The 71102-nt window shown below is 46.5% G+C and overlaps 3 protein-coding genes and 1 long non-coding RNA gene across 5 annotated transcripts; 1 reads left to right on the forward strand and 3 right to left on the reverse strand.

Moving 5' to 3' along the window:
- Window positions 1–3447: 3447 nt before the first annotated feature.
- Window positions 3448–5644, reverse strand: LOC144132899 (uncharacterized). Its single transcript, XR_013314950.1, has 2 exons — window positions 4583–5644; window positions 3448–4492 (listed from the first exon to the last, which is right to left on the reverse strand). It is a non-coding gene; the product is annotated as an uncharacterized LOC144132899 (long non-coding RNA).
- Window positions 5645–14060: 8416 nt separating this feature from the next.
- LOC144132900 (cell growth regulator with RING finger domain protein 1-like) lies at window positions 14061–24062 on the reverse strand. Of its 2 annotated transcripts, XM_077665624.1 has the most exons (6): window positions 23594–24062; window positions 21956–22029; window positions 21770–21900; window positions 18105–18276; window positions 15985–16105; window positions 14061–15154 (listed from the first exon to the last, which is right to left on the reverse strand). In XM_077665624.1, exons 2-6 carry the CDS (start codon window positions 22015–22017, stop codon window positions 14876–14878), a joined length of 765 nt encoding a protein of 254 aa, XP_077521750.1. In that variant the 5' UTR covers window positions 22018–22029; window positions 23594–24062; the 3' UTR covers window positions 14061–14875. The 2 variants fall into 2 exon arrangements, with proteins under 2 accessions (XP_077521750.1, XP_077521751.1); XM_077665625.1 differs by lacking the exon at window positions 21956–22029 and having other exon boundaries at window positions 14216–15154.
- An 834-nt stretch (window positions 24063–24896) lies between these two features.
- On the forward strand, window positions 24897–35949 carry LOC144135220 (transmembrane protein 87A-like). The gene is made up of 6 exons (XM_077667959.1): window positions 24897–24981; window positions 31634–31820; window positions 31910–32072; window positions 32404–32486; window positions 33291–33355; window positions 35550–35949. Exons 1-6 carry the CDS (start codon window positions 24940–24942, stop codon window positions 35556–35558), a joined length of 549 nt encoding a protein of 182 aa, XP_077524085.1. The 5' UTR covers window positions 24897–24939; the 3' UTR covers window positions 35559–35949.
- A 1077-nt stretch (window positions 35950–37026) lies between these two features.
- On the reverse strand, window positions 37027–47868 carry LOC144132902 (uncharacterized). Its single transcript, XM_077665626.1, has 5 exons — window positions 47759–47868; window positions 47561–47667; window positions 44613–44729; window positions 44480–44538; window positions 37027–37819 (listed from the first exon to the last, which is right to left on the reverse strand). Exons 2-5 carry the CDS (start codon window positions 47656–47658, stop codon window positions 37509–37511), a joined length of 585 nt encoding a protein of 194 aa, XP_077521752.1. The 5' UTR covers window positions 47659–47667; window positions 47759–47868; the 3' UTR covers window positions 37027–37508.
- Between the last annotated feature and the right edge of the window lie 23234 nt (window positions 47869–71102).

Genomic DNA, 71102 nt, shown 5'->3' on the forward strand with positions numbered 1-71102 from the left:
GTTGCTATCCAGTGCACTGAAAAGTGCCATGCAACTTCTATTGTACCGTTCAACATGGCCAAGCGTGTGCGCCTGAAGTTGCTTGAACATTGCACAGCTGTGAGTGCCGCTCACTGAACTCGGTCAACAAATAAAGTATAGTTCAGCTTTCTCTTAGTCCGCGTCAACGGAAAACTCTCTGGAGAGAATTTAGCGGCGGTATTATTACATTCTTGAAACTTTCCGGGCAGCAGACCAGAAAAAAAAAGCATTGTAAATTTTCTCGCGTGAGAAAACCGAAACTATAGCAGGCACCAAAAATTAACTAAATAAATGCTTAGTAACCTTTTTCTCTCAGCCTACACCACGGCCCTGTTTCATCCTTGTGACTGCTGGAACTCCCCAGTTCTAGTTCATTCATCCTGCAATAATGAATCAAAAGCCGGAGACAGGCCCCTCTATGGACGGGTCTATCCCGGCCTAAGCTCGGCCCGAGCCAAGCCCGAGCCCGCAATTTCAAGCCGGGGGTTTCGGGCCGGCCCCAGTCCGTTCAGTGCCCATATGCAGCAGTGCTCCATGCACACCACTCGCCTGCGCCTAATCGGCTAAGCGGCCGAGTCGGGGCTTCGGCCGGGCTCAAATTCCTTCTCTCGACAAAGACCTTCAAGTGTGCTCGCTATACACAGAACACAGATTAGAGGGAAACGCATGGGACTTTGCACTCAAAGCAAATGTCCGCGCAGCCACTCCTATACACTCTAAACACGAATTACACCCTAAAAGTAAGTAAAAATGGAGTAAGCTGTCCTCTAGAGCATTCCCTTTTACGGAGCAGGGTATTCTACCCAAGCCCAGGGGTAGATTTTCATCAGTAAAAATACGGAATACTTAACGGCTGGTAACGGAAACTTCCTCTTCAAAGAATGCGAAGTTCTTGCAGTTACGAAGATTTTAACTCGGGTTTCAACCTCCTCGATTTGTTAACCTCAAGACCTCCGGTGCTGCGTTGCATCTGATCCGAAGGGTATATGCTAAGTTTAACGTTGGTTTCTGCGCTGTGATCAGAAGAAATACGAAGCAGCCTACGCGCTTTCTCACTGTTGGTCTGAACGGGAACATTTATTCACGAATTGCCTTTAATCCGCCTTGTTGGCAGCCAGTTCCTTTGCTCTTATTTTGCGTCGGTGGGGTGAGGGGAGAGATAGAGGGGTAGACGTGCAGCTCTTGCTGTCACCTTGCACAGGAAAGACCGAAAATCCGGACATTCTACGCCAGCAGCTGGATTAGGGAAGCCTATGGTGTTTAGGTTGTTGTATGTACTCGGTTTCTCGTAACTTGAAACTGAATAACATCACCGCCCATGCCCACTTCCTGAACACGCAACCAGCCTGTGTGGTCACCTTTTACACTTATTTGCATTTGTTGTTGTCGTCTGCATTGCATTTGTTCTTGTCGTCTTCACACAACACGAGCACTCAAGGCTTATATGCTTTGTCGCGCTCCATACTGCAGCCGCCACCCTCCGCTCTGCGCCCCGGAATTTTGTTCAACGTAGCGACAACAGATATTCGTTGACCAACAGAAACTCACGCGGCAGCGTCCCTTCGCGACCGAGTTACTGAACAATATTCCTACTTGCCTCTTGGCTCCGTCGTGATAGATGCAAGCATTCAGGCCTGCGAAACGACAATGTTCTGTCCGTGCAAGCCTGCACTTATAAAGACGTCCAAGTTTGTACTCCTGGAACCTGCTTCTGTGCTGAGCTGGCTGCTCTCCAAGAGGCTCTTTGCAATAAAGATCTTTTTAAAACTACTGCTTTGTAGCGGCCATTACCATGCTCTGTACAGCCTGCGTTGTCATCCGCATCGACACCCTTCAAGTACCCGGAGTCCGACTCGTCGGTCGTAGCCCAGAAATCTGCCAAAACATCTATCGTATGGCGGGTCGCATCTCGCAGCCAATTGGCCCACTTGACCTCCAGCCAATCTGTGCAGATTCTGCGACCCTCCTTGTAAACCCCAACCTCGTCATTGCCTCGGCTCCTCAATACGGATGATGTTACCCTCCTTTTAACAAAAAAAGGAGCACTTCCGACGCAGCACGCGTGCCCTCGTCCTTCCTAAAGCCCCTTGATAACTGATCTAGGGACTTTAGTCCCTCCAGGTGTGGTAACCCTCCCTCGCGTTTACGCTACCCCGAGGAGGTTGCGCATTCGGAAGACCATATCCGGGTCGGGTTGCGCCTCCTGCCGTGACTAGGAAAAAAATTAAGTGGCTTCAGTTTCGTGACTTAATTAAATCCCAGTCCTGGGGGCCGATGTTCATCTCATGCGGCGAGTTTGACCGACATTGAAGCGGACGAGAATCCGGCAGCTGGCAGCAGCGGGTCTATCGCCGAGCAAATCTTCATCACACACTGCTTGGATGCAGGGACAGAATCACCGCTGACTTTTACGACGTCAAAGATCGGCCAACTTTTTCTTCATTTATTTAGCATCCTTTTCTTTCATCCATCGTTACACACTCCCTTTATGCCCCGAGGCATTAAACATAGCTTTTTTTAAAAAAAATTGCTAAACTAGGCAGCGACCTAGTTAACTCTTTCGTTACCGCGAGAAATGGCCGTTTTTCATAGGTCTCGGAAGAAATTTTTTTGCCAGTACAAATAATACTCCAGCACACATTGCAGCATGGTAAATTGCTCATAATGGAATGCTCTTTCTAAAACATAAGTTACAAAGCAAACAATTTATTAGGGAACACACAAAAATTTGGAAAAGTGCCATTTTTGTGAGTGTTGATAAAAACAAGAAAGAAAATGCACAATATCTACATATGCATTTTTAACAAAGAAATTTAGAATATACATCTTGAAGATCAATGACTCAGGAACACTGCCTAAAAAAATAAATTCTCTGTACAACGCAGTTCTTCTGCTACATAAAAAAAAAACGAGACCGGGAACAGGTTCATCGCTCGTGCCATGTGGTGAAGCAGTTCCTGGTTTTCGTGAGGCACAGATGCGCTCCGCAGTTTTCACAGAAAACATTCGTCTTTTGCTCGATTTTTCGTTCCTGGTAGCACAACCTGCAGTTTCGCCTTTTCGGCATCTTTTGCGGATGGTGCGGCACTTCTTTTGGGACAGGATCTAGTTGGGCAACCTCTTGATCCCCAAGCTCGAGCAGCTGTTGGGTGAGCTCCATCCGAAAAGAAAGTTGGTCGAAGTGGGCGCTCCTTTGAAATTCCGGTGTCGAGAGGTGTTGCTGGCGGTGCTCTTGAAAAATAATGAAGCTATTCACAACAGCCATGTCAATACAATGAAAGAAGAGTGTTTTCCACCACCTCACGCACTTCATCAAAACGTTATAAGATGCAATCAGCTGATCCGACTTATCAACACCAAGCATCCCAGAATTATAGTCGTCAATCAGTAGCGGCTTCTCGGTTGGGGTGGTAGTCCACACACCCCCTCTTTTCTTGTGGCTGTTACATGTCTGTTGGCAGTGTGTGCTGTAGACATCATGTGGACAACCTTCCTGTCCTTCCATTGCAAATAGAGGATGTTGTTCCGTCGGAGCCACCGAACATCACCTCTCTTTGCCTTCTTTTCCCACGACACCTCCTTCAGTTCAGATGGGAAGCACCGACGATCTTTACGTGTCGTGCCACAAGCAAGGGTTTTGTTATTTAGCAGGTGAGCAAAGAGAGACGCAGATGTGTAAAAGTTATCCATGTAGATAACGTATCCTTGATTGAGGTAGTTATTACACAGTTGCGTCACCACATCAAATGCTAGTCCACTTGCACTAGCTGTTTTCCGTTTGCCTGCGTACACATAAAATTGAACGGAATAGCCAGTCTGCGAATCGGCAAGCACCCACAATTTGTATCCCCACTTTACAATTTTGTCCCGCATGTATTGCCGAATACCCGATCTTCCTTTCGATTTCACCATTCTTTCATCAACAGAGAGGTTCCGCGCAGGCTGAAAAAGTTCTCCTGAGGTTGTATTCACGCGTTGCAGAAGCCACAATATGCGGTGCAGTTTGCCGTGCGAAGCTACAGAAGTCTCCTCCGGATCAGTGACACTTGGAAAGCGCAGAAGTGCAGAAAACCGTCTCCTTGACATAACGTTCCGCGGAAGAAGCCCTGAAAAAAACCCACCGGTATTCCAGTAAAGGTGGATGCGTGGCACGTTCACAATGCCCATATAAATGAGCAGCCCAATGAACTTCACTAGTTCGTCGGGAGTCACTTCTTTCCATGACCCATCTCTTTCAGCATAGCTTGGAAGCTCCAAAATATGAATCCAAGCATATTTGTTCGTATTTTTGCAGATAGTATGTATCACTTCTGCGGTGAAGAATAACAGGAAAAAATCGCGCGCTGTTGTGAAACGTCTTGCGCTGCTCCGAAGTGCTGGGCTGAGGTGTGCTCCGGGCGGCCTTGGTGGCGTGAACTGAAGTTTCTTCACAGCCGGTGGCAGCACATCCTGGCCCAGCGACATACGGACCCTGCAGATAACAAGAATAGCTTGTGCACAAAGATCGGCAGATAAGCGCACACGACGCCGGTGACTGCTCAAGACCGTAAAAATAACTCACCGGTGAGCAGCTGCGGATGTCCCGGGCTGACTTGAAACATCGTCGCTGTCAGAGCTTGAAGCAGAGGTACTGTCATCTTCGGACTCGAAGCTTGAATCCTCGTCACTAAAATCAGGTGCGGGTGCAGGACACTTTCGAGCAGAACGCTTTCCGTGCGGCACAGTCGCGCGGGACGACGACGCCATGGCAGCGACCGGAGCGAGTGGCGTCGTAACGATATATAGTAACGCCGGATGCAGCCCTCTAGCGAAACCGAAACCAAAACTGCTGCAAACTGGCTGTAAAGGCCAGGTGTACATGCCGGACATGCAACGGACCTTCAGGAATGCGTTTTCGTGGAATAAAACCACCCGGACTCCAAGTCAAAGCTCACTGGTGAATAGCTGGCGTCATTTTCCGCTAATTATCACCACTCAACACTGCCAGATAACAAAGCCGACAATATGATTCAATATTTCACTTGCTGGGAGTCTTTTGATGACAAAAATTTGATGCTAATGATGCATTACCACGCGTGACAGGTTTTTTTTCTCAAGTGCGGCCGCCAAGCCCCCTTTCACAACAACACATGCACGTCAGTTCTCAAAAAGGTGCATCAAAAATCAGAACGTCGCCAGAGCGGGAAAATTTAAACTGGTTCTACAAGTGCAGTGCCTAGACTGACCACTGGATGGCGCTAGGTGAACGTGAAATGATTCCAACCTGTCGAAATCGGCGATTTAAAGCATCGATCACCGGTGATCGATTTGAATAGGCGTGGTAACGAAAGAGTGCATCCGCATAACCTTGGCGGCTTCTTCACGCTGACGCCTTCTACACTTTCACTCCAGCGCGGCCCTCCTAGCCCGAACCTCGTCTGAGACAGCAGCCCCAAAGTTGAAGGTCCGCCTTCAACGCGCGTTGTCACCGGCTCCGGTCTCGCTGCTGTGAGACCTTCGTCGCCCGCCTATCTTCGGACTTGCGGTCAGCGGCAAGCACTGGGTCTTGTATACGACAGCGCCGAGCCTCGAGAGCACGACGAGCGCCCTACGCATCACTTCTACTCCATGCCTTTAGCACTACGGCACGAAAGCTGATGGACCTCCTTCACCCCGCGACGTCACGAAGATGCGGTGGCGCTGATGTTAGCAGCGACTTTCGCATGGTAGGCAAAACAGGTTCCGCTTGCCCGTGCCTACCGCAGCTGCCGCAGTTACCGGCGGCTGCTTCAAGCCTGTGCACTGCAGAAGCAGCATGTATTGACCAGCTGCGTCACTACTGGATCCGCGCAGTAGCATAAAAAATATTAAATTAGCCTCGATAGGTTTCTCGCGCATAAATGCCGCATTCGGAAACTGGCTAACAGGCATTGGCTCTCTGGCGCGAAGTCTGGGAGTCGTTAGGCACTGCCACTCAATGCACTTAATAGCATGCAAGTTACTGCGTTCATTCACCTGAACTTCAGGATAGTAGGCTGATAATTGCCCAAGGAAAAAAAAAGACATATGCAGCTGCACACGTACCTACTTATCACCTTGAGCCGGAGTGCACGCGTGGCGCCGACAGGTTCACTCGCCCCCAAGAAATGCGTTTTTTTTTTGTTAATAGCACACCATGTTTTAATGGCGCGTTTTATGCCATTTAATAATTACTTGAAACTGTTTCTTGATAAGACGACGTAATTATTTCATTCGAGTAGAAAGAAGTCTGGTAAGTTGTGTCAATCTTGCGCGGTCGCGTTGGTGTGCTTAGAATAGCGTACCTTAAGTGTGCTAAACGCCATATGCTTTTTCATTGCATCATTAATGTGTCATGTTTCATGAGGTAGTAGATGATCGCGAAGCTTGTTTGGAAAGAAGCAGCCGCAGGAGTGCTACTAACAGACACGTGGCGAGATTAAGAGGGGACGCGGCAATGAAAAGTGTTTTCGTTATTCATGCATGCAATATGTAACTAAACTTGGTGCAAATATGAAATTTCTACGCTAGTTTCAGTAATTCCTTTTATTTTTAGCTATACCTGGTGCAGTTCTGGGTAATTATAATTAACACCGTCGTCAAGTCCCCCCAAGGTCTCAAATAATTGAGTAGATAGTGGGCAGTTTTTTTATGCCAGCATGTACCTAAAGCCCTGTTCTGTACGATGACGCGATTAGTTCTTTTTCTATATGACAGTACTTATGCATGCATAGTTACATGAAAGCGTTTCTTACTAGAAATAACTAACACAGTACTGCACGTGTAGGGAAAAAATCGAGAGATTTATTACGCTCCTCAACGTCTCAGGAATAGTTTGCGACAAATGGAATCACTTGATTTCCATGCGAATTACGAAGGTGAGTGATCCAGTCGCAGAAAATGTGGGAGGTCACAAAACGAACCTTAGAGTTTATTCCCTCGTTTATGGCATCTTCGCTTTCGCTTTGGTCAAAGAAATGCGGCACTGAAATCAAAGAAATTACCTCACAATTTTTGACGACCACACTTCTAAAAAGCGTAATTTATAAATTTGTACTCAATATTTTGCTATAATTTTTCGTCACGAAACTAGACTTGAGGGCTAGGAAAGAAAATTCTAGAAATCAAAACTTTTCACCAAATCGACCAGCTTAACAAGAGGACAAGTCGGCCTGGCTGGTGCGTAGTCATGCGGCTAAAAACAGCGCTAAGCGAGACAGGAGATCAGGGACACGACGCTGTCCCCACTTTCGCACAGCGCGACACGTACGTATGTCAGCAGAGGATGAGCGCATGTCTGCTCCGACGAAACAAGGCCAGCGCTTCCCCTCACTATTGTCCTAGTGCAGAGTGCAAAACTAGTGCAGTGACACTAGTGCAGAGTGTCAAAACTTGTTTTATTCAATGGCATCAATGCCTAGCGCATAAATAAACGGCAGGAACGCTTTCTACATGTTTACTACTAACCATATATACAATACAGTGGCAAACTATTTCTCTTTATAGGCCGCACGTGGCCAACGCGAGCTCGTGTACTTCAACAAATTACTAAGTTGGAAGTATCGACCATTGCTATGATTCGCAAAAACTGGAAACGCGCCTACAAGCCTTGAAAACCCGCGCTCAACACCTATCCGCGACGCCACTCCCCGACCTTTTGCCTACCACGAGCTCGCTAGCGACTGCAGCGCCACCTCGTTTGTTTACTAACATGCAGGAGGTCTATGGACCTCCTGCATGTTTGTAAACAAACGAGGTGGCGCTGCAGTCGCTAGCGAGCTCGTGGTAGGCAAAAGGTCGGGGAGTGGCGTCGCGGTTAGGTGTTGTGCGCGGGTTTTCAAGGCTTGTAGGCGCGTTTCCAGTTTCTGCGAATCATAGCAATGGTCGATGCTTCCAACTTAGTAATTTGTCGAAGTACACGAGCTCGCGTTGGCCACGTGCGGCCTATAAAGAGAAATAGTTTGCTACTCGGTATTGTATATATGGTTAGTAGTAAACATGTAGGAAGCGTTCCTGCCGTTTATTTATGCGCTAGTCATTGAACAAAACAAGTTTTGACACTCTGCACTAGCCGGAATGATTTTACTTCGGGACAATAGTGAGGGGAAGTGCTGGCGTTGTTTCGTCGGAGCAGACATGCGCTCACCGTCTGCTGACATACGTACGTGTCGCGCTGCGCGAAAAGTGGGGACAGTGTCGTGTCCCCGATCTCCTGTCTCGCTTAGCGCTGTTATTAGCCGCATGACCACGCACCAGCCAGGCCGACTTGTCCTCTTGTTAAGCTGGTCGATTTGATGAAAATTTTTGATTTCTAGAATTATTCTCTTTCCTAGCCCTGAAGTCTAGTTTCGTGACGAAAAATTATAGCAAAATATTGAGTACAAATTTATAAATTACACTTTTTAGAAGTGTGGTCGTAAAAAATTGTGAGGTAATTTCTTTGATTTCAGTGCCGCATTTCTTTGACCAAAGCGAAAGCGAAGATGCATAAACGAGGGAATAAACTTTAAGGTTCGTTTTCTGACCTCTCGCATTTTCTGCGACTGGATCACTCACCTTCGTAATTCGCATGAAAATCAAATGATTCCATTTGTCGCAAACTATTCCTGAGACGTTGAAGAGCGTAATAAATCTCTCGATTTTTTTCCCCGCACGTGCAGTATTGTGTTAGTTATGTTTTGTAAGAAACGTTTTCATGTAACTATGCATGCATAAGTACTGATCATATAGAAAAAGAACTAATCGCGTCATCATACAGAACAGGGCTTTATGCACATGCTGGCATAAAAAAACTGCGCACTATCTACTCAATTATTTGAGACCTAGCTTGGGGGATTTGACGACGGTGTTAATTATAATTACCCAGAACTCCACCAGGTATAGCTATAAATAAAAGGAATGACTGAAACTAGCGTAGGAATTTCATATTTGCACCAAGTTTAGTTACATATCGCATGCATGAATAACGAAAACACTTTTCATGCCGCGTCCCCTCTCAATCTCGCCACGTGTCTGTTAGTAGCACGCCTACGGCTACTTCTTTCCAAACAAGCTTCGCGATCATGTATTACCTCATGAAACATGACACATGCATGATGCAATGAAAAAGCATATGGCGTTTAGCACACTTAAGGTACGCTATTCTAAGCACACCAACGCGACCGCGCAAGATTGACACAACGTAGCAGACTTGTTTCTGCTCGAATGAAATAATTACGTCGTCATAACAAGAAACAGTTTCAAGTAAATATTAAATGTCACAAAACGCGCCATTTAAACATGGTGTGCTATTAACAAAAAAATGCATTCCTTGGGGGCGAGTGAACCTGTCGGCGCCCCGTGCACTCCGGCTCAAGGTGATAAGTACGTGTGCAGCTACATATGTCTTTTTTTTACTTGAGCAATTATCAGCCTACTATCCTGAAGTTCAGGTGAATGAACGCAGTAACTTGCATGCTATTAAGTGCATTGAGTGGCAGTGCCTATCGACTCCCAGACTTCGCGCTTTACTACCGTGGCCCAATGCCTGTTAGCCAGTTTCCGAATGCGGCATTTATGCGCGAGAAACCTATCGAGGCTAATTTAATATTTTTATGCTACTACGCGGATCCAGCAGTGACGCAGCTGGTCAATACACGCTGCTTCTGCAGTGCACAGGCTTGAAGCAGCCGCCGGTAACTGCGGCAGCTGCGGTAGGCACTGGCAAGCGGAACCTGTTTTGCCTACCATGCGAAAGTCGCTGCTAACATCAGCGCCACCGCATCTTCGTGACGTCGCGGGGTGAAGGAGGTCCATACGGGAGCGCTGGTTTTTCGGTTGTCTCCCCGGCCGCGCGCAGAGGGAATCTTGGCTGAACTCCTTCTCACGACTACGTTCGCTTCAGAACAACAGCCGCTTGAGGGGGAAAGAGGAGCACACGAATAGACCGGCTCACATGGCCGATGGCCTTCGCGGCTCCGAGTGCGTGCGGCGCGCGCATGGAATTTTTCACAGCAGCCCGGGAGCTTGAGATTATTATATCCCTTTATATTTCTTTTTCTCTGTCCGCGACAGAGTCCCTCAATTTGCCCCTACTTCTCCCATCATCGCCCCTCTCTTTGTTCCCTCATCTCTCCTGGTCGCTTCGATCGGCGACCTTGGACGGACTTCATCCACCCTATAGACCTCCTGCATGTTTGTAAACAAACGAGGTGGCGCTGCAGTCGCTAGCGAGCTCGTGGTAGGCAAAAGGTCGGGGAGTGGCGTCGCGGATAGGTGTTGAGCGCGGGTTTTCAAGGCTTGTAGGCGCGTTTCCAGTTTCTGCGAATCATAGCAATGGTCGATGCTTCCAACTTAGTAATTTGTTGAAGTACACGAGCTCGCGTTGGCCACGTGCGGCCTATAAAGAGAAATAGTTTGCCACCGTATTGTATATTTGGTTAGTAGTAAACATGTAGAAAGCGTTCCTGCCGTTTAGGCGCTAGGCATTGAATAAAACAAGTTTTGACACTGCACTAGCCGGAATGATTTTACTTCGGGATAATAGTGAGGGGAAGTACTGGCCTTGTTTCGTCGGAGCAGACATGCGCTCATCGTCTGCTGACATGCGTACGTGTCGCGCTGTGCGAAAAGTGGGGACAGCGTCGTGTCCCTCATCTCCTGTCTCGCTTAGCGCTGTTTTTAGCCGCATGACCACGCACCAGCCAGGCCGACTTGTCCTCTTGTTAAGCTGGTCGATTTGGTGAAATTTTTTTATTTCTAGAATTTTCTTTCCTAGCCCTGAAGTCTAGTTCCGTGACGAAAAATTATAGCAAATTATTGAGTACAAATTTATAAATTACGCTTTTTAGAAGTGTGGTCGTCAAAAATTGTAAGGTAATTTCTTTGATTTCAGTGCCGCATTTCTTTGACCAAAGCGAAAGCGAAGATGCCATAAACGAGGGAATAAACTTTAAGGTTCGTTTTGTGACCTCTCACATTTTCTGCGACTGGATCACTCACCTTCGTAATTCGCATGAAAATCAAATGATTCCATTTGTCGCAAACTATTCCTGAGACGTTGAGGAGCGTAATAAATCTCTCGATTTTTCCCTACACGTGCAGTACTGTGTTAGTTATTTCTTGTAAGAAGCGTTTTCATGTAACTATGCATGCATAAGTACTGATCATATAGAAAAAGAACTAATCGCGTCATCGTAATGAACAGGGCTTTATGTACATGCTGGCATAAAAAACCGCACTATCTACTAAATTATTTGAGACATTGGGGGGACTTGACGACGGTGTTAATTATAATTACCCAGAACTGCACCAGGTATAGCTATAAATAAAGGTAATTAGTGAAACTAGCGTAGGAATTTCATATTTGCACCAAGTTTAGTTACATATCGCATGCATGAATAACGAAAACACTTTTCATTGCCGCGTCCCCTCTCAATCTCGCCACGTGTCTGTTAGTAGCACGCCTTCGGCTGCTTCTTCACAAACAAGCTTCGCGATCATGTACTACCTCATGAAACATGACACATGCATGATGCAATGTAAAAGCATATGGCGTTTAGCACACTTAAGGTACGCTATTCTAAGCACACCAACGCGACCGCGCAAGATTGACACAACTTACCAGACTTCTTTCTACTCGAATGAAATAATTACGTCGTCATATCAAGAAACAGTTTCAAGTAAATATTGAATGTCATAAAACGCGCCATTAAAACATGGTGTGTTATTAACAAAAAAACGCACTCGGGGGCGAGTGAAGCTGTCGGCGCCCCGTGCACTCCGGCTCAAGGTGATAAGTACGTGTGCAGCTGCATATGTCTTTTTTTTTCCTTGAGAAATTATCAGCCTACTATCCAGAAGTTCAGGTGAATGAACGCAGTAACTTGCAAGTTATTAAGTGCATTGAGTGGCAGTGCCTATCGACTCCCAGACTTCGCGCTTTACTACCGTGGCCCAGTGCCTGTTAGCCAGTTTCCGAATGCGGCATTTATGCGCGAGAAACCTATCGAGGCTAATTTAATATTTTTTATGCTACTACGCGGATCCAGCAGTGACGCAGCTGGTCAATACATGTTGCTTCTGCAGTGCACAGGCTTGAAGCAGCCGCCGGTAGCTGCGGCAGCTGCGGTAGGCACGGGCAAGCGGAACCTGTTTTGCCTACCATGCGAAAGTCGCTGCTAACATCAGCGCCACCGCATCTTCGTGACGTCGCGGGGTGAAGGAGGTCCATATACGGCTCGGGTGGTCTCCGTATAATGTCTCACACCATAAAAAAAAAAAGAACCACACGCTTACCGTGAATGTGCATATGGCTGAGGGCTTAGTTAACAGCCTGGTGGGACACATGAGAGACTTATACAAAGATACGTCAAGGCTCTCTAAATTGACGTGCACGCGCAACTCCTTCGCCGTGACATACGTGGGAGCGTCAAATCAGCCGCAGCCAGCATTCAAGTTTCAGCGTATTCAAGAGTGCGAGAACCATCGCCAACGGCAAAATGCAGTCATGCAACAGGCGGAATGTGAAGCTTCGCCGTCAAATAGGACATCGTCAAGAGCCAGATGAACACAGCATATGTCCGGGCATATCGCTCGCATGAGGAGGAAGCATCCGGCTTACCTGCCCCTTGGCCGTGCCCAGGCCGTCGACTGAGCCGCCGCCTGCTAAACGTGTGTTAACAGATGAGCAGTACTCTCGCAGAAGAGGCGACCGTTTTCATCCAGAGGCATGTCATTCCACTCGTTTCGACTCGTGGCGCTCCAGCTTAGCGTAAACAGAGAAAGGTGCCAAAAGAGCAGCGAGTTATGTAACCAGAAGTGTTGTATGCCACTTTTGAACCTGACAGTACTCGTGAGGCCCAGCGTAAATTATAATGCATATATCTGCCTTCCAGCGGCCAAATACTCCCAAGTTTATCACTCTTCATCATGAGATTAGCAGTGATTTAAATATCTTTGGTTTATGGGGGTTTAACGCCCCAATGCGACTCAAGCTACGAGGGACGCCGTAGTGAAAGGCTCCAGAAATTTCGACCACCTGGGGTTCTTTAATGTGCACTGACATCACACAGTACACGGGCCTCTAGGATTTCGCCTCCATCTAAATTCAACCGCTGCGGCCGAGATCGAACCCATGTCTTTCAGGTCAGCAGCCGAGCACTATAATGACTAAGCCATCGCAGCGGCAATTTTAAATATCTGTTCCCTATCAAACATGCATTTAACTAAATATGCGTTGTAAGACGGTGTTGCACGCTTCTCATGAAAGCATACAGACCCGTAGTAGAGGGTGCCGAGAAAGGACTGCTGGATTTACGGCTGCACTATTTTTTGCGCAGCACTATTTTTTTGTGTTGGGTGCTCGTGGGAGCACCCAACAGTGAGGTAGAATGCGAGACTCGCCGATATGAAATTGACATGGCTGCCGGTGGTTGCAGCACAGAGTTGCCAGCACAACTTTCGGGCACTTATATATATATGCCCGCTGCTTTGGTGTTTGCCACTCTGATCAAGACAACATTGCTCCCGGCTTACTCTTCATTTGGCAAGCCCATCATGGACCCCGTGCTTGCCTTCATTTGAGAGCACGACTATATACTCTTAGCGATTTGAAGCACTAAAGGCTCTAGACTAAATTAACTAAAAGCTTTGGTTGGTAAAGCTCCTAAAAAAACTAAAGCAGGAACGTTTCATTCCTTCTTTTCTACTCAGCTGCGTGCCAAGTAGAAGCGGTTCTTTCCTAATTTTTATTTGACTTCATGTGCCTATAGTGGCCCACTCCATTAGCTGCACCGGGTACCCACCAGTGATACAATGGGTACAAGCTTCCCCTGGCCTGGTGCCCGGCTAATCAGGGGTGAAATGCTTGGAAAATGGGGCTTTGACCCTACCTTGAGTAATCGAAAATACCTTTTGCCATGGCGCTTTTTGGCCATAGACGCCCTTGAGCCATAAAAATCCATTATCATCATCATGATCATCCATTAGCTGCACTGTTAAGTGGGCTGCACGCTGGAAAAGAGGCTGGGGTAGGCACGAGGAGAATAGAAATGAGAAAGGTATTCTGTAACTCTCTATATTTTAGCAGTTCCTCTTCAGGAAAATAAAAACTAAAGCAACTACAGCTCATCCTTGGATCGCAGTTTCTCCACAGCATGACCAGAGAAGGCTTCTTTGTTTGTGGCACAGAATCTAAGAAAAAAAACAAGCACAGATTCCTCTTTGGAACAATAGTTGTTCGCTTATCTTTATATATAGCATATAACGATCACCTGGTAGACATTTATTTTGCATGCACCGGGCAAACTGGAATACTTCTGCACACTGCCCTCTATTTATACTGCAGTGGTTGACGCAGAGTGTTAAAAATATTTGTTCATGGTCCCATCCCGTGCCTCTGCGTTCTGCCTCTCCATATAAGTACACACACAGCCAAGCCGACAGTCTTGCCTGCAGGTCACTCACATGAATTCATCTACATACGTTGAATCTAAATACCTTCAGGCATAGCGGCAAGCGATACAGCTCCATCAGGATTACTGCTCATATAGCAAAGTACGCCTCCCAACAGTACATGGGACCTCTCTTCCTGGAAGTACTGTGGCAGCACAGGTATGGTCCACGCCCATCGTGTGCAGATTGTCCGTCATCAATAGAGAGCCACGCAGCCCTCTTAGGGCTACCAGAACACGGCCCCTTCTGTGCAAAGTTCTTGTGTTGATGACACCAGATGTGAAGGCCAGCGCCATTCGAACATTTCACAGCACAGTTAGCCAGGCTTAACAACAAATCTGGGCAGCGCGTCAATTAAAAAGCCGCTAGCGGCCAACACAGCACATAATCGGCGCTTGGAGTCAGAGATAACGAAACACACGTGTCACTGCAGTGTATCAGGGTCTACGCGGAAGCAGGCCATGATGCGTGCCCGGCACACGGGGCAGCTATGTACACGGGCAAAGCAGGCCCCACAGAGGCACGCATGTCGGCAGGGCAGCAGCGCCAGGCCGGCGGGCTCCGCCTGGCACACCACGCACACGGGGCCAGAGGGCGCAAACAGGCTACGCAGGGGCCAGCTCTGGCCACCGGCCAACTTCACGTGCTGTGCAAGCAGGCGAACGCTGCTGGGACCCGCCTCCACGGCCGCTAGTAGTGCCACCTGCGGAAAGACAACCGCACCATGTGTTCATTACAGAAGGGTGTTCATGTAACGTCACCAGCCTCACTTGAAAGGTCAATGAAACGTTTCAAAGATTCCCGTCATTTTCCCGCAATTCCACATGGTTTCCCGTGGTTCGTACAGAAACCATATGGAATAGAAAGGAGTCGACGTACATGAACTATTTGACAGAGCATGTGGAAATGTCAAAATTCATATGTAGTTCACATGATGTCGTGCCCATCGTACGGAAACCATGTAGAAACTGTGTAAACGATATGAAACCTGTACAGAAATCATATGGAAACCATAAGAATACTTTTATTTTTCATCCTGTCTATGAGGGAAGAGTAGAAAAAAGCTAGAAGGCCAGCTGGAATAGCTTTCTTACTCCCCTACAAAAAAAAAAAAAAATAGAGGAAATGCGAATGCCTTTTTCTGAGCTCAGTTTCTCCCTGCATGCTTTTCATTTTTATTTTTATTATTTTTTTTATTATTATCACCTTCTGACTTTCTTCTGTACCTACATCAAACATCCGTGGAAGGTATTGACCATATCAAAGAGGCAATGACCCTATCGACGGATTCTGGCTGCTTTCCAGGGCTGGACACACTGATTGCCCCGACATATATGTGGTGCCTGAAATAAGATCTGAATAACTGGTTGCGTACGAAGTCCTGACACTTATAGTCTGCTGCCACACACAATAATAGTTTATACTGCCACGGCTCCAAGCAGTATTTTGGTACCAAAATGGCATGGCTGCTTCTGACCCAAACAGCAGCGCTAGATATCTAGACTGTCCAGAGGAAAAGCAGGCTGCACTCACCACCTGCGAGGGATCTGCATCATCGTCCCTCCGCACCAGCAGCACCCCGAGCGAAACCCGCGGTCCAGGTTCCATGACGGGCACCGCACCGCGCCACGTGTGCCGCTCTCCGCCGTCCAGCCTACGAGACAACGACCACTTCAAAAGTGCTCTACTATGGGTATACAGATCGAAGGACACCGCACGCAGCATGGAAACATACAAGCTAGCTACTCCAAATCAAAATCGGGCAGGGACCTCTGGCCAGGCGTCCGGCAGCCCAGCCTGAACCCAAGGATGTTGGACGGAATCGCAGCCGTGTTTTGTTGGCGAAGAGATGCAAACACGCCCTTGTGCTGTGCCGCGACGGTGCCAAGGGGAGGCCATGGGTGACAGTCGCCACCCCCAAAATTTGTTGGGACCCCACCAAAAGTTTGTCGACCCCTTCCTTCAGAACCCGACAGTGCATTTCTGGTAATCAAGTATATGAAGCTCTTTGCACCGTGCTCTGTTCATTTATTTATGTTTATGAGGAACTGTGCCACAGAAGCATCCCGCCGGACCCAAAAAAGCCCAGTGACTGCAAGAAAAATGGGGTGACATCATCAAGCGGCCGCAGGATGCACACACAAGGTGAGCACCACCATTAAGACAATCACATACATGTCTTTCATCTATATATACCCCCTGTGGCTGACCTCAATGTGGCTCCTCAATATGGTCCTTGGTTTCGGTGACTGTTGGCTTCCGTCATGCATGTGCAAGTCAAGATGGAGGCTAGCTTGCAACAGGGATTTAAACTGACAACATATACACTCTAAATTATACACCTTCTCAGACTCATTACATCTTCCCTTAAAGTGCATTTGAGGTGTCCACCGAGATGTGAGACAGTTACTGTGCCCTTTCCTTTCCTCAAAATCCAATTTTCGTATTAAAAATTGTGAAGCAACTGTTCGTCCCACCCCGTTGTGGCTGGTGTCATGAGATTTCTCGCTGCATATAGCTTATGTCTCTCAGTCAGGGCTAGCTTGTGACAGGTATTCCAACCGAGTGTCAAAACGTTTCACTTGGACCTTGCGGGTTTAGTGTTCGTGGAATCAGTGTTCGGAGGCACGTCTTCATTTCATTTCTCAGTGCACAACCTGCATCGGTGTCGAACGCTCACAATGACACACTAATGCATTCGTTTTCAAAGAACTTAAGCAGTCTCAAAACAGGAAGGTTATAATATTAGTCCAATACTGAGCAGAAACCTATAACTAACAAAGATAATCCATAAACGAGAGTAGCTACTTTACAACAATGCACCGTTTTTGTGCGCCAGAAAGTTCTACAGAAATTATTTTTGTAAAAAGTTTACAATAAAACTTTTTCCAATGCATCCTTGAACCAGAAGTAAGGCAAACACAACAGTACTTAAAAGCAACTTCTAAGTATTTCCTATATATGTAACTGAGGGGTCATCTTCAGGTAACTTCCAACAACTCTTTGAAATGTACTAAGTCATCTCACAGTGGTGAATTAAAATCATTACTTCTTCTTTTGTGCTTGCTTTGACTCCCCGCAGAACACATTGATTGCTAACCGCATTTTGTAAGTTATGTTGACTATTCTACAACAGTCACTGCTCTAGCAAGCCCTTGTCAGGCCTTAATCATCATACATTAGCACCATATTCACTGATTATGCTTGATTTGCACTATATTGATTATATTAATTTCCTTGGCACTATGATCCTTATTGGGATAATCAGTACCACAAAACAGATGGAAAACAATCCTCAAAATTCCCTTTTTTTGGCTGCACCTGCCAGTATCCCAACAAGTACCACCCTACAGGTCATCTTGACTTCTCCCTGTCAACATATATGCCGATGAACGATGTGCGCAAACTATTCGACGAACCGCATATACGGGAAAAACACAAGGACTGGCGCAACTCCTTGCGCCAGTCCTTGTGTTTCTCCCATATATGTTGTTCGTCGAATAGTTTGCGCACATCATTCATCTGTATCACCATGCACCAACTAGGCCCAACAGAAGTGTTGTTGAAACATATATGCCACACCTGTCAAACGGAGTGCCACGCGAGCTGTGCAACAAAGCATTCCTCACCAGCGTGAGCAACCACCCACTTGCCTGATCGGCTGCTCTTCACGCCGCACACAGTCCTGCTCCCAGAGACTGTCTGCAGCCTCACGCAGCCGCGGCCATCCCTGTCGTGGCCAGCTGGCCAATGCCGCGTAGGTAAGGCCCCAGTAGAGCCACACCTCGCATGGGCACTCGCTCCACAACTGCAGCTCAAGGTGACCTGTGCCGCCATAAAACCAACTTAAATGCCGATCACCTGACAATATGACATTTCAGTCCACATTTGGGGGGCAGGTGTGTGCACAGTGAAAAAATTAAGAGCAAGTGAAGTGTTGTTACATTTTCTTGAAAAGATGTAATTTTATGGTTCAGCATACAGGGTAAATACTGGCCTGCAGCCCCTCATGCAATGCAAAGTAAATGCCAGCTGAGTACAATGCCATGCAGTCAAGTATGCGCTGTCGGCAGATACGTTTCATAATGAATGAATGAATGAATGAATGAATGAATGAATGAATGAATGAATGAATGAATGAATGAATGAGAACTTTATTTCTCGTCATAGTGAGTGGAGACTGGGACTACAGGTACCAATGACCTGACGAAAGGTCCTGGCCCCCTACAGTAAACAGTTTCGACAGCAGTGATAATAGAAGGAAATACATATAAAAGGCAAAAGTACGGAATTTACGTAAGTACAAACTTATTACACTTGTAATAAGCATTATACAGCTACAATGCACACACAGCACAACTGCACACTATATATTCATTTTGTTAACGGATGTACATACATATAAACAAACAGAAAGGGAACAAACAGAGCTTTTTATGTTTGCAATAAAGGTGTCAAAAGCTGTATTAACATTGCGTTCATTGTAGACAGCCTGCCAGTCTATCGTTGCAATTAATTCCCGAAAGTGTTCTAGCAAGGACTCGTTTATCATTCGGACATAAAAAGGCGCATGGGAAGCACGGTTGTATGATGTGCCATTCGTAATAGAAAATAGCGGCAAATGGTCGCTTATGTCAATTGCAAGCACACCTATAATTACATCCTCATCATTTATGTTTGTAACACAGATGTCAATTGAAGTGGCACTGTTCTCTGTGACTCGGGTTGGTAATGTAACATGGTCTGCGCAGGCGTGACAAGCTAGAAGTAATTTCATTTCCCACGCCCATGTGTCCGGTGAGCTCATGTCGATGTTTACATCTAATTTCATTTCCCACGCCTATGTGTCCGGTGAGCTCATGTCTATGTTTACATCTCCCATGATTATGACAGGCACATTACTAGCGCGGGCATGCGAAAGCACTGTATCTAAAAAACTGCAAAACTTTTCTCAGCCGCCAGTAGAAGGTCTATAGACGACAGATACCATGGCCTTCCCTACATGTACTGTAAGGCATTCCACGTCGTCAATAACTATGGAGAATTTGTGCAGTACGGTAAAACGTATTCCTTCTTTTATGTACACAGCCACATCTACTCCCCTTTGGTTGGTTCTAGTTAGGTGCTGCGAGCGATAACCATTAAAAAAAGGCATGGGATCATTTAGAGATAGCCACGTTTCTGTGAGAAGTACAATGTCAAATTTAATTTTTATTGATGCCATCAGGCTCTCCATCTCATCAACTTTGTTCTTTATACTCCTGGCTTTAATATGCATGGTCGAGAAACTTTTTAAACCTGTAGTTTCTTCATTGAGGCGAGATATGTCACAATAAGAGCCGCTGATCGATGGTACTGTCATAATGAATAATTTTCAAAGCAGTGAAAAAGTGCCTAAGTGCCTATTCACTCTCGGATGTCATCTTTGCCAAGTCATTTTGGGGAGCTATCCGGATGGTTGTTGAGTCTCGTTTTTCCGTGCCAACACCCGCCCTTTTGAAGTCCAGACGAACTGCCAGTTTACCTCGGATTTTTTCTTGTGCGCAGCCGTGAGCAGTTCCTTGTTTTTTTTTGTGTCAAGTGTTCATTTACATACGCAGAGTTCTGTTGACTGCACATATACGCAACTGCTACTATGACTGCAGTTGAAGTGTCAGCAACTACTGCTGTATGATTTGTGACAAGATGACTTAACCTTTTCGGATACACTTTATGTTCTACTACCAAGAAAAAATCTGAAAATCTGTGTGCATATATTAAGAACCCTCTACATTAGAAAAAAAACATGAATGACACAATAATAATAATAATAATTGGTTTTTGGGGAAAGGAAATGGGGCAGTATCTGTCTCATATATATGGTTGGACACCTGAACCGAGCCATAAGGGAAGGGATAAAGGAGGGAGTGAAAGAAGAAAGGAAGGAAGAGGTGCCGTAGTGGAGGGCTTCAGAGTAATTTCGACCACCTGGGGATCTTTAACGTGCACTGACATGTGCACTGACATCGCACAGCACAGCCCCACCGCGGTGGCTCAGTGGTTAGGGCGCTCGACTACTGATCCGGAGTTCCCGGGTTCGAACCCGACCACGGCGGCTGCGTTTTTATGGAGGAAAAACGCTAAGGCACCCGTGAATGGCACAGAAAATTTAGGAATTCACATACACCGCACACCTTTTCTCAATTTCAGCAACTGCAGCCTAATTCTTCAATAAAACATATTTATGCACAATTAATTATTTTCCTTATCATCTGAAGCTGTTTCCACAATGAACAATCACTTACAGTGTCCTTTAGTACAACTTTACACCACGTCAAAAAAGAAGGAAGTGACAGCACCAGATAGCAATTCTTAAGTATGCGCAGAAATTCGTGACATTTATGCTTGTTTTGGAAAAGTGATTCTTTTTTCTAGACACGAAATGGCCCAGCCATTTTGTCTAGCAGCAATATGAAATCTAGACGACATCATAAATTCCGTGAAAACAGCTCTAGATGCTTCGAAAATCACGCGTACAATCTAGACATCCATCATCATCATCAGGCTGACTACGCCCACTGCAGCATAAAGGCCTCCCCCATATCTCTCCAATTAACCCTGTCCTATGCCAGCTGCAGCCACCCTATTCCCACAAAATTGTTAATCTCATCCGTCCACCTAACTTTCTACCGGCCCCTGCTACACTTCCCGAACTTCCCTTGGGTGTCAGTCACCCGGCCACAAAGGATTAAAAGACTACGCAAAGTTGCACAATTTGTTACAAAAGCAAGAAGTGGAAGAATGAGTGCTAAATAAATAGCAAAGGAGGGAGTTGATTGGAGGAGACGCTGTGCTTACATTGCACAAACGTGATGCCACTGTCACGTTTTCGAACTTCCGCAGTGAAAACATGTGGACCTTTTTTTTCTTTTTACACAGTAAACCAAGTCACCAAATTCCTATAGTGCCCTTCTGCCTAATTATGCTCAGTTTTCCATGTTCTCACTCTTTCTCCGCTGTTTTACCTCTATGTCAGAGTAGACAGCACATTACCCTCATAAACAGTTTTATTACAGTGCAGTACTTTGCATGGCCTTTAAGAACACCTCCAATTTCCATTCTCTGGACTTCTATCATTCCGCTGCTATACTTGTTCCTCTCTCCCTCACTTCATCACCTTCAGCCCTTTTCTCACAGCATTGTTCAAAAGTCTATAGTGAGCAGGACAGTTACTGTGCCTTTGCTTCTTGCTGTTCACAGACACTCCCTCCCAATGGGCTAGTACTGCAATTCCAGTGCCTGCACACTCCACAGTGCAGCTTCCACAGAGCGCTGTTACCTGGATTGTCAGCATCGTGGGAGACTGCAATGCAGAAAGGGTTCTGCACCTGCACCATGGGGCGGCACTCCTTGCGCTGAGCCACATAGGTCACCGATGAGCCACTGCCTTCCAGGGCGTCCCTCCCATACCTGCGTGCAGAACTTGCATGAGACGCCTGCACAGCTCGGACCACAACCCACGTACCTGAACAGTATGTACAGAACTGCCAGGCACCCACAGATGGCCATTAGCACTATGAGCTCCATCCTGGTTGGTTGCTGCACATGTGGCACCATTTGAGGAACACGATCAGGCTCAACTGTAGTAGTGTAATGTTCACTTTTTTCTATCTGGTAAGCTTGGTATGCTACTGTTTACCGAGGAAAAGGAAAACAGGAAGCGCTGGCTGCCATAACTACCTCGCCGAGTGCTGGCACTTGAGCAGCGGCCAGCAGGAAAGGGAGTAAAATAAAAAATTGCGCGTCAGACATCTACTGCAACAATACTGTGACAGCAGGTGGATTTACCCTCGTTATTGCTGCGTTACTTTTACTCAAATATATGATTTTGCTCTAAGCCGAGGCATCACACACACAACAGAATTTTTCTCAAGGAGGGTGAAGGTGGCTGGCACTTCCGAAGGGCAGAGGTGGGGTGGGTAGGTGGGTCGAGAGTGGCAGTGGATGGGTGGGCAGCCCTTTTCTAAGGTGTGTGAGGTGGGGAGGTGACTGGTGGGTGGAAACTTCTGTAGGGTATACTTGGGTGGTGAATGGCACCACTGGAGGATGCAGGTGCATACAAGGGGGTTGGACCAAAGGTGAAAGTGGGTGCTGCTGCCACCACAGAGGCTTCTACTACCCAGACCTGCATTTTTGCAGAGCGACAGTAGCACTGCTTCTGCAGAAAAATTAATTGAAAGAGCGACGAAGACGGAGAGAGAAGCAGTTAGGTGCAGACCGTATAGAGAATATGTACACATATATACATGCATGTGCAAATCTAGACATATAAGTGTTCCATTTAGATTTCAACCAAACAATGAAATGTTGATTAAGAATGGCAGACAGAACACAATGCTAAGATTTCATGCTGGAAGGAATGTGTATACACACGCACAAAATGCTAATAACTTCTTTTTGTTTTGTTTCTCTCTAATAAAAGAACCATACTTCATGCAATGGTCACATTGGGAGCACAGGTCATGATCGGACCAACTCAAGAAACTTAATGGGCGGGAGGGTGATTTGTCCCATCTGTCACTCTTCTGGCTGTCCTATTGTTCTGCTGGTATCTAAATGAAGTATGAAACAACTAGTACACTCAAGTAGTTCTACATCGTAGCCTTTTGTCATGGCTAGTTACGATACCGCAAATTTGCTGTACCGTGTCGAATACTGAATCCACCGTGAAAACAGCTTCGACTGTTCTCACTCTACACTGCGAATAGTTGAAAACAGATATGTTATTTTGAGCAGGAAAGTTTGGAGATCTCCAACAGTTTTCCAGAATGCTCAACGAGTTTTCAGTGCTCCGACCAGTTTACTGCACCTATGTGTTCAAATAAGTCTACTGATAGCGCAAATTTTCAGGTGAAGTCTTCTCTCAAAAGATTAACCTTTGTGTACGTTTCCATTGGTAAAAACTAAGCGCCGTTAAAAGCAGATGCTTCGATTTTCCTTCATTCTTTTTAGTCACGAAAGAGGCGCAGCGCGTCACAAAACCTGTCACAACGACCACCTTTGTTGTGCAATACGAAGCGCGGTTCCGAACAACGGGTAGCGGTAACCACGGTTACGACAACCGCGCTTAAGAGTGCCCACACAGGATCTACACGTAGCATACATGCTCAGTCGAGGCGCCGACTCGTTTTCTTCGTTGCCAGTGGCTTTACATGGGGTTGCTCGGCGACGCTGCGGTGAGACGCCAATCTATGCTGCAGCGACTCTGGTGCCGCAGTGACAAACACATTTCACAAACTGTCGGCGCGCTAAACCACAGTGCACCACACACATCCCTTCTTAAAACTGCACACACCACAAAAAAAAAACAAATAAAAGGTCACGTCGTCTGCTCGGTATTTAAAAAAGCGGCTTTTTAGCTACGCTGAATGCCAGAATGTTTGCGTTGCTTGGTGCCTGCGAATTTCTCGGTGGTAAAGTTCGTGTCGCGTTTCGTGAAACTGCACGCCAGCGCCCATATGTGCGGATGAATCGCAGTCTGAGCCAACTGAGCTCAGCAGCCAACACATCCTCAGTAGAATGTCACGATAATAACAGTAGATGCCCGACTTCGAAAACGGTTGGCTTCGATTGGCTACTGTTGGTGTGACCGCTGACTCCGGTTGGCTCAATCGGTAAATTTCGCGCGATGCTCACAAAATACATAGTTTAAAAAATCTACGCACCAAAAGAGCGCTTCCTCTATCAAATATATTAAAAGTAACTGGAACTCGGTCCAAGGTATCCTGTGGGAAGAAAAAAAATCTGTTTTCGGTTTTCTAAGAGACTCGAATACCGAAACCAGAAACTATAAATAAATAATTGGTTTTTTGGAGAAGTAAATGGCGCAGTATCTCTCTCATACAGTGTTGTGCGTTTTTTGTGAAGACTAAAAAATTTCCCCGCCTCAACCGCTGCCTCATTTGCCGTGAAGCTGCACACAGAGCTTGCGTGTTACGGTAACTTTTGTATCGTAGCAGGTTTGACAACGGTACTCACTTAGTTGAACCATGCATGATGCGAAAACGTAATCGTTTACCCCGCAGACGACGTTTTTTCGCTGAGCTGCGGCAGTGGCGTTATCTGTTTTTGGCAGTCGAAAGCGTCACCACAAGGCCGCCGAGGCGAGCGTTCCGAGAAGCGCGGCCCTGTTTCGTCTGCTTCAACTGAAGCGCTTGCAAAATTTTCGGCTGATTGAGTGGAAAAAAATATCAGAACAACATGTTTAAAGAGGCTTTACCTTTCAAAAAATATTGTTTGCAACGCTCGTCTCGGCGACCTTGTCGTAACGCTTTTCACTGCCGAAAACAGCTGACGCCACTGCCGCCCTTCAGCGAAAAAACGTCTGCGGGTTTTGGTTAAAGATCCCCAGGTGGGCGAAATTATTCCGGAGCCCTCCACTACGGCACCTCCTTCTTCCTTTCCTCTTTCACTCCCTCCCTTATCCTTTCCCTTACGGCACGGTTCAAGATGGCATACATGCTACAGGCTCGCAAGCGGCGACAAAAACTGGTTTGTGTGTTGGGGCGGCGCTCGGCTACTGATCCGAAGTTCCCGGGTTCGAACCCAACCGCAGCGGCTGCGTTTTTATGGAGGCAAAACGCTAAGGCGCCCGTGTGCTGTGCGATGTCAGTGCACGTGAAAGATCCCCAGGTGGTCGAAATTATTGCAGCGCCCTCCACTACGGCACCTCTTCCTTCATTTCTTCTCTCAGTCCCTCCTTTATCCCTTCCCTTACGGCGCGGTTCAGATGTCCAACGATACGTGAGACAGATACTGCGCCATTTCCTTTCCCCTAAACCTATTATTATTATTATTATTATTATTATTATTATTATTGTGGCACTTTCAGCCAATGCGACCGCAGTTGCGAGGTCCTACGGCACGCGTTACAACCTGCTCTTCTCGCCGTAGTGGCTGCGTTTCGATAGCGGCGCAGCGCACAGAGTCAGTGCACGTTAAAGAAACGCAGGTGGTTGAAATCATTCCGAAACCTTCCACTACGGCGTCGCTCACATCCTGGACATCGTCTCGAAATGAGCACGCACAATACGCGCTTCAGTTCAGCTGCTCAATGCAAACTGCGCTTAACTGTGAAGCAGCATATTCATATTTCACGGGAATAATGATGCGAGTTCACGAAACATTATTTTATGGTAAAGATTAATCCTTTGACATTCGCAGAAAACTCGCGGTAAGCGAAACGGGCTCATTTTCGCCTCAGTGGTAAAAATTTAGCCTACTCGATGCGCTCATTTCGGCTGCGCGCCTTACCGCGCCTCTGCCGTCAGCGCCGCCACACGGCATCGGCGCGCTGCGGGGCCATGCTTCCCCGGCCGGCTTTCACACCTGCCCACTCTAGCTGCAGGGGAGGAGCCAGAATCTTGAGACACAGTTGGAGGTGGGGATGCTTGTCGTCGACTCAATAGCCTAATTACACGGTTAGCCTCAACGACCCTCCTTTCCGTTTCGCCAGCCTGCCTCTGGACTTCTGGGGTTGTGCATATGGTCACATGCACACTCTCAGAGGCCTCTCTAAGCCTACGCATCCCCACCTCCAACTGCGTCTCAAGATTCTGGCTCCTCCCTTGCAGTACATCATACGGGGTGATGGAAGTCAACAGGGAAGTGTACGAGGTTAGGCCCCACCCTTTTGCACAGGATGGCATCCACTACGGTGGTGCCACTGGCAAGAAGGTGGGTAGTAGGATAGGTCGCCAGGCAACAGCTTTTATGAGGGGACCCAGAGCTCTGAAGGAACCAGTGTAGAGAAGGAAGAATTAAGATGAAAGGGACAATGGAACCATAGGGGAAGAAAGAGACGCAAGCGCCAGGGCCAAGTTAATTCAGATATAGGTTTCATTAACATGCAAGGTGGCAGGAATAGACTGAAATGGGAGGAAATAGAAGAACAGTTAAGGCAGGAGGAATTAATGGTATATGGTTTAGTGGAAACACATCTTAGAGACATGGAGCAACCACCCTGTAACCCAGACTACACATGGGAATATTGCAATAGAACAGAGGGCAGCAGAAAGGGGGGTGGAATTGGGGCATTCATTCATAAAAGTATGAATTTTCAAAGGGTTAGACTGGGATGCAAGGAACAGTTATGGCTAAAAGGAACAGTGGCAGGCAAGCAAACACTCCTTGGCTTTGTATACCTGTGGACAGGGGCTAATGCCAAAGAGGAAAACAGGAAAATGTTAGAATGTATTGCAAGCGACATTGATGAGCTAGGAGGACAGGGCGAGATAATTATATTAGGCGATATGAATGCACACATAGAAGACCTGGATGGGTACAAAGATACGACAGGAAGCATGCTGCAGGACATGTGTGACAGGCATGATTAAGTTGTATGCAACAGCACCGAGAAGAGTGAAGGGCTCATAACATGGGAGGCGGGGAGTCTGCACTCGACGATAGATTATGCACTAATGTCACAGAGGCTGTATAATAGATTAGGGGTAAAGAACATAGATGAAGATGGTTCCAGAAGTCTAGGAAGTGACCACAACTGTATCAAGTTGAGCTTTAGAAGAAAAAGCAATGTAGGACTGAAGCGAGATGAACAATCGGAGGGGAATTTTTACTCAGAAAAGCAATTGGAAGCAGCAGCCAAACAAATCGAGAAAGTAATTTTTGAGAATAGTGAAACAGAATGGAGTTATACCAAATTAACTCGATTACTGGAGCTAGAGCTAGCTAAGGTGCGAGTAAAGCTAAAAGGGAAAAGATATAAACCCAAGAGTTGGTGGGATGAGGAGGTCAAGAGGGCAATAGAGAAGCGCCAGGAAGCGTCCAGGGAACACAGATATTATAAGAAGAGGGGGAACCAAAACCCAAAGTAGACAGAAAATGGGATACCTTCATAGAGTGTAGAAGGGACGCATCCTATTTGATTAATGAGAAAATTAGAAGAAAGGGTGCCCAATGGATGTCAAAAGTAAATAAAAAGGATAGAAAAGCAGCCCAAAAATTCTGGAAACATCTAAATGCAATGAGTAATAAGACTAGGCTACAACAAAGGTTTATTGTTACAGATGAGGGTATTCGACTAGAAGGGGATGAAGCGATAAAACACATAGGAACAAGGATGACGGAAAAATTTACAGCAAAGCACGTGGTACATAATTTATCGAAGGAGGATAGACCGGTTATAGCAATAGCTTCACTTGAGCAAGGATAGTGGGAAAGGGCAGAGAAGAAGGTTCCTAGTGGCACATCAACAGGACCAGATGGTATCCCGATTATGTTGATAAAGAAGTTAGGACCAAAATCCAAGAAAACATTAATACAGGTAGTGAACAAAATGATAGTGGATGAGAAAGTCCCCGATGGATAGCGATTAAGTAGAATGAACATGATATATAAGGGAAAGGGGGACAAAGCAGACGTAAGTAACTATCGTCCCATAACAGTGACATCTGTGGTTTACAGGGTGGTGATGCAGATTATAAAGGATAGACTGCAGGCTTGGGTGGAGAACGAGGGGGTGCTAGGGGAACTACAGAATGGGTTCCGGAAACAAAGGAGGTTGGAGGACAATCTATTTTCATTGACACAGTGTATAGCGATTGCTGAAAAGGAACACAGGTATTCTGCAACGCAAAAGGGTCATGGACACCTCACATTTCCTCAAGTGCACATACGCACTCTCCATGGAAATGCCAGGTGTTGAAAATCCGCTACAGCAAGGAGAGGCTCATGGCTCAAGTATTGGAGGCGCTGGAACCGTTAGAAGCGTGCTGCAGTCAAGAAGACAGTATTGGGTACGAATGGGACAATAGGTCCCCCAAGGCTGGACGTAGCTAAAAAATCAGCCCTCTCATTACAGACAATGCCACAGTGCCCAGGGACAATTGCACTTTCTATTTCAAAAGGAGCAAGACTAAGCAGGCATACTTAACTATAATAATAATGTAAGTGCAGATAGAGCGGTGCATACAGGAATAAGCCCCCAAAAAGGCTGGAACTGTCCACGGAGGTTGACAAACAGCGCCAGCTTTCCTTGATCGCGGTACAAGCTTCCGCCAGGCTCCCTAAGGTCGACTCCCAAGGCCTTTCCCAAGCGCTTCTTTATATATAGCCACTGGAATGGACCACTTTTCCAGTGATGTCCTGCGCATGCGCAAAGCCTCCAAGTCCGCCAACTTTGACGACAGAATTTTTTAATAGGAAAGGAGTTCCCCGAACATGCTTTTCCGCGACGTCCCCGTGATGCGACAAACAACTGCACACTAGTGGACCATCTGGAAAAATCTAAGTCAGCTTTCCGCAAGGCTTCTTTTCCAACCAAGAGTTCTCGTTCCGAGAGGACACTCGCATTCTTTGTGCAGTCGGGTTCCCCCTTCCGAGTAACTTATGGAATATTGCCATTTGATTTCAAGATGGCCCCGAGAGAGGGGGGACTGCTGTCAACCTCCTGTAGCTCCACAGTAGAGGTTAGGCAGGAAATGCAAGGAAACGGGCTCTGCTTCCGTGACGGCAGTAGTGGGCTACCTCATACAGGGACCCTGCTCACAGTAAATTTTCTTCGAATTTTCTGCTGAACAAATTGGCCTGACCCCGCACTGTCGCACCAACTTCCTCACTTCACCCCTCTATACCCCTAGCCCGAACAGCCCACCAACCACTGCGTCGACAAAAACTGGCCTCCCCTTTTTCGTGCGCCACGATGAATGACGACACATCCGACTCACAAAGACGACGGTGATTCAGACTCCCGGAAAACTTCCCTTGGCATACGTTAATGGACTTCGCCACTTTTTAACACAGAAAAAGTGAAGTCAGCTCCCTACTTCTGCTGCTACTGCGAATTGGTACCAGCGCCAGATTGTTTTTATTGTTAAACTTGCCGTTCTATGAAAACCAAAATGAGGACTAGCACTCTAATTCAAGCCTCCTCAAGAGACTTGGGGATGCCTTCAACATGTAGTTTCCTACTGGGACATCATGGGAATCGCGGAGGTCGTAAGTTAGGTTACATAAAAAAAAATGTGAACAAGGCAGGAATTTAGGTAGGGAAGGGGCTGAGCCCCCCTCATGAGATTACTTGGAGGGGCTCTGGCCCCCCTTGTTCCGGCGTCCCTGCCTAGTCCTTGTGTTTTGTTGGGTTCCAAGCCACATTGGAATAGCTGGTAACGAAGAAGCTGACCGAGCTGCAAGTGCCTGTGTGAATAGAGCAGTCAACATCTAGGCCAGAGACTACACATCATCCTTGCGGAAACAAATGTAATGTTTGTGTCAAAAGGATAGGGATAATAAACTCCATAATAAACTCCGCAGCATTAAAATCCATCTTGAACAAATTCCGGAGTGCCAGAAACCAGGAATGGTTCAACGAGGTAATCTTGTGCCATCAGTGAATTGGCCATGCATGCTTAATCCACAGCGACCTCTTAATGCAGGAGTATCCGCCAATCTGAAAGAGTGCTCAGAGAGCTTAGCATTGATACATAGTTTATTAGTTTGTTCAAGGTAAATGTGTGGTGAATTTTCCTCACAGTATGAATGGGAAGCGGCCATTTCTTGCCTTTGTCTCCTTCGTGACTGTGGCACGGCAGTTTGTTGCACAGCAGTTCCGGTGCTTATTTTTCTTCAGCTTTGGATCCGTGACAGTTGAAGCGTCACAGGAGCCCATCGACACCAATTGAGATGAGGCAGTAGGGTTGTACATTAAGTGCCAAGTAACATGACCAGCAGACAGACGGAGTATCGGAAATGGAGGAAGCCTGTCTAGACTTCCTGGCGTCAACATGTTCGCATCTACCAGCAATGCTATGGTGACCTAAGTTCTCGCTTGCCGTCTGAGGAGATTTCTCTTACCCGTACATCCTGCGTGTCTGAGGGTGTGCTATACGATTGTTTGCGTATCCGCCCATCACGAGCCGCCTTTGCTTGCCTTTCTGGAGGCCATGCCAACTGCACTTTGGAGCTCGGCATATCATTGGGGACCTTCACCACTATGCAACTTGCTGCCTGCCTGCCAATTTTTTAGTTTCTGTTTTGCATTGCCCTTTCAGGTCTTGAGGCAAATTAACGAAAGCCTCCATGTGGTGAAGCATTGCGTACTTTCTAATTTTGTAATACCCCGGTTTAGCTGTACTTGCTTCTTGCACAGGTGTGTGAATGTGGTCTAGCTGGCCAACTTATATAATAGTGACAGTGAACGCTGTGTGGCTAGACTGCGAATTTCCATTATTGGAGGCTTGCAGCACATGTGTCAAGCAAACAGACCACAGTTCACCATGTGAACACCAATAAGAACATACAAACAGTGTTTGCTTTGAGTGTGTGTTGTCATAGCATGTTTACATGGTGGCTAAAAAGGTGACAAGTTTCTTCCCTTCATGCCATTTAATGCAGAATCACACCCTAGACCAAATCACTGATTTAGCTTGTGAGTGGGATATTGTATTTAGCTGAGTCGTGGATTTATGGCAGCTGACTTGCATTCATTGTCAATGCTAGCACAGAAAGCAAGTCGACATTGTTCTGGCATCTGACTAACACATCGCAAAAAAAAAAAAATAGTGCTTGGCATCTAGTAAACAAGGTGCCCACATTTCTGCTTTTGCATGCAGGCACATGGCAATAAGCGTAAAGGTTTCACAAACGCAGAAGTTCATTCATAGCTGTTAGAACAAGTCAGATAACACAATGCCTGATGTTGATTTTCTCTCAGGCATGCTGTTGTGTCCACTGTGTGTTCAGCTGTTCTCATAGTTTTTGTGAAGAATGCTTTTCAGCAGGTGGACTGTCATTTGTGTCGTCGATGCCTATGGGTGGCCTTTATAGCTGGGAACCAAACCTAAAATGTCATGCTCAGCTAGAAAATAGTGCAGCTACTTAGTTATTCTGGTGGGTACGGTCTGAAAATCAATATGAAGGTAGTCACTTAGGCTTAACCTACCTGGAAAAATGTACTCTGATAAGGTTTATTCTGCAAGAAGGCTGAACAAAAAACATGTGCATAGCTTGCGCTATGGTCTCATTATCTTATACTGTTACATTTAAAGGTGACTGAGTGACTGTCACATTAGGAAAAGTTTATTGGTTTTGGATGGCTAACAGGAGACCGATCGCCTTCATGTTGGCCGTGACTGTGCTAGGGAGAAGTGCGTGAGTTTGCCTCCAAGCCGCTTCTTTGTGGCCGCAGCCCAAGAACACGCCCGACCGGCTGCTAACAGTGCTGGGCATCGGACTGGCCCTGCTGGACAGTGCCATCTGCTGGTGGATCTTCAGTAGCCTGAGTCAGACGACGCGCACGTTGCGGTTACGCCGCAATGTCATCAAGCTCTCCCTGTATCGCCACTTCACTAACACGCTGGTGTTTGCCGTGCTGGGTGAGTGGCAGACTTGGCGGCAGTACGAGCTGCCCTTGCGTTCCTCACCATTTTATTGCTCAACTGGTCTCCTTTCTTTCTTGTGGCAGCATCTGTGGTGTTCATGGTGTGGGTGACCTTCAATCACCGCACAGTCGAGTGCCTGACTGACTGGAAGGAGCTGTGGTTTGACGAGGGTTACTGGCACCTGCTCTTCTCGCTTGTCCTGTTGGTCATCATGTTCCTGTGGCGGCCCACAAACAACAACAAGCGGTATGTGTGCACACACTGCTCGTAGGGGCCCCGTCCTCATCTTTCCATTTCTCACTGGTGTCAGAAAACATCCACGAGTTCGCTGTCCTCGCTCTCTCTGCCCCTGCCTTTCTCTTTGTTCTCAGACCTGGCTGGGATCTACAGACAATTGCGTAGTCTTTCTTGTTGCCATCTGGGCTCCATGCAGGGCATGCATTCAACCGCTTAGTTCCACATCGTCGATTTGCTTCGAAATTTCATGCTTGCATCCTTCTTCCTTGTGGTTGTAGTCGGCGATAACAGTGGAATGTTGGTTTTTGATTTTGTACAGTATGGCACGTTATCCTTGCAGGTATGCCTTCACACCATTGCAGGATGCGGCGGATGATGAGCTAGACGAAGAGGACCTTCAGCAGCAGCCACACGACGCATTCGGTTAGTAAACTGTCAAGATACTGTTAACTTATAACTCTGTCCATAACCTGTCTCACGCCTGTATCTTTACCATGATTCCCATGAAGGTTGACCCCAGCCACGAGCTCTGACTGACTAAACCAACGGGAGCATCGGTTGCATTTTTTAATTTATGAAACTCTCTCACACCATCTGTGCATTTCCCTTCCCGATAGAAAACCTGGAGCATATTTCACACCCGTCGCATTGGCTCAGCGCTTAGGCTGCTTGGCTACTGAGCCGGAAGACATGGGTTGAATCCCGATCCCGACTGCAGCAGCCTGATGGAGGCAGAATGCAAAGGGCGCCCGTGTGCCGTCAGCACACGTTAACCTCAGGTGGTGTAAATTCAAAGCCCTCTACTACGGCACCCCTCATAGCCCAAGTGCCTCTCCGGAATGGCAAATTCCAGAATTCGGTTCAATTCAACATGTTTTACGAGCTATTTTTTCTGAACGAATGGAAAAATATTCTGAAATTAGATAACACATCGTAGTCAAATACATTTAGAAATAATTGTCATGCTCAGGTGAAGAGGTAATTAGCCGGCCACTTTTAGTGCCTACATAACTGTATACTGCAGTGCACATCACTGCAGTGCTTAACCACTGCATGACGCATCCAAATGAGCGAGCCGCCATTATTTCTGGTATTTTAGCCAGTCAGTGCGTGCTAATGAGGGTCTAGCCTTGCTGGGGTTGAATCAGAATGTGGATGCTACTCTTCTATGCTTTTTTCTTTCCGTGAAGTTCCATGACGTTTCTTTCTCTTGTTCTTTACCCCCAGAGGGCATGAAGATGCGAACCACTACGCCGGCAAGTGGCCAGCCGGCGGCCAGCAAGGAAGACCCGGTGTGTACCCCTTGCCTCTCTTTGTGGCAGAAGCCGTTACATGTTAGACCCGACAGGGAAGTGTAGTTCCACAGTGAACGTCTATCACTTCACAGAGGCCTGCATTCAGGATATCACTACTTAGAAGCAAGTAGCGGCACCGGCATATGTGGCGTTTGTATAGACCAGAATCAGAGTCACTCTTGGGCGCGGACATTTTCCGCCGACTGGTGAGTTGCGGTGCGGGCGTTTCTTTGGGGACTGCGGGGCTGCAGCAGCTCGGCGGCCGTGCCTGTATATAGCCTTGAATTACTGCCCTGCGGGCGCTAAAAGACATTGTCCAGCATTTCCACAGCGTGGTTGTGTTGCAGGAAGGCTTTGCGTTAATCACGACATTTAGTTTGGCATTCATGTAAATTTTGCCGGCGCTTAGCACGCACTCGCGCTTTTATTAGTGCAGTCTTGGTGCTCCATCGCAGGGAAAACTTGTTTGGTCAGTATCATGCATTATGTGCACAGCTAGCATGCTATTTCCAATTCCAGTAATTCAAGCCACTAGCCCAAACTCAAATTTTACTCATCAGCAGAGGTGCCAGCTTTCACGAATTTTGTGGTCCAAGTCACATGGATTTTATTCGGAAACTCTCGGCACGTGTGAGGGCGACGCGCAGCCGTTTGGCCATGTGTCATAGAATGGAATAAAATCGTGTATATATTGCTATGATTAAGGAAGGTACCAACAGCCGAAATACTACGGTCAGCCCTTTACCCCGCCGATCCCCCTGAGATATGTGCGGAACTAGCAACTTAAATTGGCAGCGGTTGCGCTTACATTCTCGTACACGGAAACTGTTTAATGGGAACAATAGCAACCTCAGCGCATATATGTCGACAATGTATTGGTGATTGAAAACATGCGCCTCACGTGGACAATTTTCAGTCTGCAGCAGGCCGATCCAGTTACCGCTTGCACACCACTGCACCGTCGAGTCACATCAATAAATCTAGATTCTCATGCATAAAATTATCATAGATGGTAGCGCACATAAAAGACGGCAACAAACGACACGCCAGCGAAGAAACCTGCTTATAACTACGGGTTTACCCTCGGATGTCACCTTAACGAGTAACAGTGAGTCTCCGATAACTGCTGTACGGTCTGGTAGAGGGAAAATGTGAGTAGTGATGCACAGCACACACCCACAACGTTAGGTGATGGAGTGCATCAACGATTCAAAACGAAGCGCACTTAAACACGCTTTCTACGAGCGGCACCGGCGCGACCCGCCCGCAGTCCAACGGGCCGCGTGCCGACAGATGGCGACTGGTGTCGAGAGTAGGAGCGCGCCAGCAGCCTGTGTGCAAGGGTGAAAGATTCCGGTCTATAGGGGCTATGCTTCTGTAGTCGGATACAACTTGAGAATGCAGCGGCTTTTCCCCGTCAAAAGACCAACCTTCCAGCCAGTGGTGTCGGCTGATTCTCATGACCCTGCTAGTGTGACGAAGCAATGAGCGGTAGATGAAAGGGGATAATTCCTTTCCTCTATGATCGGGGACAGACTCCTCTCTCTCCATTGTGGCGCCCTATGCAAAGTCCGGAATATTCAGAGAAAATGGCTGAGCAAGTAATCGATTAGTCACATCAAGCTGCCTGTAAAAACTGGCCATCATGCACGTGGCTTGCACATGACAGTTTGTTGAGATTAGAGAGTTGGAGGCGTAGCAGTGGGTATGCATTTCTGGATACGTTCTGTAAAAATATTTCCATGAAAATGTGAAAATGCATTTCTGGGCTTCATACCTGTCACAAGCGTATCATGGTACTAGCTTCTTCCAATCCTAACATTGCACAAAGGAAACGTTGTAGGTTTTTATTGCTAAAATTAAGGGTGTACTGTTAATGTGGCCACCGAGTAGTCTGTTTTAGGGTGAGCTGCAAGAGTTATGAAATGACTCCTTTTGCGAGTGGCAGCCCGAGAAGCTCATAAACACTGCCCCAAACAGCCACTGCATGTTGGCAGTAGGCGGCTTCCTATAGATAACCTTCTAATAGCTTCACCCATGTCCTTGGATAGTGCAAAAGCACAGATTTGTGCTACTTAGAACACGACGAGCGGGCAGTCCCTTTTGTGATGAACACCGCACAGTACCACTGAGTTGAGTGAGATCATTCTGAAGGAGGTCATTTCGATGTTGCAAATATGTCTTTTTCTAGATGATTTAAAAGGCTCAAGCGGAAAAGGAGGCTCATGACAACACTGTTGAACGAGAAAGATGGACAAAAATAAAAAAATCTGGTTGCCCATCTTTTCGGGTGCTGCTTCTTGGACCTTGGATTACTCTATGAGAGTAACAAATCCAGGGCAAAAGGGAGAGGCAACCTTTGCCTTGTCTCAGCAGCTTTGCCTAATGACAGGATACTCCCATGAGTGAAGGAGACCAGAGTGGCTCGCATTCTTCGATCGAGCCGTGCACGTCACTTTAAAGGGAAGCAGAAAATGGCTAACAGGCTGAAGGCAAGATTTAATGCCAATTAATTCCACGTACGAAACTTCAGCCTCAAACGAAAAGCCAAATGTAAAGGAACAAGCAGAAAGAAAGACCCAGAAACAGGAGATGGCCTGTGGTCCATGCTTAGAAAAACCAACAAACGGAAGAAATTGTTTTGGCTACAAATTCTCTTTAGCCAAAGTACTTAAGGGAAACACAGCCTTCAAATCAATTTCCACTCCCGTTACTTCAGATGCTGAGAAAAGCAAACTCTCCCATAAGGGAACTCTGAAAAATCGCACCATGTAATGGAAACTGTGCACAAGGGCCACAATAAAGCACCAACTAAATGTACAAGTTCAATGCCCATCCTCCTCATCGCAGCAACAAGCAAAACTTCGGCCTTAATGGGGCCACCCTGCAGAAGCTGTCTGTTCTAGCAACTACGTCCACGTGATAAAACATTCACGCAGGACACTGCAACTACTGGGTAGCTGATGTAGGGGGAACTAAGTTGGCAACAAGAATATAATCTGATCACAGGTGTGTGCAACTTCTAGTAGCTCGTAGAATTGGGCAAGAAGTAACTTGTTCTCTGCACGCGGAAGCTAGAACCACTGCAGTGAGCAAGCCTGTGCATTTAAAAAGGCACTGAACTCTCGTCAAAAAAGTTGCGATAAGCCTTAAATGTTAAAGAACACCCAGTCAAAATTTCAATTAAGCGTTCTTCCACCTTTCATTCTATTCTAGTCACTTTTTGCAAGCTATAAGGTTGGCGCTCCTTTGCCGGCCGCTGACGAGCGCAGGGAATTCCCTGGAGGGGCGGAGCTCCCCCACCCATTGAGGACGTGGCCGACTGGCTGCAGCCTTGGTGGCTGCACAAGTCCTGAAAGAACCTAACCGCTTTTTACCAGACAAACGCAGAGCCACGACACAGAGGGGGGAAAGCGTTTCAGAAAGTCACCAGGAGCTGACCAACTTTCGACAGCAACTGTGGGTTCTCTGATGTGTTCGCGACAACATAATGTAGTGATTAAGAGAGTTTATGTACTCGCCTCGGGAGGCGCTTCATGGCCCCTTTAAGCTGTACAGTCCACATGAATTATATGGTGAGAAGGTCACTCCCAAGCAATCTAGCCTTTTTGGTGTGTGTTCATCCAAACCACATTCTCAATACAAGAATAGAAAAGCAGAGAAACGAATAAAATGGCACCGGTGTACCTTTCTTTTATTTGTCTTTCCAACTGCACTGATGCTAGCATAAATATCATAATGCTTCAATATGCACAGTCAATTTAGTCAGAGACTGCGATCTGTGCTGTTGGGTACCAGTCCAAAACTTGGCACAGTAAGACAGCTGACCCACAACTGGCTTCATTGCTCAAAGAAACTCCACTTGAATACATTTTTGAACACAGAAGTGAATAAAGCACAAAGGAAAAAAACTGCTCATCTCACACCTGAACCCAAAAAGTCACAACGGTTCATAGTTCAAGTGTATAGGAAGCAGTTATGAACACTTCAGGTTATGAAAGAAACTAGCAGGAAGGCACCTTGTACATATGCATTAAGAGGTGTACATATGCATTAAGAGGCAGAACAACCGTCCCAGTGGCTCTTTGGTGATGGTAAAAAGTAGCTGAGCGCAAAAGGGATGCGTACGAGCACGTATAGTGCATACGCATCAGACGCTAGGCTCTGGTCCAAGTACTGTCACAAGAACACCGCCAGAGCGCATCAGGTACGTGAGCTGCAACATGCAGCCGTCGACGCTGCTGCTTCCCCCCCACATGGCAAAGTCCAGGTCCAGGAGGCGGTGACTGCTGCCAGGCGCCGACTGGCGGGCTGGGCATTGCTGAGGTATGTTGTCGTCGTCATCGTCGCTGTCAATCTCAATGACCTCGACAGCTCCCGCCGACTCCTTGGGGGCCTCACATTGGGCGGCAGGTTGCGCTGCAACGAGCTCGGGGACCTCACATTGGGCGGCAGGTTGCGCTGCAAGGAGGAGAACCACAGCTGGCAGCTAGGCCCACAGTGGGGGGCGAATAGAGGTCCTAAATCGCACAAGTCACAAAACTCCAGCTCAGCAAAATCCGTGTGTCCCCTGCAGCCAGTCTTCACCAAAGGCAAGCGGACCATGATTTCCAGTGTCTGCTGTTGGCGGCCACCCATCACCGGTCACAATAAATTGACCACGACCACAACTGTTCCATTTTGTTGCCACAGGTGACAAGACTGTCATCCTATCACTCTGGTGACGTCCACTGCAAGCAGAGGGCCTCTGCCACCGATGCTCAATTAACCCTGTCCTGCGCCAGCTGCGGTCACCCTATGCCCGCAAAATTTTGAAATCTCATCTGCTCGCCCGACTTGCTTTTGCCACCGGCAACAATTTTTTTCTGTGCAATAACTCTAATTTGTTTGGATGGACCACTGCATATCTGCCCTCTGCATCAGACATACCGTCCAAGTCCCTTCCTTCACCTTGCTAATACATGCAGCTCTCTCCTCATACCTTATGTCAACCTACCATTTTCCTGTCATCACTCACTCCGCTCTTCTCAAGTCAATTTCAACAATTTTCAGCAGCATCCTGGTCCTGCCCCATAGGTGAGTCCAAGAGAGATACAACCATATTTCCACATATATACAAGGACTGACGTTTTTATGTGCCAGATTTTAAAAAATTCCCGAGTGCAAAATACTGGCCTAGTCGAGAGCAAACAAAGGCAAGTGCCGACGTTTATATCACAAACAACTTTAGCAATAATATTCTGCCTTGTGAGCAAAGTTGTTTGAGATATAAATAAACATCGGCACTTGCCTTTATTTGGTGGAACTAGAAACTTTTCAGCTAAGGCTAAGAGTACATTTTTTGCAGATGTAAGCCAAGCAACCTGTACACCACCAAATACAGGCAAGCAGTGGTGTAGCCAGAAATTTTGTTTGGGGGGGGTGGGGGGTGGGGGGGGTCTCATGTTGCAGAGGGGCCTCCTCACAGAAATTGTGGAAAGATCAAACGTGATAATAATAACTGCATTGCCATTGACAATGCCATTGTGTATTAGATAACGCTACGCACTGTCTAGACAAGTGGAATATGTATTTTTTATAATAAAAGAATGTATTCGTATGTCTCAAAAATCATGGCAGACATGATTACAAAACATAAAACTGCAGGGGACAAGAACGGGGGAGAAGCACACAGGACGAGCTCGTCCTGTTTGCTTCTCTCCTGTGTCTTGCCCCCTGATCAGTTTTATGTCTTGTAATCATGTCATACCAACTATCCCCTTATCGTTCACTCATAGCAGACATAACTGATGCCAATGCTTCCATGTTTTTGCATATTTAATAAGTAAACAAAATATCACGCGAAGTCTAAAACTATATCTGTCCAGAACCAGCAAAGCAGTGCATGCCGCTAATGTGAAAAATGTAAAGGCCATGAAATTAGCAAGTAGAGGACAAATATTTTAATGAATGTATGTCATTCAAGAGCCGTTAGTTTTGTACATATGTAACGACCGGGGAAAAATCCCAATGACGCTGTCCTTCGTTCCAGTGTACTGCGTAGCAGTAGCTGTCCCCAGTCATGTATTTTGCGTAACTGCACCAAAATTGTAGTCGCAACAGCGAGCCATCGATAGGCCCTGGAAAGTTCGTGCTAGGATGGGCCCCCTTGTGTTACATGACTCCAGGTGCATAGGCGTTGCCACAAAGTCAAACACGAGTTAGCAATGTTCGCACCAAAAATTTTTTCTAGTCTGAAGGAGACACTGTAGGTGACAAAATCCAGAATGACTTCCGTAGCGGTGGTTGTTTCAAACAATGGTGCGAGACAGTTTGAAATTTTTTTTTTTTAGGGGAGGGGGGGGGGGGGGGTTGAAGCCCCATAAAATCCCCCTCGCCTGGCCACACTCCTGCAAGCAAGTAGACGTTTATTTAGATCACAAACAACTTTGGAAATAATATTCTACCTTTTAAGCAGTGTTTGATCTTGATTAGGTCAGTATTTTGTATTTTAGGCACATGAATTTTTTAAAACCTGGCACATAAAAATGCAAGTCCCTGTATAACGTGAGGGAAGAGTTTGAGACTTTAAAAATATAATTATAATGAAATCACGGCCTGTTCCGAACCACCTACAGTCGAAGGCTTGGAAAAAAACTGGGAAGGTACGCAAAAATACAGAAGCAATAGATACGTCGATATTATATGAGAAGAAACAATTCAGAGATGCATGCAACATCATTGACCACAGCAAATCCTGTGTAGCGTCAATGCATGCATCCTCCTACACAGCAGTGGCCACCATCATCACTGCGTCATCGCTGCTTCGTGCTCAGTGCTGCCCAGTCCTCTGTATTCACCCACACTTTTTTGCTTTCTCTATTCCACTCAATGCTTTCAGTGCCTTCTCTTTGTGGACGGCCCGCGACGCTTTCGTTCCTTTGACCATGGGAGCCGCGTGGCCCAAAGGCCATCAAAAAGTTGGCTCCTCCTAGCAGCTTGCAAGCCTGGTGGTGAAGCTTGCTGCAGCTTTCTTGTGGAGCATCAAAAAAAAAACATTCGCGTTAATTCGTACCTTGGTGAAACCCATCAACTAAGGAAACAAACTGGCTGACGGTTTAGCATTGCTAAGCATGTAATATTGTACCAAAGCATGGTTTTTTGCAGGTAAACACCACTGCCACGTAGCTGAGAGTGCAACTGAGATGTTCAGTGACTTTGGGAGCCAGTTATGCGCCTTTCCTTTCCTCAAAATCACCGGAGTCTACAACATTGATAACGACAATGAACACCAGCCACATTGTGCCGCATTTCTGCCACAAGGTTGCCAATGCCAACGCATGCAAAGCACCTCTCTGTCACTACTGCCACACAGACCAAAGCGCTACACGGACCCAGAGAGCCAGTTATGTACCTTTCCTTTCCTCAAACTCAAGTTGTCAACTCCGGGGCCCATTGCTCCAGCGCCACATTTCTGCCACAATGCAAACGGAATGTCACTACCCCACTATTAACCCCACACAGTACAAAGCGCGATTAAGGTGTCCACTGACCAAAGCGCGATTAAGGTGTCCACTGACCCAAGGAGACAGTGATGTGCCTTTTCTTTAGTGACTTCTAAAGGCTTCGTGCAAACAGGCTCATTTTGCAGTGCACAAGGCGAATAGTGCTTTCACGCCAAGAAAACTCATTAAATTCGTGTAAATACACTTGCACTGACACTGGTAACCTACTATTCACAACCTGGGAGCACCTCCAAAATGTACCCCACCCCATTCTTATTCAACTAATTATTTCCCTCTCTACCAGGCTTAGTGCTGCATGCTGTTTTTGTCATCGCGTATAATGGTATTGCACTTCATGGTCTTGGTCCTTTTAGTATGGAGCCTCCTTCTTCCTGTTTGTCATGTTCAGGGTTCGTGCAAGCTATACAGAAAAAAATTCAAGGATATTCAAGGACTTTCAAGGCCCTTCTAGGAGGTTTTCAAGGACTTGCTACGAAGCTGTATTTCGTAGTTTCGCAACACAAAAGTATTTTAAAAAAATAAACATCTTTATTGCACTCAACGTAGGATAACATATCTGTCAAGACGCACCAAGGAAAGTTCAAGAGACCTCCTGAAGCTTTGCCTCAATCTCTTTTTTGAGGTTTAACAATTGCTCAGCCTTAGCCTTTGCTGCTTTTCTCATAGAATTTGATTTGATTATGTAAGTGAGGTCATTGGCTGCTTCCGCCTTTTCAGCATAGTCGTCTGCTGATGCAGTCAGATCGCTAACAGCTGCTTCCAGTATCTTCCTTTTTTTATTGAGGCTGTCAAGCTGGTCCTCAGCACAGCGCTTTTTTGACTGCTTGACACATTCTTGTTCCAGCCTTTTCTGGGCTTCCAAGTAAGCACTATAATGATGCCTTGCAGCTGATACCGCCTTCCTCAAATCTTTTGTGATGACAATGTTAAAGATACCACCTGCTTTTTCCACTGCATCGCACACAATTCGTTGTGAGATGTAAGAGAGGCCTTTCAAGTTCTCTACAGAGATCTGTCGGTTTATGCTAAAGCCTCTCTCAACAGTTGCCTGACCATGGCTTAGCACAAGCAAAGATTTTACAACTTTCCACAGCTCTGCATAAGAAGCATTGAACTGCAGAAGTTCACTAAAAAAGGTGTCCAGACTGGTGGCTTTCTCGAAAAGGCGCAGTTGATGTTTTTCTTGCAACAGCTCCATGTACTCTGCAAGTACAGAGTCTCGACGCTGATCTGTCAGCCTCCCTGCCGCAATGAGTGCTTCCAACACTTTCTTGAGGCCTGCCAGGCACTCACTAGGCCTGCAGCACATTTGTCGAGGGTCAAGCGAGAAAAGGCCTCTAACCACTGTGAACCTCAAAAGGCTCTTCTCAAGGACCTTCTTCGTCACTGCGACTAGGAACTGCTTACACTCCATCTTGAACTGAAATACATCTTTTGCACTTGCATTGCACTTCTTCAGGATTTGTTCGACTGTGTGACCAACATCCACTTTTTCCAGTGGTGTATGATTCTTTGGGTCCTCTATATCAATTTGCAGCATGCCAGTGATCCCCGCTGCTGAAGACAATGTAGAACACTTGATAAATTTTGTCATTAACTTTCTGACTATCGTCTCCATGTCTCTCGCCAGAAGAAATAACATCGGTTTGTCTGTCTGGAATTCCATTAGGAATGGCTTCAGTGTGGCAGCAACACTAAGAGCAAAATTCAGCTTTACCACTACTAATGTGTCCTGAATGAATTCAACAATGTTCTGAAAAGACACACACTTTGGCAGACTCACTTGCTTCTTCCTTGCGGATTCCACAAACTTCTTCACATCACTCCAGAGTTCCAGAGCTCTTTTGATGACTGCCACATTCTCAACCCAGCGATGGGCAACATATTTCAGAGGAAATACTGCCTTCCCAGTGAGTGCTGAAAAATCATGCCTCCTTGCAGGGGCATCCTCAAACAGTGCACTCAGACTGGACAAAAGGGTGTCGAGTCCCCACTTGCTCGCTACGACGCCTGCCTTGTAGGCATTGTGCAAGTACCCAAGTCAAGACAGTGGACTTGAAAGTTCTGCTGCAGGTGAGATTGCAGCATCTTGAAGAACTTCAGGTTCACGTTGGGTCCGTCCATTGAGATTTGAAGAATCTTCGCCAGTGGCAACGGTTCTAGCGCACTCAGAAGTTGGTCTTTAATATCCTCAGCCGTTGCGTGCCCCATGAAAACAGAAGTGTAGTACTTCGTTACCACCTTTCTGGACGAGTCCCAGATTCATCAAAAAGTACGACATAGTTCTCGCACCGTTCTATATCTCGTTGCAGCGATGACAGAAAAAAAGGTCTGAGGCCGTGGCAGGTTATGTAAGCACATTTCTTCTCACCACATGAGAAGCCTTTAGCGATCTCGCTATCAGGAAACATGCGTTTAAACAACTCGCTTGCTTCCGACGACGATCTGTAGGAGCAGTGGGTTGTGACTAACTTCAGCGTCCATAAAATTTCCGCATCTGTCACCAGCTCGTTTACCTTGCACGCGATGTTGACGTCAGACGACTGCGATGGAGTATCTACGGGTCGCGCGCTCGCGCTAGCGGAAAAATACTCGCGCACCGAACCTGCCGCTGCTCTCTTCATACAGGCGCTGTGCTTTGCACTCTTCATGTGGCTTTTCAGTGCAGACTCGCCCATAGCAACAAGGTCGAAGCACTTTCCGCAAGGTTTGCATTTTGCTCGATGTGGATTCGTAGCATCCGGTGCCACCCAATCCTTGTAGGCGCTGTTACTGAGCCACGCGCTTTGAAATGTACACTTTCCGGGCATTTCTGCGGATCGAGGGATTGCTGCAGTCACATGCAGAGAACTGTCTGAACACAGGGCTGCAGAGAGTAAACGTCAGCGTACGCACGTGCAACGCAAAACCACGAGACGCCGAACCAACGGCCGGTGATGTAGATTGCGATACGGCCGTACACTTTTGAACGGGCGATCACGCCACCTCAATGTGGCCAGCTGTCTAAAGGGCTCCACCAAACTTGTCAAACTTTCAAGAAATTTCGTGTAACAGTCAGTAGAAAAACTATGCGCTGAGAAAATAATCATTTTTCCACTTTATGCACGGGTTTCGCACCGATTTTTTTTTTGTGTATATCGCGATTTCCATCCCGCACAGGAAATTTCAAGGACTTTCAAGGGTTAAAAAAAAATTAAACACTTTCAAGGGCCTTGAAAACGCAATTTCCAAATTCAAGGGTTTTCAAGGGTTTCAAGGACCTGTGCGCACCCTGCATGTTGTGTTGTCACAAAGAGGCTTATTGCCCGGCTTCCTTCCCATTTCTGCAGCAGGAATTGCATCAAGCCTGCTTTGGCGGCAGTTGTCAGCGCGTTTCTTTTCCCATTCCCTACATCTATTACAAAGCCAATAATTAACACTATATCCCTCACCCACAACAGAAGAATAGACATCCCCATCTGCAGCAATCAGTGTGTTGGTTTCTGAAACCGGCCTTTAGGGAGTTTGGCAACTGGCGCGATTAAAGCGCTCTTGGATGTGGCAAGTAGTCGAGCAGGCCGCTCACGTCGGCTGATGACCTAGCGGTACTCAAGGAACAGCCAGGGGATGCCCTTACCGCAGCCGAAGTGCACACCCTGGGAGCCGCAGCCGTTGCAGACCGCGATCCTCCAGAGACTGCGCAGCAGTGAGAAAAGAAGGGCCGGTTAGCCATACGCTCGGCTTCGACGCAATGCCACAGCCACACTCACCCACTTTCCTGGTGGTGAGTACGCCCCGACGGGCAACGGCAGCGTGGCGCATCGCAGTGTCGGTAGCGAAAGAGCAGGTCCTCAAAAGCGTGAGGCTCCTGCTCCAAGGAAGCATCCCTGTGGTGAGGGAAAGAAGAACCCATCCTGCAGCTCCAACCTTGCCTGCTACCACTTAAAGGGACACTCTGGATAAATTGGAATCTGCCCGTATCAACAGACCACCACATTCTAACAGCAAAGATGCCAGTTCCACTGAAAACTGAGCTTTTTACAAGCTAGAAAACGCCAAAAAAGTGAAATACAGGTCTCACCATCGCCGGCCACTTTCACGAGCAAACCGTGGTGCGGCCAAAGGTTTCAGGCATGGTTAGAAGCTAGGCTGCACCACCACTCACTTCAAAAAGGGAGTTAAGCAGCCTGTTTTGATGTAGATGACAAGAGTATTAGTCGAGTGGTGGGGGAATTTTTAAATTAAATTTTTCTCATTAAACACATCTTTTATTGGCAGACAAATATTAACACAGCAAGAAATAGCCATTAAATCAATTGTTGCTGATAACAAAAATAAAATGGAGTTATCTGTGTCCTCGCTTTCAAGCAAAAAAAATTTGTTTCTTAGTTTATTTACATCAAATTTTTTAGCATATCAGAAAAAATTTTTATGACCCCTGTCAGAAACTTTCAGTTATATCACCAGACAACTGTTTTCTGATGTATATAAATTTCGTCTGAATCTTATGACAAGACTGGACGATTGAGAAAATGTGTCAGGAGCCTGGCTCAACATTCAACGCGTTCCGACTTGGTGCGCCACAGGTCAAGACATCTTTAGAATTTTTTTTTCGCAAAGCACAATTTTCAGCTTTCAATTTCTTCAACTCAGTGTCTGTTGACATGTCTAAAGTGAGAAGAAAATTTGATAAAAAGTCTTTAAATTCATAAATTTGAAAAAGTGTCTTGACCTGCACTATGCTCCTAGGAATACAAAAAATGAAACGGGGTCAAAATAGATAAAGAGTTGGAGAAACTGCTCCGCAAGTAGAGCACCGAAGCAGAAAATATTAACGCAGAAGAACGCCCATTGTTTGACCTTTTCCCCGAAATGCACAGGCACCATGGTTCACGAAACAATTTTTTTTAGGGTATATCTAAGTTCACTTCTGCAATGAAACTTGAGAGAAGTACAAAAGAAAAAAGAGACATGCAAGCAGATACAACAATTATCAAAAAATAAATCTTTTGTACATTTTTTGAGATTGGAAAGCCATGACCCCTTATATGTGCAGGGATATTCTTAACAAGGCACTGAGAACAACTCCATTCAATTTTTGTGAGCAATGAATATTGATTCTATGGCTCTTACTACCAATGTCACGTATTCGATCCCAGCTGCGGCAGTCACATTTTGATGGAGGCGAAATACAATAACGCCCGTGCACTCTGCGATGTCAGCACACATCAAATAATCCCAGGTGGTCCAAACTGATCCGGAATCCTTCACTACAGCGTCCTTCGCAGCCCATAAGTTGCTTTGGAACGTTAACCCCACAACTTACAATTTGGTTTTGAAGATGAAATATTTTTTTCCGCCACTCTAGTAAAACTTTTGACACTAATGAAGACAACCAGGCTATTACGGACTCCTTCATTATCAGCGAAATATAGCCCCTGTCATAAGAATGAGGAAATCAATTGATATTACTGTGTAAAGAGGGCGCTACCGTAACCATGCTACGCGAGCACCCTCTACAGTCATATGGGTATGAACACATGATCGTCGGAATAAAGGGGGCATTTGGTGTCATGCCGCCAGTTGCAAACCTTGGCATCATTCTTCACCCTGGTGCCGGATTGGCATCACCACAGATACTTTGCACCAGCCACATTGCATTTTCAACTTCAGTCACCTGAAGAGCTGAAGAAGAGTGTTGCAACGTATTAGGTGCTACTGAAAAAAAAAAAAAAACCTCAACAGAATTTGACGAGTTGAGAAGGTGCTTGCAAGCAAGATGATGTCCCCCTAATACCCCTGTCACACTAGCAAATTTAATGTCATTCCAATCGAATGTCATTCGGTGCTACACGGTAAAAACTAATGTCATTCGAAAATGACGATCAGTGAAAAAAAATAGTACAATTCAAACACGTCAACGCTCATAAAATATGTTGCAAACTGTTGTGTAGTGTTTTAAAAGCGGGTGAGAACATTTCTGTGCAATATTATAAGCTTAAAATATTATTTCTGGCCATTCTGCGGCACTTCATCCACCAAAAGCCAAGCCAAGTACAAAGTCAACCACAAATCCGAAAAATGTAAACAAACAAAATGGCTGACACGGCGGCGCGCGGCAATGACTTCTGAAAGGTGAAGTACTCAGTTACATCTTTAAGTACTTCCGAGCTAAACGAACATGTAACGCCAACCAGCAAGAAACACGCAACCCAGAATGATCGGCGGTAGCGGGAAAGGCCCTGCTTCACGGTCGGCTGCTGCTGGGACCGAGAGTAATAGCTATCCACGACAACTAGAAGTGTGAAGAAGTTGGCACCAAAATTAACATTTTTTAGCAGAACTAAATAAATACAATTTCTAACTTTGGCAATGCGCACAAGATTTTTTCGCGTCGCTTGTTTATGCTGCGCGTATGGTGTCCAGAGTACACATTCGGTTCGACATCGAATGCGAATGAGTTTCGTTCGATAGCGAATGTCATTCGAACCTAATGACATTAAATGTTCCCGTGTAGCAGCACATTAATCGCATTAGGTGCGAATGTCATTCGGTGAGAATTACATTAAATTTGCCGTGCGGCAAAGGTGCTGATCAGTGCTCATGCTGGTGGCGGGGGCTGACATGCACGTTTGAACATGGTTTGCTAATTTTAGCGGCAATGCTGTACTGGCTCAGCTTTGTGAATACGGTGCTTCGGTGGGCAGCAGTTCCTTACTGTTCAGGCACGTTGATGCCGTGTTCCTGCATTTCTCTCCGAGAGGCCTCCTGGTTGTTGCAGTGGCCACAGCGGAAGAACTGGCTGTCGGGAATCATGGCCTGGCGCTGTATGGGAAGAGAAGGTGGACAGATTAGCGGCAGGGGATGGGCACAACACAGCAGTGACGGACATCACAACAACGCACCATCTACCTACCTGCTGGATGCACACCCGTTGGAACAGCTGCCTGCGTCGCTACCACGTTCAAGTCGGCAAAAAAACTTGCTGACAGCTGCAACCGGTCAGCGTCTCCTTTTATAGAACCGGCACAGCCAGGCAGCCGCCAATTGGCTGCGCTGCGCAGTGAAGTCATTTCCGCCCATGCTCCTACGCTACTTGTTTGTTGACAAGCGTTTGCGGGTAGGTAGGCTGGAAACGCTGATTGGTCAAAAAATTGTGACGTCACGTTTTAACATCACGGTTTCGTGATTTTAATGACATCATGTTCGGTTGTTTCTTAGATTTTTCTCGGAATTTCCCACTGACAGCGCTCGCGGGATAAAAAAAAAACGCATTTTTACCCCCATCCCTATCTTCCTAGTTCGAACACCTTGCCGAGCGGGAGGAGCAGGAGAAGGAGGTAAACTTTATTAAAGAAGAGGCGCGGGTTGAGTTGACGTTCCCCTCCCCGCGGTGGGCTCCTCTTCTAGGGCGGACGCCAGGTGGCCGACCGACGATGTCGTTCGGCGACCTCTTCGGCCCGCTCCGTGACTCGGGAGTTGAACCTCCGGGTCCGAACTGAGCAGCGCGGCCTCCCACTGCGATTGGGTAGAGAGCTGAGGACAGTTCGACGGCTTGTCTTGACGTGTGGTGTGTCTGCCTTACGGTGTCCACAGAGAGAACAGACGGGGCTAAACTGCTCTGGGAACCATATAGAGTACATTTACGGATTAAATAAAGTGTCTGTTTGGAGCTGCCGCCAGCTGACCTGTTGTGTTTTACTTAGAGATTTATGTGGTTCTGGGAAGATTTGTCTTTCTTTCTTGAAGTAGGTAGTAATTTCTTTGTAGGTCGTCATTTGCTCATTGGCCGACCTGAGCTCGGGGTAGCGCACCTCCAGGTTAACTACGAATCCTCGGGCAAATTGGTGCGCTGCCTCGTTTCCAGGATGGTCCGAATGGGCGGGGACCCAGATCAATGTGATCTGGCGGGTATTGGAGATTTTTTGTAATATTTTGATGGCTGTGGAGTGGGTCCTTCCGTTGGCAAAATTTCGAATTGCGGTTTTAGAGTCAATAATGATAATAATAATTGGTTTTTTGGGGAAAAGGAAATGGCGCAGTATCTGTCTCATATATCATTGGACACCTGAACCGCGCCGTAAGGGAAGGGATAAAGGAGGGAGTGAAAGAAGAAAGGAAGAGAGAGGTGCCGTAGTGGAGGGCTCCGGAATAATTTCGACCACCTGGGGATCTTTAACGTGCACTGACATCGCACAGCACACGGGCGACTTAGCGTTTTTCCTCCATAAAAACGCAGCCGCCGCGGTCGGGTTCGAACCCGGGAAAGGGATAAAGGAGGGAGTGAAAGAAGAAAGGAAGAGAGAGGTGCCGTAGTGGAGGGCTCCGGAATAATTTCGACCACCTGGGGATCTTTAACGTGCACTGACATCGCACAGCACACGGGCGCCTTAGCGTTTTTCCTCCATAAAAACGCACCCGCCGCGGTCGGGTTCGAACCCGGGAAAGGGATAAAGGAGGGAGTGAAAGAAGAAAGGAAGAGAGAGGTGCCGTAGTGGAGGGCTCCGGAATAATTTCGACCACCTGGGGATCTTTAACGTGCACTGACATCGCACAGCACACGGGCGCCTTAGCGTTTTTCCTCCATAAAAACGCACCCGCCGCGGTCGGGTTCGAACCCGGGAACTCCGGATCAGTAGTCGAGCGCCCTAACCACTGAGCCACCGCGGCGGAGTCGCTGATGATGTATTTGGCAGTGGTGGAGGTAATAGCTAAAGCTATGGCAGCTTCTTCGGTCTCCTCCGGAAATTTTGTTTTATCGATTGTCGCCGATGCGAGGGGAGAACATCGATGATCGACAACTGCCAAGCAAAAGGCGTCTCTGTCCGCCTTTGCCGAACGGGGTTTGCCGAGCGGGGTTCAATTGATGAACCCTTCCCTCCGCCATTCACATTTACCCCCCACTCGACACTTTCCCGAACTCGGATGTTTTGCCGCCTTTTTTCTTTTTCTTTTGTGTGTTTGTGTTTTCATACACAGTGCACATGTCTTTAGTTAAGCAAACTACGCGGCTCATTCCGCCTTGACCATTCGTGCCGAAGAGGCTCCCGGGACGTCTCCTGCCCTGTCTGCGTTTTATTCTGTTTATTTGTTTACTCGTTTTGGCCAGCGGCACGCGAGTACATGCATCTACAATTCTTGTCTGTTCCGCGAATTCGCCACCGTCTGTTTCTGTACTCGCAGCCGCTGTGACTTGAGGGGTGCCCCTCGTTTTCCTTTTTTCTTTCTCTTTTTTTTTTCTGCCCGCTCCCCGCGGCTGCTCGGTGGACAGGGGGCGAAAGCGCGTTTTCTTTTTCTCTTTATTTATCTTCCTCCCTTTTCTAGAATTTTTCTTTTGTGCCCATATTCTTACCACCATCCGATTGTTTGTTGCTCTGTTCATGTGGCGGACATGTCTGCCAATTCCAACTCCTTAAAAAGGGGAGGAAGATCGCTGTAACTTCAGTCTTGAGCATGGTGTTAGAATAGGTTTTGAGAAAGGACCATGGCTCTCTCTCTCTCTAATATATATATATATATATATATATATATATATATATATATATATATATATATATATATATATATATATATATATATATATATAGTGTTCCTTTGACCACCCTCCTCCTTTCCCTCAGTCGAAGGGAGGAGTCTGGTCGCTCGCTGTTTGTCTCTTGTGTGATCTGTTTGTTTTCTCAAAAAAGAGCTTTTTTTCTCCTTTCCGCATGCGTCCAGTGCTCCGAAGACGCGCACCTTTGTGTTCACAATTATCTTACCCTGATTAAGAGCGGTCCACCGTTCGAAACCGTTGGTAAATAAAAGTTTCTTCAAGTGTACTTCGGCTCTTTTCATATATATATATATATATATATATATATATATATATATATATATATATATATATATATATATATATATATATATATATATATATATATATATATATATATAACACGGAAACAAGGGGGGGGGGAGAAAGCGGAGGTTAGAGGCAGCGGGGGAGGAGAGGGGTGAGTTGTCCGCAAGGAAAAAAAAGGGGGGGGGGATGGGGACCCGACAAGAATTATTGCGGGAAAGCTACCATCGGCGGAAGCGAGAGGTTCGAACACGAGGAAAGAATCATAAACAAGAAAAGAACAAAGAAACGGGAAACAACACAGCACACATATGCCTCATAGCGCGATGCGCTCCCCGCGGGTGCGGCTGTTAACAGTTAAAATGTAAGTTACGGCGGCGGTGCGGCCGGCCAAACGCCCCGCAGAAACCCGATCCCGCAGCCGGGCATCGCAAAGCGCAAATGTCTCCGCGCTGCGTTCCGTCGCGGAGACAAAAAAGAGGGCTCCTTCCTAGAAACTGAGAGACAGGAGAGTAACAGAAAGAAAATGGGGAACGAAGGCGCGAAATCGCCCAAGTGTCCGTTATTGCAATGGGTTACTGTCCTATATGGAGCATCACGTTCTACTATCTGCAAAGCAGGAAAAAGGAATAAATAAAAAAATATAAAAAAATTGATGAGGGAATAGGTAATATGCTTTGCTGTTACAACTGTTTGCTCTTGTCATGAGCAAGAAAGAATGGCAGGGGGAGGAGAAGGGCGGCATGTGGAAGCAAGTGCACAAATTGGCATGACCACAGGCGATGCACTCGGGGGGCTGTGAATTCCATAGGGCTAGGACTCTGACCACAGAAGTGTGGAGAGAGTACCAGGGTTCTCATTCATACCGGCCTGCACAGTAATAAAGTTATTTATAAAGTATGATTCTCGTTGCTCCCGCTCACGGGTAATTTGGAAGCCGCTCTGTAGCAGCGTAGCTTTTAGTTTGTGAAACTCGTGACCTTCCTGGGAAAGGTGTTTCGACAGGGGAGGAGAGGAAGAGATCTGGTTTGCGCGCGGTGGTTGTTGAATCTAATTCGGAAGGAGTTCTCGGTTTGGCTAATGTATTTCCTCTGCCAATGGTCACACTCGAGCATGTGCATTACGTATACTACTGTCACAATTCAAGGTTTCACGGATGGAGTGTTTGAATTTAGAGTGTGTGCTTTGAGCTAGTGTTGTTGTCCACATGTGCTGGCAAACTTGACATCGATTCTTCCTGCAGGGTAGGCAACCAACAGGCTTTCCCTTATTGACAGTAGAGTGAACTACATAATTCTGCAGGTTTTCGGTCGCCTGTAGGTAATCCGTGGAATTGTTGGAAAAAATTTTGACAATCGATCGTTTTGTTCGATTATGTTGAAATGTTTTTTTTTTAATTTTGTTGACATTAGGAAGGTTGTTTGCGAAGGTTAAGACGAGGTTAGAGCGGTGCTCATTTGCGGTTGCTGATGGGGGATCCCCAAACATTTCGTTACGATTTTTTGCTTCCGCTTTCCTAATGGCATCATTAATAATAGAGGCCGGATAGCATTGGTCCATCGGTACCTCCCGCATACGGCTAGAATTTTCTTTGTAGTCTTCTGGGCGTGAGCAGATCCGTTTGAATCTGATGGCTTGGAAATATGGAATTGAAGAACTTTTTGCAGTGGCGTGGGTGGCAGCTCTTGTAATGAAGGTACTGTTGCCTATCCGTGGGCTTTCTATAGACACTGGTGATTAAGGTACCCTTCTCCATTCGAATTGAGACGTCCAAGAAATTAATTTGACTGGTGGAGTAAGTGTGTGTGAAACAGAGGTTTGGATGTATGTTGTTAATTGCTGAAATAAAGTGGATGATTTGGTCCTCGGTTTTCATCCATGCCATGAATATGTCGTCTAGGAAGCGTTTGTAAAACACCGGTTTTGTTGGGTATGAGCGGAGAAACTCCGATTCAATGCTCTACATATATATGTTAGTAAGTGCAGCGATGGTACTTTGTCTAGGAGCATCAGCGCTTTTGTGTTTTCCATAGGATGCGACCAGAGCTCGGATGACATCATCATGCGGTATGTTGGTGTACAGAGACGCTATATCAAGGGTAACTAAAAAGGCACCTTCTGGAGCGGTAAATTGAGATAATTCTTTCAGGAAGTGATCAGTGTGACGAATCATCATGCGAATGTTGGTGTACAGAGATACTATCAAGGGTAACTAAAAAGGCACCTTCTGGAGCGGTAAATTGAGATAATTCTTTCAGGAAGTGATTAGTGTCATGAGTCATCATGCGGATGTTGGTGTACAGAGACACTACATCAAGGGTAACTAAAAAGGCACCTTCTGGAGCGGTAAATTGAGATAATTCTTTCAGGAAGTGATTAGTGTCACGAATAATCATGCGGATGTTGGTGTACAGAGACACTACATCAAGGGTAACTAAAAGGGCACCTTCTGGAGCGGTAAATTGAGATGATTCTTTCAGGAAGTGATCAGTGTCACGAATAATCATGCGGATGTTGGTGTACAGAGACACTACATCAAGGGTAACTAAAAGGGCACCTTCTGGAGCGGTAAATTGAGATAATTCTTTCAGGAAGTGATTAGTGTCACGAATAATCATGCGGATGTTGGTGTACAGAGACACTACATCAAGGGTAACTAAAAAGGCACCTTCTGGAGCGGTAAATTGAGATAATTCTTTCAGGAAGTGATTAGTGTCACGAATAATCATGCGGATGTTGGTGTACAGAGACACTACATCAAGGGTAACTAAAAGGGCACCTTCTGGAGCGGTAAATTGGGATGATTCTTTCAGGAAGTGATCAGTGTCACGAATAATCATGCGGATGTTGGTGTACAGAGACACTACATCAAGGGTAACTAAAAGGGCACCTTCTGGAGCGGTAAATTGAGATAATTCTTTCAGGAAGTGATTAGTGTCACGAATAATCATGCGGATGTTGGTGTACAGAGACACTACATCAAGGGTAACTAAAAGGGCACCTTCTGGAGCGGTAAATTGAGATAATTCTTTCAGGAAGTGATTAGTGTCACGAATAATCATGCGGATGTTGGTGTACAGAGACACTACATCAAGGGTAACTAAAAAGGCACCTTTTGGAGCTTCTGGAGCGGAAAATATAGATAATTCTTTCAGGAAGTGATTAGTGTCACGAATAATCATGCGGATGTTGGTGTACAGAGACACTACATCAAGGGTAACTAAAAGGGCACCTTCTGGAGCGGTAAATTGAGATAATTCTTTCAGGAAGTGATTAGTGTCACGAATAATCATGCGGATGTTGGTGTACAGAGACACTACATCAAGGGTAACTAAAAGGGCACCTTCTGGAGCGGTAAATTGAGATAATTCTTTCAGGAAGTGATTAGTGTCACGAATAATCATGCGGATGTTGGTGTACAGAGACACTACATCAAGGGTAACTAAAAGGGCACCTTCTGGAGCGGTAAATTGAGATAATTCTTTCAGGAAGTGATTAGTGTCACGAATAATCATGCGGATGTTGGTGTACAGAGACACTACATCAAGGGTAACTAAAAAGGCACCTTTTGGAGCTTCTGGAGCGGTAAATTGAGATAATTCTTTCAGGAAGTGATTAGTGTCACGAATAATCATGCGGATGTTGGTGTACAGAGACACTACATCAAGGGTAACTAAAAGGGCACCTTCTGGAGCGGTAAATTGAGATAATTCTTTCAGGAAGTGATTAGTGTCACGAATAATCATGCGGATGTTGGTGTACAGAGACACTACATCAAGGGTAACTAAAAAGGCACCTTTTGGAGCTTCTGGAGCGGTAAATTGAGATAATTCTTTCAGGAAGTGATTAGTGTCACGAATAATCATGCGGATGTTGGTGTACAGAGACACTACATCAAGGGTAACTAAAAGGGCACCTTCTGGAGCGGTAAATTGAGATAATTCTTTCAGGAAGTGATTAGTGTCACGAATAATCATGCGGATGTTGGTGTAAAGAGACACTACATCAAGGGTAACTAAAAAGGCACCTTTTGGAGCTTCTGGAGCGGTAAATTGAGATAATTCTTTCAGGAAGTGATTAGTGTCACGAATAATCATGCGGATGTTGGTGTACAGAGACACTACATCAAGGGTAACTAAAAGGGCACCTTCTGGAGCGGTAAATTGAGATAATTCTTTCAGGAAGTGATTAGTGTCACGAATAATCATGCGGATGTTGGTGTAAAGAGACACTACGTCAAGGGTAACTAAAAATGCACCTTTTGGAGCTTCTGGAGCGGTAAATTGAGATAATTCTTTCAGGAAGTGATTAGTGTCACGAGTCATCCTGCGGATGTTGGTGTACAGAGACACTACATCAAGGGTAACTAAAAAGGCACCTTCTGGAGCGGTAAATTGAGATAATTCTTTCAGGAAGTGATTAGTGTCACGAGTCATCATGCGGATGTTGGTGTACAGAGACACTACATCAAGGGTAACTAAAAAGGCACCTTCTGGAGCGGTAAATTGAGATAATTCTTTCAGGAAGTGATTAGCGTCACGAATCATCATGCGGATGTTGGTGTACAGAGACACTACATCAAGGGTAACTAAAAAATTCACCTTCTGGAGCGGTAAATTGAGATAATTCTTTCAGGAAGTGATTAGTGTCACGAATAATCATGCGGATGTTGGTGTACAGAGACACTACATCAAGGGTAACTAAAAGGGCACCTTCTGGAGCGGTAAATTGAGATAATTCTTTCAGGAAGTGATTAGTGTCACGAATAATCATGCGGATGTTGGTGTACAGAGACACTACATCAAGGGTAACTAAAAGGGCACCTTCTGGAGCGGTAAATTGAGATAATTCTTTCAGGAAGTGATTAGTGTCACGAATAATCATGCGGATGTTGGTGTACAGAGACACTACATCAAGGGTAACTAAAAAGGCACCTTTTGGAGCTTCTGGAGCGGTAAATTGAGATAATTCTTTCAGGAAGTGATTAGTGTCACGAATAATCATGCGGATGTTGGTGTACAGAGACACTACATCAAGGGTAACTAAAAGGGCACCTTCTGGAGCGGTAAATTGAGATAATTCTTTCAGGAAGTGATTAGTGTCACGAATAATCATGCGGATGTTGGTGTAAAGAGACACTACGTCAAGGGTAACTAAAAAGGCACCTTTTGGAGCTTCTGGAGCGGTAAATTGAGATAATTCTTTCAGGAAGTGATTAGTGTCACGAGTCATCATGCGGATGTTGGTGTACAGAGACACTACATCAAGGGTAACTAAAAAGGCACCTTCTGGAGCGGTAAATTGAGATAATTCTTTCAGGAAGTGATTAGTGTCACGAGTCATCATGCGGATGTTGGTGTACAGAGACACTACATCAAGGGTAACTAAAAAGGCACCTTCTGGAGCGGTAAATTGAGATAATTCTTTCAGGAAGTGATTAGCGTCACGAATCATCATGCGGATGTTGGTGTACAGAGACACTACATCAAGGGTAACTAAAAAGGCACCTTCTGGAGCGGTAAATTGAGATAATTCTTTCAGGAAGTGATTAGTGTCACGAATAATCATGCGGATGTTGGTGTACAGAGACACTACATCAAGGGTAACTAAAAGGGCACCTTCTGGAGCGGTAAATTGAGATAATTCTTTCAGGAAGTGATTAGTGTCACGAATAATCATGCGGATGTTGGTGTACAGAGACACTACATCAAGGGTAACTAAAAGGGCACCTTCTGGAGCGGTAAATTGAGATAATTCTTTCAGGAAGTGATTAGTGTCACGAATAATCATGCGGATGTTGGTGTACAGAGACACTACATCAAGGGTAACTAAAAAGGCACCTTTTGGAGCTTCTGGAGCGGTAAATTGAGATAATTCTTTCAGGAAGTGATTAGTGTCACGAATAATCATGCGGATGTTGGTGTACAGAGACACTACATCAAGGGTAACTAAAAGGGCACCTTCTGGAGCGGTAAATTGAGATAATTCTTTCAGGAAGTGATTAGTGTCACGAATAATCATGCGGATGTTGGTGTAAAGAGACACTACGTCAAGGGTAACTAAAAAGGCACCTTTTGGAGCTTCTGGAGCGGTAAATTGAGATAATTCTTTCAGGAAGTGATTAGTGTCACGAGTCATCATGCGGATGTTGGTGTACAGAGACACTACATCAAGGGTAACTAAAAAGGCACCTTCTGGAGCGGTAAATTGAGATAATTCTTTCAGGAAGTGATTAGTGTCACGAGTCATCATGCGGATGTTGGTGTACAGAGACACTACATCAAGGGTAACTAAAAAGGCACCTTCTGGAGCGGTAAATTGAGATAATTCTTTCAGGAAGTGATTAGCGTCACGAATCATCATGCGGATGTTGGTGTACAGAGACACTACATCAAGGGTAACTAAAAAATTCACCTTCTGGAGCGGTAAATTGAGATAATTCTTTCAGGAAGTGATTAGTGTCACGAATGTAAGATGTATGTTTGGGAGGGATATGCTTGATGAGATAATCATTGTAGCTGGAGATTGGTTCTGTGAGTGTGCCAATGCCAGAAAATATCGGTCGACCCGGATGATTTTCTTTGCGTATTTTTGGGAGCATGTAGATCATCATGCGGTATGTTGGTGTACAAAGACACTACATCAAGGGTAACTAAAAAGACACCTTCTGGAGCGGTAAATTGAGATAATTTTTTCAGGAAGTGATTAGTGTCACGAATGAAAGATGTATGTTTGGGAGGGATATGCTTGATGAGAGAATCAATGCAGCTGGAGATTGGATCTGTGAGAGTGCCAATGTCAGGAAATATCGGTCGACCCGGATGATTTTCTTTGTGTATTTTTGGGAGTATGTAGAAGCGGCCTGGAGAAGCATGTAATGCCGCCAGTGCTTTACTTATTCGTGATGGTAACTCGCCTTCATCTGTAAGTTGTTTTAAGGTTTCCGCTATGATTTTCCAGTGGTAACTCGCCTTCATCTGTAAGTTGTTTTAAGGTTTCCGCTATGATTTTCCAGTGGTAACTCGCCTTCATCTGCAAGTTGTTTTAAGGTTTCTGCTATGATTTTCCGGTGCTCAACGGTGGGATCTGATGGGGTAACCTATAAAATTGGAGTTGTTGAGCTGACGATATCCCTTCCGGTTGTACTTTTCTTTGTCTAGAATTTCTGTGCCGCCGCCTTTGTCAGCGGGTTTAATGACGAAATCCGTTCATTTGCTGAGTCATTCTAAGGCGTTACGTTCTTCTCTTGAAAGTTTCGGTGGTCCGGGTTTGTGTGTCTCGAAAGCTGGAAGTTTGTCTCGCTGTATTGCTTTTATATACATGTCCAGATGCTTATCCCTGCCAGACTATGGTGTTCATTGTTACTGGGAAGGGAGGAATGAGTTAAGGCGCGCTCACACTAGCGGGAAGCTTCCCGCGCCGGCACAGCGTCAACGTCGACGCTGCCTCGCAGCTCCTCAGAATGACGCTCACACTGCGCGCGTTTTCTCGCTGCGGTTGTCTTGGAATGTGGAGAGAGGAGGCGCTGAGGGAGGACCCGAACGAGCAGAAAGAGAACGGGATAGTCACGTGACACTAGAGAAGACTGGAAAGCGCACCCTGCTAGCTCCCGTCCCGTGGCCCTGGCAAAGCAGCCGCCGAGTGCCCGGCCGGCCGGGGCCGGCCGGCCGGACGCGCGCAGCCTCCGCCTCCGCCGACGGGGTCACTGAACTGGGATCGACGTCACGGTTCACGGTCGGCGCCCATTGGCTGTTCTGGTCACCGGCACGGGAAAAATAGGTACCGAACCCATCGCTCCGCGGGACGGCAGAGCAGGCTGTCCGCGGGAGAAAAACCGGCTTGGGCGGGAAGCGGCACGCGGGAAACGCCCGGCGTTGCGCGTTTTCCCGCTAATGTGAGCGCCCCTTTACAGTTTTGGTTCGGCATATCGGAGAAGTATTCCCCGCGTCTCAGACTTCGAGAAAAGTTGTCGAGATCCTTCATTAATTAGTATTCATTATAGCGGCCTGTATTTGGAGAGAATTTTAGTCCGCCTGACAAGACTGCATGATTTCTCCTCCTCGTTTAGACGAGCGTCTGAGAGGTCAATAATATTCTCCTGAAGGCCTGAACCATCCAATGTTTGATTTAATAAGGTTGGATGATTTCTTGTAGGCTTATTAGTGCAGTCAGGCTGCATTATATATCCTTTTGTGATTCTGATGCCACGCCGCACCCTGTTCTCTCATCAAGCTGGATGTTATCTCGCGAGAATTTTGTCGCATTTTTTAGCCAAGATTTGTGTGGTTTTGCAGGACTGGAAAAACTCAAGCTCGTCTGTCTCTATTGTTGAAAGAATCATGTTGTGACGAGCCCGTCTCTACTCACGATTAACTGATGCCAACACCTCTTCGCAATGATCTATAGTTATTTTCAACAGGTTTAGGGATGCGTTGAGCAGTTCCTGGCTCCAAGCTGGACTATGGGCTTTCGAGAAATTATTCATCGATGGAGTTAAAGACACGGAAAGGCCCTTGGGTACCGTACTTGCTTCGAAGTATATTTTGAGGGACTTTACGTGGACATTGTACTTTTTAGGCGCCAAAACCACACACACAGAAGAGAAGGAAACGAGACAGAGCGCCACTCACAACTGGTTTAATTTGTGGAAGTCACATACATGCCCATTATATATACAGTCAACCGGCGCCTGCGCAAGGAGCATATTCATACATCAAGTAGTACACGATAAGCATCTTTCAAAAACTGTTTTTCCGCCTTGTATAATGATAATGACGTTTCACTGACGCACAAACTGCCTTTCTTACTGATATAGAATGCTTCAATAAGTTCTCTTGCTTTTACATTGTCACTCCTGGCCAGAATCCGCACCGTTGAAAAACATGGCTCACAAGAGCGCGAAGGGCAGTACACGATAAGCATCTTTCAAAAACTGTTTTTCCGCCTTGTATAAAGATAATGACGTTTCACTGACGCACAAACTGCCTTTCTTACTGATATAGAATGCTTCAATAAGTTCTCTTGCTTTTACATTGTCACTCCTGGCCAGAATCCGCACCGTTGAAAAACATGGCTCACAAGAGCGCGAAGGGCAGGATCCAATATGTTTTGGTAAATTTGGGCCTCTTTATTTTGTTCCACGTTTCTTTCATGTTCCCTGATTCGCTCATTGACACAGCGCCCGGTTTGTCCTATATAGGAACGACCGCACGAGGGGAATTTCGTATATTACCCCTTCGGTACACCTCATGAATTGTCGCCCGTGCTTGGTTCCGCAGCCTGTTTCTTTTTGTTTTTGCTTTCTTTTTTCTAATCGAGGGCAAACACTTCCGAGCTTCAGGGGGACTGTGAAAACGAGCGGGACACCATGCCTGCTCGCCACCTTTTTCAGGTTGTGGGTCAACTTGTGCACATACGGCACCGCCACAGGTCTCACCTCTTCTCGAGGGACCTCTGCCCCAGCTCCCACTGCCCTCGACTTCATCTTCTGCAGCAGGCTTTCGGCGACCCCTGTCACGAGCGAACCAGGGAATCCGGCTGAAGCCAGCCTGGCCAATTGGTTGTCGAAACTTAGTCGCATCTTGTGAACACATGACTTCTTTAGTGCAGACTCAAGACAGAGTGAAGCAATGCTTCTTTTTACTAGCTTTGAATGCGCAGAGTCAAATGGCAGAAGTCCTTTTTTTGCTCGCGGGGCGTAAGCCCAACACACATGATCCTGCAAGAGTGGCAGATCGGGCTAGTTGGTAATTTTCCATAATGCGATACAGCGCGAATAAAGACGGGGACGAAGCGAGACAAGACACCACAGCGCTGTGGTGTCTTGTCTCGCTTCGTCCCCGTCTTTATTCGCGCTGTATCGCATTATGACACATGATCCTTCCAGAACTCAATCTTAAGATATAAAAACTGTAAAAAATGGTCCACAGGCAGTTCACATGTAAAATCTAAGCCTTTGCCATGTTGTCTAAACAGAGATAAAACATCGTGTGCAGCTTCAGCAACATTCAAGCTTGCGTCCTTGGTTAAAATAATCAAAAAATCGTCCACATATCTAAAAACATTAAAAACTTTGTTAGACGGTAAAACCTGATGGACTTGGTCCATTTGTGAAAGAAAATTGTTACATAATACCGGCGCAACGCACGATCCAATACAAATGCCCGCATTCTGCAGAAAATACCGCTGGTAAAATGTTATAAAAGTGGACTTTAAACAGTTAAAAATATATAGGCAAAAATATATAGGCATGTATGTGGCTTCCCGAAATAAATTAAACAGTTGTGAGTGGCGCTCTGTCTCGTTTCCTTCTCTTGTGTGTGTGTGTGGTTTTGGCGCCTAAAAAGTACAATGTTCAAGTACCAACTTGCCCAACAAGAAGTCCTCTTAAACTTTACCTGGAGCTCGTGACTGATTCGTTTGTCCATTAATCTTCTTAATTTTAAGAAATTCAGAGAGTGTATAGCATCAGCCGAGGGGGGAGCAGGCGTGTGAGTTCGGCCAGCCCGTAAATCCTGTTTCACCCGCCGGGCCGAGCCGCAGCGTCGCCTGAGGTCACACCTTGCTTTCGGAGTAGCAGGGCTGTCGGGCACGCGGCCTTATCGCATCCGAGCGTAGCCGGAAGAAACGGCCGCCGCCGTTATGTGCGTGTACGCGTGGGCGATTCGGCGCGCCCAAGAAACAGCCCGCGCTTTGTGTTTCTATGTGTGTGCTTGCCGCTCAGCGGCGACGGACGAGAGACCCCCCCACCAAACAGCAGCTACGGGGGCATCATCCGATAAGACCAAGGTCTGCGCGCCGCCTCGGTAACGACGCGAACCAGCTCAAGATGCCTTCCCAGGGAGCCGACCGAAGGGAGCAGCGGGGAAGCAAGGACCAGGGAGGGCGAGCTGGAAAGGAGTACCGGGAAGAACGGGAAAGACGGGTGGTGGACGGGGAGACGAGAGACCGCATCCCGACGGCCGAGTGGTGTCACCGCAATTGTGATTAGGCGTGAATAAATTAGGCACTGTGTAATCGGAATGTTCGGTGTGGTCTGGCTGAATCGGGAGCAGAGGAAAACAAAATAGAGGAGGGAGGAAGGAACCTGCTCGACTAGGGCCCTCCGCACGGTTGTTCGCAATGACAGGCGTTTGCTGACGTCCTTCAGTCGTTTGAACCGGAACCTTTGTGGGAGTCGTTGATGTACAGCGACTTGTTAGGGCGTTCGTTTTGTTCCAGTCACCGACAACCTGGGCATAGGTGGAAGGCACTGGTGCGCTGTTATCCGAAGTGGAAAGGTTGTCCAGCCATGGGGTCATGTTATGCCGCCGGGTGGTAAGGAGGAGATTGTGGATATTCCATGATAGTTTGGAGACACCCCTGAAAGTTTAGTACTGTTTAATATATAAGTTTAGTACCGAGCAGGCCGGTATGAATGAGAACCCTGGCACCCTCTCCACACTTCAGGGGCAGAGTCTTAGCCCTATTGGAATTCACAGCCCTCCGAGTGCATCGCCTGTGGTCATGCCAATTTGCGTGCTTGCTTCCACATGCCACGCTTCTCCTCCCCCTGCCATTCTTTCTTGCTCATGACAAGAGCAAACAGTTGTGACAGCAAAGCATATTGCCTATTCCCTCCTCAACTTTTTATATTTTTATATTTTATTTTTCTTTATTTCTTTTTCCTGCTTTGCAGATAGTAGAACGTGATGCTCCATATAGGACAGTAACCCATTGCAATAACGGACACTTGGGCGATTTCACACCTTCGTTCCCCATTTTCTTTCTGTTACTCTCCTCTCTCAGTTTCTAGGAAGGAGCCTTTTTTTTTTTTTGTCCACGACGGAACGCGGGGCGGACGCGCCCCTCTGACGCGAGGCAGCGCGGAAACATCAGCGCTTTGCGGCGCCCGGCTGCGGGATCGGGTTTCCGCGGGACGTTTGGCCAGCCGCACCACCGCCGTAACTTACATTTTAACCAATCCTATTTAACATAGCAATGATTGGATTAACCCAGAAGCTGGAGAAGTTCGAAGGCATACAACACGCCATCTATGCCGACGATATCACCGTCTGGACCAACCACGGCTCCCTCAGCCACAAAGAAGAACAACTCCAAGCTGCAGCAAAATGCGTGGAAGATTACGTCAAGGCAAGAGGCCTCGCCTGCTCGACAGAGAAGTCCGAGCTCCAGAGAGTCAGGCGAGGAAAGCGAAACGAAGAAACCCTCAACGTTACCCTAGAGGGTCAACGGATACCAGAGAAGGAAGTCATCAGAATCTTGGGAATGTGGGTGCAAAGCAACCAGTGATACACACACACCATCAAACTTCTGAAGCAAGCGACCATGCAGGTCCATGGATCGCATGATCACCCGCGTGTCGCAGAAACGAAGTTGTATGAGGGAGGAAGATACGCTCAAGCTGGTTAGGAGCCTCGTAATCAGCCGAATCACTTACTCCCTCCCCTACCTACTACAACAACAGCAAGGGCGAAAGAGAACAGACCGACGCCATCATACGCAAAGCATACAAGACGGCGCTACACCTCCCAAACAATGCCTCAACGGAGAAGCTGCTGGCCCTCGGGCTACACAATACGTTCGAGGAGTTGAAGGAGGCGCAGCTGGGATCACAGCTACTCAGGCTCCAGCAGACTGCCACCGGCCGAAGGCTCCTGGCCAGACTAGGCTATCAGGAATCAATCAGAGAGGAACAAAGAACGGCGAACCTACCAGATGAGCTCCTCGGCTCTGTCAAAGTAGGACCGCTACCAAAAAAACATGGACCCAAATTTACATACGGCCAGGCGAAACGCCAGGGCAAAATATGTAGAGAAATACCTAGCAACCAAGGCGAACGCGGTCTACACGGACGCCGCGGTTTATCTTTGGAAACGAGGAACGAAAGAGCAAAAGGTCGTAGCGACAGTGATAGGCTCGGATTTTGAGGCAATCACTCGCGCGTCGGCACGGGATTGTACGGTAGCCGAGGGGGAAGAGATGGCTGTTGCTCTCGCGGCCGCGGAGGGCCACCGCACAAATACATCCCTCGTAATACTAACAGAGTCTAAGGAAGCATGCCGTAATTATACAAATGGCAGAATTGGCCGCAAAGCATTCCAGATCCTCCTACGCGCTGGCCAGAACAAAATTCGAGTCAGACACACCCTGTTTTGGATACCGGCACACACCGACATTGAAGGCAACCAAAGGGTCGACAAGATCCCTCGAGAGCATACAAACCGAGCTGGCTTGGACGGACACCCCGAGGACTTCATGACGGTGGCGTCGACATATTCAGATCTACTAAATTATCATAGAGGAACGAGGATAAGATACTCCCCACCCCACAACATGCTAAACCAACATCACGCAGTATACCGTGTAGGCTCGTAGTAATTCAGGGTCAGAAAACTTCAATTACAAGGGGACCTCAGCAAGATTTGTCTAGCAATGTGCGATTCCTCATAGATTTCTGTACGTTGATGTTGGCCGGTGTGGAGGAGAGAGCGACGGTGGTGTATTTGGGAGGTCATATCCCGCGCCCTTGAATCCGGGCTCCTGGGTGTTCCCGAGCCTGCCGCGCTTTCGGGGGGTAGCATTACACCATTTGGAGACGAGGCGTTCTGTCATCACGACGTAAGATAGCAAGACTCTGCCCCAAGTGAAACCGCTCTAAACATAAGCAGGAATGGAACTGTTTTGACCGATTTATGTAAGCGCCAGCTAATATGATATCACACAGCTCTCTTTACGTTGATTGTGTTCTTTATCCAGACATTAGAAATTCGTCACATCAGTTAATTCTGAATGATGCTATCTGAGAAGTCACCGCCTGGTGTGAAGCCTGCAACAGGTGCATATCTGATAATTTCTAAAAAAAAATAGTTTTCGTGCAAATATCACCGGAGGGATACCGCCTTACATTGCGTTATTGGTCTGAAAATAAGACTTTCTCAAATGTTTCAAACAACAGGCATTTATTGGACCGAACACACTGATCATGCGAAATAGTGCATTAAAAATCTTCGTTTCCCTTAGAACACACTGATCATGCGAAATAGTGCATTAAAATCTTCGTTTCCCTTAGTTGAGTTTCCCCCTTCAGGTGGCGATGAGAGCAAACACCTTGTTGATGATGAAATCGGGGTTTCTTGATGACCCGGCGGTTCTAACTCGCAAACATTCACAGTACTCGAAGAAAGGAGAAGGTTAACTGTTTATTTACAACATAATTAAAACAAGAAGAAATGAAGCAAGGAGAAAACTATTTACAACATGACTAAACCATTCATCAGACGAATTCAGCCCCCGTTCCACCCAGACTCCCAGAGCGCTTGTTTTTCAACCCTCTGTCTCCGCTCTTAGAGGGGACAGCCACCAATAAGATTACAAGCGGCACACCTCACCAATCAGTGGTTAGGGAAAGGAAAGTAAGGTTTCCGCCAACTAATCACATATTGGGGAAGGAGTAATAATAATAATAATTGGTTTTGGGGGAAGGAAATGGCGCAGTATCTGTCTCATATATCGTTGGACACCTGAACCGCGCCGTAAGGGAAGGGATAAAGGATGGATTGAAAAAAGAAAGGGAGAAAGAGGTGTCGTAGTGGAGGGCTCCGGAATCATTTCGGCCACCTGGGGATCTTTAACGTGCACTGACATCGCACAGCACACGGGCGCCTTAGCGTTTTTCCTCCATAAAAACGCAGACGCCGCGGTCGGGTTCGAACACGGGCGCCTTAGCGTTTTTCCTCCATAAAAACGCAGCCGCCCCGGTCGGGTTCGAACCCGGGAACTCCGGGTCAGTAGTCGAGCGCCCTAACCACTGAGCCACCGCGGCGGGTACGGAAGGAGTACTGATTAAACATTTGGGAAAGGAGAGGTTGCAATCAAATACACAAACAGCACAAACGCGACCGCACTCTCCCAAGGCACAGCCGTTACCAGCTTCCTATCTCTTTCGCACATGCGACAAACATATGCCGACGAGACGATCACTAAAGTTGTTTACAGAACATCGGAAGAGAAGAAGACAGTCGTTACGGGAATAATGGGTTTCACGGTCACTCGGCTAATACTCAGCCGTATCTCGTGCGCACCCGAAACCTCGGCAACCCCTAGCCAACGCGCACATGTCGGCAACTGTACATGGTCAGGCTTCTTAAGACGGGTTATGCCCGTGACGGCGCGGAGGAGGTAAGGACGTCCGCCGCACGAAGGGGAGGCAGGGTCGACGGGACGGGCCCCTTTGTTGGCGACTTCCGACCCCACTGCTGCGGCCTTCTTTGTGAACACGAGGCCGACCAGTTCGCGGAAAGGTCAGCAAACTCCACACCCTTGTTTGCATGCCTCGGTAAACGGTATGATCAAATGCGAGAAAATTAAAGCCACGATCTCCATTTTGCGCTAGAATTGTAAAACAAGTTATCAGTTTTTTTGCCGTGGTGCTGTCTTCTGGTAGCGTACTGTTGTATAAGTGTTCCATCCTGCTACATTTACTGAAATCGACGCTGCAGGGCTCGTCATGCTGTTTTGAGAAGCTTTTGCTTATTTCTCCTCAACCTTGTGTATCCTTGTTTATGGAAATAAAGCAAAGAAAATCCCATAAATCTATCAGTGACGTTATTTGCCGCAGCTCTCATCGCTCGTTAATTAGCTATATGATGTTCTACATTTTGGATTTCAATCTTTTCTTGAACTTATTATATTACCCGCCTGATGCCTCGCATATTTTACTACAAATTTGACATGTGCCCTTGTTTGTTGTACTGTAGCATGCCTTTGCGGAGTCCGTTCTCGTGCGTCTGTGCTCTTGGCCGTATTCACATAGACATAACGCCATAGAGAGTAGCTTTCCTCTAAGCGGCTCACGAGCGTGACACACAGTAAAGGCTCTCCTGGAAGAAATGGACCTCTTACCCTAAACGCCGGCCAAGCGTTGATGGCCGCGCCGCTTGGTTTGCCCTATAGGGGACATTCAATATTCCGCAAGTGCGCTTTTCCGCATAACAATGTTTCCCGATACAAGATGGCTGATCATGCGTTTCGAGCTGAAACAAAGCAAGAAGGACTAGTTTTTTATTTGATTATTGCAAAGGCTCTCCTGAAATAAATGGACCTCTTACCCTAAACGCCGGCCAAGCGTTGATGGCCGCACCGCTTGGTTTGCCCTATAGGGGACATTCAATATTCCGCAAGTGCGCTTTTCCGCATAACAATGTTTCCCAATACAAGATGGCTGATCATGCGTTTCGAGCTGAAACAAAGCAAGAAGGACTAGTTTTTTATTTGATTATTGCAAAGGCTCTCCTGAAATAAATGAACCTCTTACCCTAAACGCCGGCCAAGCGTTGATGGCCGCACCGCTTGGTTTGCCCTATAGGGGACATTCAATATTCCGCAAGTGCGCTTTTCCGCATAACAATGTTTCCCAATACAAGATGGCTGATCATGCGTTTCGAGCTGAAACAAAGCAAGAAGGACTAGTTTTTTATTTGATTATTGCAAAGGCTCTCCTGAAATAAATGAACCTCTTACCCTAAACGCCGGCCAAGCGTTGATGGCCGCACCGCTTGGTTTGCCCTATAGGGGACATTCAATATTCCGCAAGTGCGCTTTTCCGCATAACAATGTTTCCCAATACAAGATGGCTGATCATGCGTTTCGAGCTGAAACAAAGCAAGAAGGACTAGTTTTTTATTTGATTATTGCAAAGGCTCTCCTGAAATAAATGGACCTCTTACCCTAAACGCCGGCCAAGCGTTGATGGCCGCACCGCTTGGTTTGCCCTATAGGGGACATTCAATATTCCGCAAGTGCGCTTTTCCGCATAACAATGTTTCCCAATACAAGATGGCTGATCATGCGTTTCGAGCTGAAACAAAGCAAGAAGGACTAGTTTTTTATTTGATTATTGCAAAGGCTCTCCTGAAATAAATGAACCTCTTACCCTAAACGCCGGCCAAGCGTTGATGGCCGCACCGCTTGGTTTGCCCTATAGGGGACATTCAATATTCCGCAAGTGCGCTTTTCCGCATAACAATGTTTCCCAATACAAGATGGCTGATCATGCGTTTCGAGCTGAAACAAACCAAGAAGGACTAGTTTTTTATTTGATTATTGCAAAGGCTCTCCTGAAATAAATGGACCTCTTACCCTAAACGCCGGCCAAGCGTTGATGGCCGCACCGCTTGGTTTGCCCTATAGGGGACATTCAATATTCCGCAAGTGCGCTTTTCCGCATAACAATGTTTCCCAATACAAGATGGCTGATCATGCGTTTCGAGCTGAAACAAAGCAAGAAGGACTAGTTTTTTATTTGATTATTGCAAAGGCTCTCCTGAAATAAATGGACCTCTTACCCTAAACGCCGGCCAAGCGTTGATGGCCGCGCCGCTTGGTTTGCCCTATAGGGGACATTCAATATTCCGCAAGTGCGCTTTTCCGCATAACAATGTTTCCCAATACAAGATGGCTGATCATGCGTTTCGAGCTGAAACAAAGCAAGAAGGACTAGTTTTTTATTTGATTATTGCAAAGGCTCTCCTGAAATAAATGAACCTCTTACCCTAAACGCCGGCCAAGCGTTGATGGCCGCACCGCTTGGTTTGCCCTATAGGGGACATTCAATATTCCGCAAGTGCGCTTTTCCGCATAACAATGTTTCCCAATACAAGATGGCTGATCATGCGTTTCGAGCTGAAACAAAGCAAGAAGGACTAGTTTTTTATTTGATTATTGCAAAGGCTCTCCTGAAATAAATGGACCTCTTACCCTAAACGCCGGCCAAGCGTTGATGGCCGCACCGCTTGGTTTGCCCTATAGGGGACATTCAATATTCCGCAAGTGCGCTTTTCCGCATAACAATGTTTCCCAATACAAGATGGCTGATCATGCGTTTCGAGCTGAAACAAAGCAAGAAGGACTAGTTTTTTATTTGATTATTGCAAAGGCTCTCCTGAAATAAATGGACCTCTTACCCTAAACGCCGGCCAAGCGTTGATGGCCGCGCCGCTTGGTTTGCCCTATAGGGGACATTCAATATTCCGCAAGTGCGCTTTTCCGCATAACAATGTTTCCCAATACAAGATGGCTGATCATGCGTTTCGAGCTGAAACAAAGCAAGAAGGACTAGTTTTTTATTTGATTATTGCAAAGGCTCTCCTGAAATAAATGAACCTCTTACCCTAAACGCCGGCCAAGCGTTGATGGCCGCACCGCTTGGTTTGCCCTATAGGGGACATTCAATATTCCGCAAGTGCGCTTTTCCGCATAACAATGTTTCCCAATACAAGATGGCTGATCATGCGTTTCGAGCTGAAACAAAGCAAGAAGGACTAGTTTTTTATTTGATTATTGCAAAGGCTCTCCTGAAATAAATGGACCTCTTACCCTAAACGCCGGCCAAGCGTTGATGGCCGCACCGCTTGGTTTGCCCTATAGGGGACATTCAATATTCCGCAAGTGCGCTTTTCCGCATAACAATGTTTCCCAATACAAGATGGCTGATCATGCGTTTCGAGCTGAAACAAAGCAAGAAGGTCTAGTTTTTTATTTGATTATTGCAAAGGCTCTCCTGAAATAAATGGACCTCTTACCCTAAACGCCGGCCAAGCGTTGATGGCCGCACCGCTTGGTTTGCCCTATAGGGGACATTCAATATTCCGCAAGTGCGCTTTTCCGCATAACAATGTTTCCCAATACAAGATGGCTGATCATGCGTTTCGAGCTGAAACAAAGCAAGAAGGACTAGTTTTTTATTTGATTATTGCAAAGGCTCTCCTGAAATAAATGGACCTCTTACCCTAAACGCCGGCCAAGCGTTGATGGCCGCACCGCTTGGTTTGCCCTATAGGGGACATTCAATATTCCGCAAGTGCGCTTTTCCGCATAACAATGTTTCCCAATACAAGATGGCTGATCATGCGTTTCGAGCTGAAACAAAGCAAGAAGGACTAGTTTTTTATTTGATTATTGCAAAGGCTCTCCTGAAATAAATGGACCTCTTACCCTAAACGCCGGCCAAGCGTTGATGGCCGCACCGCTTGGTTTGCCCTATAGGGGACATTCAATATTTCGCAAGTGCGCTTTTCCGCATAACAATGTTTCCCAATACAAGATGGCTGATCATGCGTTTCGAGCTGAAACAAAGCAAGAAGGACTAGTTTTTTATTTGATTATTGCAAAGGCTCTCCTGAAATAAATGGACCTCTTACCCTAAACGCCGGCCAAGCGTTGATGGCCGCACCGCTTGGTTTGCCCTATAGGGGACATTCAATATTCCGCAAGTGCGCTTTTCCGCATAACAATGTTTCCCAATACAAGATGGCTGATCATGCGTTTCGAGCTGAAACAAAGCAAGAAGGACTAGTTTTTTATTTGATTCTTCCAAAATACGTTTCTTGCATTCTATCCACACCCTCAGCGCGTTTCCTGTAGCCCACGCAGCTGTTTACACAGAAGTCGGCCATCTTGTCTTCGGCAACAAACCGCACTTGCGGAACTTTGAATGGCCCCTATTGCCACATTGATTTTCAATGATGGCAGTGCAGGCACCTCAGGATATTTGCCAGTACATTGTATGAACAATGAGACTGTGTCAGCATTCTCTATTTTATTCAGCACTGGATTACCGTATCTCAACCAGAGCGTCGTGACATTTCCTCATTAGGATGTCCTGCTGATGGGTCGTCATGGTTTTTGCCGTTTCCAACATATATTCAAAAAAAGATCGCAGCGGTGAGGCCTTTCCTTTTGGGCCATTGTGTGCGCTGCGTTCATAAACGCACCAGTGACCCTTGTGATGTCGTCCTTTTTAGACATATCGGGAACTTTCCGTCTGAAGAAAAGAAAGAAATTAATGCGCTTTTTAAATGTCATGATCACATCTACAACCAGAACGTCGTGACATTTCTTCATTAGGATGTCCTGCTGATGGGTCGTCATGATTTTTGCCATTTACGACATGAATTAAAAAAAAATATCGCAGTGGTGATGCCTTTCCTTTTGGGCCATTGTGTGCGCTGCGTTCATAAACGCACCAGTGACCCTTGTGATGTCGTCCTCTTTAGACATATCGGGAACTTTCCGTCTGAAAAAAAAACAAAGAAATTAATGCGCTTTTTAAATGTGTCACGATCACATCTTTTTAAGGAAAATGCAGCTGCTTGGGATGCTGTGTAGCCTGTGGAAGCTAACTCACAACCAAGAATTAAATGTTAGCACACTGCAGCGGGAAGCTGTGAATAAATGCCAATGAGACTATAAACGCCTATAAGCGACTCTTCACTACGAAAAAAATAAACTGCAGACTGGCCACACGACTCTCAAAAGCACTCAGTTGGTTTCAGCAGCCTAGGACACTCGATTTTTTTAGCATTTAGGTGAAACACCTGTTATGGCTACTTTGGCGGCCATTATTATTTCATAATTTGGCAAA

Source organism: Amblyomma americanum, chromosome 5 (genome assembly GCF_052857255.1).
Source record: "Amblyomma americanum isolate KBUSLIRL-KWMA chromosome 5, ASM5285725v1, whole genome shotgun sequence".
Taxonomy (NCBI): domain Eukaryota; kingdom Metazoa; phylum Arthropoda; class Arachnida; order Ixodida; family Ixodidae; genus Amblyomma; species Amblyomma americanum.

Excerpts from the sequence above, each read along its gene's own strand:
- LOC144132900 (XM_077665624.1), bottom strand. The coding sequence starts at position 22,017 with ATGGAGCTCATAGTGCTAATGGCCATCTGTGGGTGCCTGGCAGTTCTG. Across the intron at positions 18,277-21,769 it reads CCACGATGCTGACAATCCAG|GTCACCTTGAGCTGCAGTTG; the intron begins GTAACAGCGCTC and ends ATGGCGGCACAG. Across the intron at positions 16,106-18,104 it reads CGTGAAGAGCAGCCGATCAG|GCTGGACGGCGGAGAGCGGC; the intron begins GCAAGTGGGTGG and ends GTTGTCTCGTAG.
- LOC144135220 (XM_077667959.1), top strand. The coding sequence starts at position 24,940 with ATGGCATACATGCTACAGGCTCGCAAGCGGCGACAAAAACTG. Across the intron at positions 31,821-31,909 it reads GCTGGTGTTTGCCGTGCTGG|CATCTGTGGTGTTCATGGTG; the intron begins GTGAGTGGCAGA and ends TTCTTGTGGCAG. Across the intron at positions 32,487-33,290 it reads GCAGCCACACGACGCATTCG|AGGGCATGAAGATGCGAACC; the intron begins GTTAGTAAACTG and ends CTTTACCCCCAG.
- LOC144132902 (XM_077665626.1), bottom strand. The coding sequence starts at position 47,658 with ATGATTCCCGACAGCCAGTTCTTCCGCTGTGGCCACTGCAACAACCAG. Across the intron at positions 44,730-47,560 it reads GGCATCAACGTGCCTGAACA|GGATGCTTCCTTGGAGCAGG; the intron begins GTAAGGAACTGC and ends CCCTCACCACAG. Across the intron at positions 37,820-44,479 it reads GGGTGTGCACTTCGGCTGCG|CGCAACCTGCCGCCCAATGT; the intron begins GTAAGGGCATCC and ends TCCTCCTTGCAG.